Source organism: Myxine glutinosa, chromosome 2, assembly GCF_964187855.1.
Source record: "Myxine glutinosa chromosome 2, kmMyxGlut1.1, whole genome shotgun sequence".
Classification (NCBI taxonomy): domain Eukaryota; kingdom Metazoa; phylum Chordata; class Myxini; order Myxiniformes; family Myxinidae; genus Myxine; species Myxine glutinosa.
The window spans coordinates 2,989,177-3,061,265 of record NC_136262.1 but is presented as its reverse complement, the minus strand read 5'-3'; the positions used below and the strand labels follow the sequence as shown (position 1 = coordinate 3,061,265).

At 42.2% G+C, this 72,089-nt stretch overlaps 1 protein-coding gene across 1 annotated transcript; it reads left to right on the top strand.

The window, feature by feature from the left end:
- Window positions 1-33,099: 33,099 nt before the first annotated feature.
- LOC137422427 (GTP-binding protein GEM-like) lies at window positions 33,100-58,897 on the top strand. Its single transcript, XM_078772904.1, has 4 exons — window positions 33,100-33,532; window positions 50,344-50,423; window positions 50,543-50,741; window positions 58,267-58,897. The coding sequence occupies exons 1-4, from the start codon at window positions 33,100-33,102 to the stop codon at window positions 58,275-58,277; spliced, it is 723 nt and encodes a 240-aa protein (XP_078629030.1). The 3' UTR covers window positions 58,278-58,897.
- Window positions 58,898-72,089: the final 13,192 nt, after the last annotated feature.

The following is a 72,089-nucleotide window of genomic DNA, read 5'->3' as shown; positions in this document are numbered from 1 at the left end:
TCAAACCCCACTACAAATACTCCATTGAACCCCACTACAAATACTCTATTGAACCCCACTACAAATACTCCATTGAACCCAACTACAAATACTCCATTGAACCCCACCACAAATACTCTATTGAACCCCACTACAAATACTCTATTGAGCCCCACTACAAATACTCCATCAAACCCCACTACAAATACTCCATTGAACCCCACTACAAATACTCCATTGAACCCCACCGCAAATACTCCGTTGAACCCCACCGCAAATACTCCATTGAACTCCATGACAAATACTCCATTGAACCCCACTACAAATACTCCATTGAACCCCACTACAAATACCCAATTGACCCACACAACAAATACTACATCGAACCCCACTACAAATACTCCTTTGAACCCCACCACAAATACTCAATTAAACCCCACGAAAAATACTCCATTGAACCCCACGACAAATGCTCTGTTGAACCCCATAGCAAATACTCCATTAAACCCCACCTCAAATACTCCATTGAACCCCACCGCAAATACTCCATTGAACTCCATGACAAATACTCCATCGAACCCCACTACAAATACTCCATTAAACCCCACGACAAATACTCTATTGAACCCCACTACAAATACTCCATTGAACCCCACCGCAAATACTCCATGGAACCCCACAACAAATACTCCATTGAACCCCAAAACAAATACTCCATTGAACCCCACTACAAATACTCCATTGAACCCTGCCACAAATACTCCATTGAACCCCACGGCAAATGCTACATTGAACCCCACTACAAATACTCCATTGAACCCCACAACAAATACTCCATTAAACCCCACAACAAATACTCCTTTGTACCCCACTACAAAATATTCGATTGAACCCCACTACAAATACTCCATTGAACCCCAAAACAAATACTCCATTGAACCCCACGACAAATACTCCATTGAACCCCGCCGCAAATACTCCATTGAACCCCACGGCAAATGCTACATTGAACCCCACTACAAATACTCCATTGAACCCCACGACAAATACTCTGTTGAACCCCACTACAAATTCTCCATTGAACCCCACTAAAAATACTCCATTGAACCCATGGACAAATACTCTGTTGAACCCCACCGCAAATACTCTATTGAACCCCACTACAAATACTCCATTGAACCCAACTACAAATACTCCATTGAACCCCACCACAAATACTCTATTGAACCCCACTACAAATACTCTATTGAACCCCACTACAAATACTCCATCAAACCCCACTACAAATACTCCATTGAACCCCACTACAAATACTCCATTGAACCCCACCGCAAATACTCCGTTGAACCCCACCGCAAATACTCCATTGAACTCCTTGACAAATACTCCATTGAACCCCACTACAAATACTCCATTGAACCCCACTACAAATACCCAATTGACCCACACAACAAATACTACATCGAACCCCACTACAAATACTCCTTTGAACCCCACCACAAATACTCAATTAAACCCCACGAAAAATACTCCATTGAACCCCACGACAAATACTCTGTTGAACCCCACTGCAAATACTCCATCAAACCCCACCTCAAATACTCCATTGAACCCCACCGCAAATACTCCATTGAACTCCATGACAAATACTCCATCGAACCCCACTACAAATACTCCATTAAACCCCACGACAAATACTCTATTGAACCCCACTACAAATACTCCATTGAACCCCACCGCAAATACTCCATTGAACCCCACAACAAATACTCCATTGAACCCCAAAACAAATACTCCATTGAACCCCACTACAAATACTCCATTGAACACTGCCGCAAATACTCCATTGAACCCCATGGCAAATGCTACATTGAACCCCACTACAAATACTCCATTGAACCCCACAACAAATACTCCATTAAACCCCACAACAAATACTCCTTTGTACCCCACTACAAAATATTCGATTGAACCCCACTACAAATACTCCATTGAACCCCAAAACAAATACTCCATTGAACCCCACTACAAATACTCCATTGAACCCCGCCGCAAATACTCCATTGAACCCCACGGCAAATGCGACATTGAACCCCACTACAAATACTCCATTGAACCCCACGACAAATACTCTGTTGAACCCCACTACAAATTCTCCATTGAACCCCACTAAAAATACTCCATTGAACCCATGGACAAATACTCTGTTGAACCCCACCGCAAATACTCCATTAAACCCCACCTCAAATACTCCATTGAACCCCACTACAAATACTCTATTGAACCCCACTACAAATACTCCATTGAACCCCACTACAAATACTCCATTGAACCCCACAACATATACTCCATTAAACCCCACAACAGATACTCCTTTGTACGCCACTACAAAATACTCGATTGAACCCCACTACAAATACTCGATCAAACCCCACTACAAATACTCCATTGAACCCTACTAAAAATACTCTATTGAACCCCACCACAAATACTCTATTGAAGCCCACTACAAATACTCTATTGAACCCCACTACAAATACTCCATCAAACCCCACTACAAATACTCCATTGAACCCAACTACAAATGAAGAGTTCAGATGCAAAAACAGATATATCCATTTTTGCTGAAATGAGAAAATCAAGATTTTCTGCTGTGCATTCCAGGTGAAACCCATCAAAATGACATGGGCTGTATCTTAAAATACGTGGACACGATCGGGTTTTGGGAGAAAATGATTTGCCTACTGAAACGGAGGTATTGAAACATATACTTCGGTAAACATAGTTCAGTTTCATCAAAAATGGCGTTTATCGGTTTTTGCGCCTGAACTCTTCAAATACTCCATTGAACCCCACCACAAATACTCTATTGAACCCCACTACAAATACTCTATTGAACCCCACGACAAATACTCCATTGAACCCCACTACAAATACTCTATTGAACCCCACTACAAATACTCCATTGAACCCAACTACAAATACTCCATTGAACCCCACCACAAATACTCTATTGAACCCCACTACAAATACTCTATTGAACCCCACTACAAATACTCCATTGAACCCCACCGCAAATACTCAATTAAACCCCATGACAAATACTCTTTGAACCCCACTACAAATACTCCATTGAACCCCACTACAAATACTCCATTGAACACCATGACAAATACTCTATTGAACCCCACTACAAATACTCCATTGAACCCAACTACAAATACTCAATTCAACCCCACGAGAAATACTCCTTTGAACCCCACTACAAATACTCCTTTGAATCCCACTACAAATACTCCATTGAACCCCACCGCAAATACTTAATTAAACCCCATGACAAATACTCTTTGAACCCCACTACAAATACTCCATTGAACCCCACTACAAATACTCCATTGAACACCATGACAAATACTCTATTGAACCCCACGACAAATTCTCCATTGAACCCCACTATAAATACTCCATTGAACCCCACGACAAATACTCTGTTGAACCTCACCGCAAATATTCCATTAAACCCCACCTCAAACACTCCATTGAACCCCACGACAAATACTCCATTGAACCCCACTACAAATACTCCATTGAACCCCACCGCAAATGCTCCATTGAACTCTAATAGAAATACTCCATTTAACCCCACCACAAATACTCCATTGAACCCCACAACAAATACTCTATTGAACCCCACTACAAATACTCCATTGAACCCCACTACAAATACTCCATTGAACCCCACTACAAATACTCCATTGAACCCCACTACAAATTCTCCAATGAACCCCACTAAAAATACTCCATTGAACCCCACAACAAATACTCTGTTGAACCCCACCGCAAATACTCCATTAAACCCCACCTCAAATACTCCATTCAACCCCACGACAAATACTCCATTGAACCCCACTACAAATACTCCATTGAACCCCACCGCAAATACTCCATTGAACTCTAATAGAAATACTCCATTTAACCCCACCACAAATACTCCTTTGTACCCCACCACAAAATACTCCATTGAACACCACTACAAATACTCCATTGAACCCCACTACAAATACTCAATTGAACCCCACTAAAAATACTCCATTGAACCCCACGACAAATACTCTGTTGAACCCCACCGCAAATACTCCATTAAACCCCACCTCAAATACTCCATTGAACCCCACTACAAATACTCTGTTGAACCCCACTACAAATACTCCATTGAACCCCACTACAAATCCTCTTTTGAACCCCACTACAAATACTCCATTGAACCCCACCGCAAATACTCAATTATACCCCACTACAAATACTCCATTGAACCCCACTTCAAATACTCTGTTGAACCCCACCGCAAATACTCCATTAAACCCCACCTCAAATACTCCATTGAACCCCACAACAAATACTCTATTGAACCTCACTACAAATACTCCATTGAACCCCACTACAAATACTCCATTGAACCCCACTACAAATACTCCATTGAACCCCACTACAAGTACTCCATTGAACACCACCACAAATACTCTATTGAACCCCACCGCAAATACTCCATTGAACCCCACAACAAATACACCATTGAAACCCACTATAAATACTCCTTTGAACCCCACTACAAATACTCCATTGAACCCCACTACAAATACTCCATTGAACCCCACTACAAATACTCTATTGAACCCCACTACAAATACTCCATTGAACCCCACTACAAATACTCTATTGAACCCCACTACAAACACTCCATTGAACCCCACTACAAATAGTCCATCAAACCCCACTGCAAATACTCCATTGAACCCCACTACAAATACTCTATTGAACCCCACTACAAATACTCCATTGAACCCCACTACAAATACTCCATTGAACCCCACCGCAAATACTCAATTAAACCCCACTACAAATACTCCATTGAACACCACTACAAATACTCCATTGAACACCACGACAAATACTATGTTGAACCCCACTACAAATTCTCCATTGAATCCCACTAAAAATACTCCATTGAACCCCACGACAAATACTCTGTTGAACACCACCGCAAATACTCCATTAAACCCCACCTCAAATACTCCATTGAACCCCACGACAAATACTCCATTGAACCCCACTACAAATACTCCATTGAACCCCACCGCAAATACTCCATTTAACTCTAATAGAAATACTCCATTTCACCCCACCACAAATACTCCATTGAACCCCACCGCAAATACTCCATTGAACCCCACCGCAAATACTCCATTGAACTCCATGACAAATACTCCATTGAACCCCACTACAAATACTCCATTGAACCCCACTACAAATACTCCATTGAACCCCGCCGCAAATACTCCATTGAACCCCACGGCAAATGCTACATTGAACCCCGCTACAAATACTCAATTGAACCCCACGGCAAATACTTCATTAAACCCCACAACAAATACTCCTTTGTACCCCACTACAAAATACTCGATTGAACCCCACTACAAATACTCGATCAAACCCCACTACAAATACTCCATTGAACCCCACTACAAATACTCTATTGAACCCCACTACAAATACTCCATTGAACCCAACTACAAATACTCCATTGAACCCCACCACAAATACTCTATTGAACCCCACTACAAATACTCTATTGAGCCCCACTACAAATACTCCATCAAACCCCACTACAAATACTCCATTGAACCCCACTACAAATACTCCATTGAACCCCACCGCAAATACTCCGTTGAACCCCACCGCAAATACTCCATTGAACTCCATGACAAATACTCCATTGAACCCCACTACAAATACTCCATTGAACCCCACTACAAATACCCAATTGACCCACACAACAAATACTACATCGAACCCCACTACAAATACTCCTTTGAACCCCACCACAAATACTCAATTAAACCCCACGAAAAATACTCCATTGAACCCCACGACAAATAATCTGTTGAACCCCATAGCAAATACTCCATTAAACCCCACCTCAAATACTCCATTGAACCCCACCGCAAATACTCCATTGAACTCCATGACAAATACTCCATCGAACCCCACTACAAATACTCCATTAAACCCCACGACAAATACTCTATTGAACCCCACTACAAATACTCCATTGAACCCCACCGCAAATACTCCATTGAACCCCACAACAAATACTCCATTGAACCCCAAAACAAATACTCCATTGAACCCCACTACAAATACTCCATTGAACCCTGCCACAAATACTCCATTGAACCCCACGGCAAATGCTACATTGAACCCCACTACAAATACTCCATTGAACCCCACAACAAATACTCCATTAAACCCCACAACAAATACTCCTTTGTACCCCACTACAAAATATTCGATTGAACCCCACTACAAATACTCCATTGAACCCCAAAACAAATACTCCATTGAACCCCACGACAAATACTCCATTGAACCCCGCCGCAAATACTCCATTGAACCCCACGGCAAATGCTACATTGAACCCCACTACAAATACTCCATTGAACCCCACGACAAATACTCTGTTGAACCCCACTACAAATTCTCCATTGAACCCCACTAAAAATACTCCATTGAACCCATGGACAAATACTCTGTTGAACCCCACCGCAAATACTCCATTAAACCCCACCTCAAATACTCCATTGAACCCCACTACAAATACTCTATTGAACCCCACTACAAATACTCCATTGAACCCCACTACAAATACTCCATTGAACCCCACAACATATACTCCATTAAACCCCACAACAAATACTCCTTTGTACGCCACTACAAAATACTCGATTGAACCCCACTACAAATACTCCATTGAACCCCACTACAAATACTCGATTGAACCCCACTACAAATACTCGATCAAACCCCACTACAAATACTCCATTGAACCCTACTAAAAATACTCTATTGAAGCCCACTACAAATACTCTATTGAACCCCACTAGAAATACTCCATCAAACCCCACTACAAATACTCCATTGAACCCAACTACAAATACTCCATTGAACCCCACCACAAATACTCTATTGAACCCCACTACAAATACTCTATTGAACCCCACTACAAATACTCCATCAAACCCCACTACAAATACTCCATTGAACCCCACTACAAATACTCTATTGAACCCCACTACAAATACTCCATTGAACCCAACTACAAATACTCCATTGAACCCCACCACAAATACTCTATTGAACCCCACTACAAATACTCTATTGAACCCCACTACAAATACTCCATCAAACCCCACTACAAATACTCCATTGAACCCCACTACAAATACTCCATTGAACCCCACCGCAAATACTCCGTTGAACCCCACCGCAAATACTCCATTGAACTCCATGACAAATACTCCATTGAACCCCACTACAAATACTCCATTGAACCCCACTACAAATACCCAATTGACCCACACCACAAATACTACATCGAACCCCACTACAAATACTCCTTTGAACCCCACCACAAATACTCAATTGAACCCCAATAAAAATACTCCATTGAACCCCACGACAAATACTCTGTTGAACCCCACCGCAAATACTCCATTAAACCCCACCTCAAATACTCCATTGAACCCCACTACAAATACTCTATTGAACCCCACTACAAATACTCCATTGAACCCCACGACAAATACTCCATTGAACCCCACCTCAAATACTCCATTGAACCCCACTACAAATACTCTATTGAACCCCACTACAAATACTCCATTGAACCCCACTACAAATACTCTTTTGAACCCCACTACAAATACTCCATTGAACCCCACCGCAAATACTCAATTATACCCCACTACAAATACTCCATTGAACCCCACTTCAAATACTCTGTTGAACCCCACCGCAAATACTCCATTATACCCCACCTCAAATACTCCATTGAACCCCACAACAAATACTCTATTGAACCACACCACAAATGCTCTATTGAACCCCACCATAAATACTCCATTAACCCCCACCTCAAATACTCCATTGAACCCCACAACAAATACTCTATTGAACCCCACTACAAATACTCCATTGAACCCCACTACAAATACTCCATTGAACCCCACTACAAATACTCCATTGAACCCCACTGCAAATTCTCCAATGAACCCCACTAAAAATACTCCATTGAACCCCACAACAAATACTCTGTTGAACCCCACCGCAAATACTCCATTAAACCCCACCTCAAATACTCCATTGAACCCCACGACAAATACTCCATTGAACCCCACTACAAATACTCCATTTAACCCCACCACAAATACTCCTTTGTACCCCACTACAAAATACTCGATTGAACCCCACTACAAATACTCTATTGAACCCCACTACAAATACTCCATTGAACCCCACTCTAAATACTCCATTGAACCCACCACAAATACTCTATTGAACCCCACTACAAATACTCTATTGAACCCCACTACAAATACTCCATCAAACCCCACTACAAATACTCCATTGAACCCCACTACAAATACTCCATTCAACCCCACTACAATTACTTCATTGAACCCCACCGCAAATACTCAATTAAACCCCACTGCAAATACTCCATTGAACCCCACTACAAATACTCAATTGACCCACACCACAAATATTACATCGAACCCCACTACAAATACTCCTTTGAACCCCACCACAAATACTCAATTAAACCCCACAACAAATACTCCATTGAACACCACTACAAAATAATACTCCATTGAACCCCACTACAAATACTCAATTGAACCCCACTAAAAATACTCCATTGAACCCCACGACAAATACTCTGTTGAACCCCACCGCAAATACTCCATTAAACCCCACCTCAAATACTCCTTTGAACCCCACCACAAATACTCCATTGAACCCCACTACAAATACTCCATTGAACCCCGCCGCAAATACTCCATTGAACCCCACGGCAAATGCTACATTGAACCCCGCTACAAATACTCCATTGAACCCCACGGCAAATACTTCATTAAACCCCACAACAAATACTCCTTTGTACCCCACTACAAAATACTCGATTGAACCCCACTACAAATACTCGATCAAACCCCACTACAAATACTCCATTGAACCCCACTACAAATACTCTATTGAACCCCACTACAAATACTCCATTGAACCCAACTACAAATACTCCATTGAACCCCACCACAAATACTCTATTGAACCCCACTACAAATACTCTATTGAACCCCACTACAAATACTCCATCAAACCCCACTACAAATACTCCATTGAACCCCACTACAAATACTCCATTGAACCCCACCGCAAATACTCCATTGAACCCCACCGCAAATACTCCATTGAACTCCTTGACAAATACTCCATTGAACCCCACTACAAATACTCCATTGAACCCCACTACAAATACCCAATTCACCCACACAACAAATACTACATCGAACCCCACTACAAATACTCCTTTGAACCCCACCACAAATACTCAATTAAACCCCACGAAAAATACTCCATTGAACCCCACGACAAATACTCTGTTGAACCCCACTGCAAATACTCCATCAAACCCCACCTCAAATACTCCATTGAACCCCACCGCAAATACTCCATTGAACTCCATGACAAATACTCCATCGAACCCCACTACAAATACTCCATTAAACCCCACGACAAATACTCTATTGAACCCCACTACAAATACTCCATTGAACCCCACCGCAAATACTCCATTGAACCCCACAACAAATACTCCATTGAACCCCAAAACAAATACTCCATTGAACCCCACTACAAATACTCCATTGAACACTGCCGCAAATACTCCATTGAACCCCATGGCAAATGCTACATTGAACCCCACTACAAATACTCCATTGAACCCCACAACAAATACTCCATTAAACCCCACAACAAATACTCCTTTGTACCCCACTACAAAATATTCGATTGAACCCCACTACAAATACTCCATTGAACCCCAAAACAAATACTCCATTGAACCCCACTACAAATACTCCATTGAACCCCGCCGCAAATACTCCATTGAACCCCACGGCAAATGCGACATTGAACCCCACTACAAATACTCCATTGAACCCCACGACAAATACTCTGTTGAACCCCACTACAAATTCTCCATTGAACCCCACTAAAAATACTCCATTGAACCCATGGACAAATACTCTGTTGAACCCCACCGCAAATACTCCATTAAACCCCACCTCAAATACTCCATTGAACCCCACTACAAATACTCTATTGAACCCCACTACAAATACTCCATTGAACCCCACTACAAATACTCCATTGAACCCCACAACATATACTCCATTAAACCCCACAACAGATACTCCTTTGTACGCCACTACAAAATACTCGATTGAACCCCACTACAAATACTCCATTGAACCCCACTACAAATACTCGATTGAACCCCACTACAAATACTCGATCAAACCCCACTACAAATACTCCATTGAACCCTACTAAAAATACTCTATTGAACCCCACCACAAATACTCTATTGAAGCCCACTACAAATACTCTATTGAACCCCACTACAAATACTCCATCAAACCCCACTACAAATACTCCATTGAACCCAACTACAAATACTCCATTGAACCCCACCACAAATACTCTATTGAACCCCACTACAAATACTCTATTGAACCCCACGACAAATACTCCATTGAACCCCACTACAAATACTCTATTGAACCCCACTACAAATACTCCATTGAACCCAACTACAAATACTCCATTGAACCCCACCACAAATACTCTATTGAACCCCACTACAAATACTCTATTGAACCCCACTACAAATACTCCATTGAACCCCACCGCAAATACTCAATTAAACCCCATGACAAATACTCTTTGAACCCCACTACAAATACTCCATTGAACCCCACTACAAATACTCCATTGAACACCATGACAAATACTCTATTGAACCCCACTACAAATACTCCATTGAACCCAACTACAAATACTCAATTCAACCCCACGAGAAATACTCCTTTGAACCCCACTACAAATACTCCTTTGAATCCCACTACAAATACTCCATTGAACCCCACCGCAAATACTTAATTAAACCCCATGACAAATACTCTTTGAACCCCACTACAAATACTCCATTGAACCCCACTACAAATACTCCATTGAACACCATGACAAATACTCTATTGAACCCCACGACAAATTCTCCATTGAACCCCACTATAAATACTCCATTGAACCCCACGACAAATACTCTGTTGAACCTCACCGCAAATATTCCATTAAACCCCACCTCAAACACTCCATTGAACCCCACGACAAATACTCCATTGAACCCCACTACAAATACTCCATTGAACCCCACCGCAAATGCTCCATTGAACTCTAATAGAAATACTCCATTTAACCCCACCACAAATACTCCATTGAACCCCACCGCAAATACTCCATTGAACCCCACCACAAATACTCCATTGAACTCCACTACAAATACTCCATTGAACCCCACCGCAAATACTCAATTATACCCCACTACAAATACTCCATGGAACCCCACTTCAAATACTCCATTGTACCCCACGACAAATTCTCCATTGAACCCCACTACAAATACTCGATCAAACCCCACTACAAATACTCCATTGAACCCCACTTCAAATACTCCATTGTACCCCACGACAAATTCTCCATTGAACCCCACTACAAATACTCGATCAAACCCCACTACAAATACTCCATGGAACCCCACTTCAAATACTCCATTGTACCCCACGACAAATTCTCCATTGAACCCCACTACAAATACTCGATCAAACCCCACTACAAATACTCCATGGAACCCCACTTCAAATACTCCATTGTACCCCACGACAAATACTCCATTGAACCCCACTACAAATACTCGATCAAACCCCACTACAAATACTCCATTGAACCCCACTTCAAATACTCTGTTGAACCCCACCGCAAATACTCCATTAAACCCCACCTCAAATACTCCATTGAACCCCAAAACAAATACTCTATTGAACCACACCACAATTGCTCCATTGAACCCCACAACAAATACTCCATTGAACCCCACTACAAATACTCCATTGAACCCCACTACAATTACTCCATTGAACCCCACGACAAATACTCCATTGAACCCCACTACAAATACTCCATTGAACACCACCACAAATACTCTATTGAACCCCACAACAAATACACCATTGAAACCCACTATAAATACTCCTTTGAACCCCACAACAAATACTCTATTGAACCCCACTACAAATACTCCATTGAACCCCACTACAAATACTCCATTGAACCCCACCGCAAATACCCAATTAAACCCCACAACAAATACTCTATTGAACCCCACTACAAATACTCCATTGAACCCCACTACAAATACTCCATTGAACCCCACCGCAAATACTCCATTGAACCCCACAACAAATACACCATTGAAACCCACTATAAATACTCCTTTGAACCCCACAACAAATACTCTATTGAACTCCACTACAAATACTCCATTGAACCCCACTACAAATACTCCATTGAACCCCACCGCAAATACTCAATTAAACCCCACGACAAATACTCCTTTGAACCCCACTACAAATACTCCTTTGAATCCCACTACAAATACTCCATTGAACCCCACCGCAAATACTCAATTAAACCCCACCGCAAATACTCAATTAAACCCCACGACAAATACTCTTTGAACCCCACTAAAAATACTCCATTGAACCCCACGACAAATACTCTGTTGAACCTCACCGCAAATATTCCATTAAACCCCACCTCAAACACTCCATTGAACCCCACGACAAATACTCCATTGAACCCCACTACAAATACTCCATTGAACCCCACTACAAATTCTCCATTGAACCCCACCGCAAATACTCCATTGAACTCTAATATAAATACTCCATTTAACCCCACCACAAATACTCCATTGAACCCCACCGCAAATACTCCATTGAACCCCACCGCAAATACTCCATTGAACTCCACTACAAATACTCCATTTAACCCCACCGCAAATACTCAATATACCCCACTACAAATACTCTATTGAACCCCACTTCAAATACTCCTTTGGACCCCACTACAAATTCTCCATTGAACCCCACTACAAATACTCCATAGAACCCCACTACAAATACTCTGTTTGTCCGCACAGAATAAATATGATTTTCTTTGCAACCGTTGGTCCGATTGACGGTAAATTTTCACCATTGGTGCAACTCCACCTGTGCAATTTTTTTATCATAATTATGACGTCATATGTCACGTGGTTCGGCCGCCATCTTGGAAAAATCGAAAAACGTTGCACCTCCATATCTCCGAAAGCGCTGAATAGAAAAAATTGAGACATGGCTCATTGTAAAGAACTCTCCATGCGGAATAAAATATGTTAATGATGATGTCATACATGCCCCCATTATGACGTCATAATTCGACAAGTACAAAACTTCATCCGATCAAGATGAAATTTATTGAGCTTAATCTTGGAATAAATTTGTTTCAAAAAATAATAATGATGACGTCATCGGTCACGTGGTTCGGCCGCCATATTTGTTTTAACACGAAAGCCTTAAAAACCACTGAAAATACATCCTGGCGAGGGTTTGCAATCTCTGATTTCTGTCTCCTGTTTGACAAGTATGTTGATCACTCTGGTTTGTGTGTTTTTTGTCTGTCCACTCACTTATACTTCCATACAGCTCACAATTTTAACCCATCTTTACAAAACTTCACCAAACGGTTTCGTTCGTGGTCCGACTAAATCCGATATATTTTTGAGGTCAACAGGTCAAAAGGTCAACACGGGCCAAAGATCAACCACTTTTTTTTCAAATTTATAAAATCCTGAATTTACATCTGATTGACTTGGAATTTGAATACGATTTTCATATCAGCAGACTGAATTCAACCACCAACTATTTTTGAGATAGACATTGGCCAAAAGGTCAACATCGGCCAAAGGCCAACAACAATTTCAAATTTCTAAAATCCTTAATTTTCATCAGATTCATTTGAAATTTGAATGGGATTTACATATCTGCTAAATGAATTCAACCGCCAACTATTTTTGAGATCAGCATAGGCCAAAAGGTCAACATAGGCCAAATGTTCAATATAGGCCAAAGGTCAACAACAATGTGTAATTTCTAAAATCCTCAATTTTCATCCGATTGACTAGAAAATTGAATAGGATTTACATATCAGTTAACTGAATTCAACCACCAACTATTTTTGAGATCAACAAAGGCCAAAAGGTCAACATAGGCCAAAGATCAGACAACCTTTTTTCAAATTTCAAAAATCCTCAATTTTAATCCGATTGACTTGAAAATTGAATCGGATTTTCATATCTGCCATTCAACCACCAACTATTTTTGAGATCGGCATAGGACAAAATTGCAACATAGGCCAAATATCAAAGGTCAACAACAATTTCAAATTTCTACAATCCTCAATTTTCACCCGATTCACTTGAAATTTGAATGGGATTTACATGTCTGCGAGCTGAATTCAACTACCAACTATTTTTGAGATCAGCATAGGCTAAAAGGTCAGCATAGGCTAAAAGGTCAACATAGGCCAAAAGTTCAACATAGGCCAAAGGTCAACAACAATGTGTAATTTCTAAAATCCTCAATTTTCATCCGATTGACTTAAAAATTGAATATGATTTACATATCAGTCAACTGAATTCAACCAACAACTATTTTGAGGTCAACATAGGTCAGAAGGTCAACATAGGCCAAAGGTCAACCACTATTTTTCAAATTTCTAAAATCCTAAATTTTTATCCAATTGACTTGAAATTTTAAGAGGATTTGTATATCTGGTCACTCAATTCAACGACAAACTATTTTTGAGGTCAACTTAGGCCAAAAGGTCAACAACCTTTTCAAATGCCTGAAATCCTCAATTTTCATCCGATTGACTTGATATTTGAATCTTATTAACATATCAGCAAACTGTATTCAACCACCAACTATTTTGAGATCAACATCGGTCACAAGGTCAACATAGGACAAAGGTCAACCACTATTTTTCAAATTTCTAAAATTCTCAATTTTTATCCGATTGACTTTAAATTTGAATAGGATTTTTATATCAGCTAACTGAATTCAACCACCAGCTATTTTTGAGATCAGCATAGGCCAAAGGGTCAACATAGGCCAAACATTAACAACCATCTCAAATTTCTAAAATCCTCAATTTTCATCTGATTGACTTGGAATTTGAATGGGATTTTCACATCAGCTAACTGAAACCAACCACCAACTATTTTTGAGGTCTACATAGGCCAAAATGTCAACGTAGGCCAGATTTCTAAAATTGTCAATTTTCATCCGTATAACTTAATTTGAAGACGACTTGCATATCAGGTCACTGAATTCAACCACCAATTGTTTTTGAGGTCAAAAGGATGCTCTCCTGAGTGCCATTCTACTTTGTTCTGTTTTGCCAAGTGTTGCTCTGTGAATGATTTTAACTTCAAACCTCCTGAACCAGAGTCTATAGTTGATGCTCTAGAAATAGTTAAACCTGCTGTTCAAACGTTGATTGAAAAAACACTAAAAGAAATGAAACCACTTAAATTTTATATGGGAGTAAAATTAGAAATGACAAAGGACGAAGGAGTTATAGATACACCATACATGAGAACTGAGCCACACTTTATATCTTCATTTCAAGATTTTAAAACATCAGGAGTCTATGATGAACTTATTAAACAAGAGAAAGATGTGGATAATTCAATCGTAGGAAGTGGATTCAATATAGGAAAAATTATTTTCATAGACATTCATATTCTTAAATCAGATCCTCTGAAAGCTTCTTCTTACATTGATTTACCCAGTGTTATCAAAAATAGAAAAGCAGTTATCAATATCAAAAATAAAGACAATAAATGTTTTCTCTGGTCTATTCTAGCACACTTACATCCTCCACATTTTCATGATGAAAGAGTATCTCATTATAAAAAATATGAGAATACATTAAATACGAAAGATCTAAAGTTTCCGATGACTTTAAATGATATTCCTAAATTTGAAAAGATGAATAATTTATCAGTTAATGTTTATGGTCTAACAGAAACAAACAACATTCAGGTTTTAAAGCTTTCTGGCAATTTTAAACAAACTCATATTAATCTTCTATATTTTAATTCAGAGGAAAATTCACATTCTCCATACATCAAAGATATTGCTAAATTAATAAAACACAAGTATGTAAAAGAACAAATAAAATATATATTTGTTTGCGTTGTCTTAACTTCTTCAATTCACAAGAAAGATTAGATAAACATTCTAATTATTGTGGTGATCATAAATCAACGGTAATCAATATGCCTAAAGAAGGCTCAAAGATCACATTCAAAGATGAAAATAAAACGATCAAACATCCGTCTGTAATATATGCTGATTTTGAAAGTATTCTAGAAAAAATAGATTCTGCTTCTCCAGATCCAAAACAATCATACACAAATAAATATCAAAAACATACTCCTTGTGGTTTTTGTTATTATATCAAATCATCCGTTGGTGATGAATATAACAAGTTAGAGGAGTATAGAGGCTCAAATGTCCCAGAGGAGTTTGTGAAACGACTAGAAAAAGACTGTGTTTGATTAACCAAGATAATGAGAGAAACCAATAAACCAATGTCCTTAACAAAAGAAGAAAAAACAGAATTTCGGCAGTCAAAGGCTATCTGTCATATTTGTGAGGAGAAAATTGGTGAAGGACGAAAGGTTAGAGATCATTGTCATCTCACTGGTAAATATAGAGGTCCGGCTCATCAAAGTTGTGATATTAATTATAAACTCCCCTCTTTCATTCCTGTCTTTCTTCATAACAACGCTCATTATGATACGCATCTATTTATCAAGGAACTCTCAAAGACATCTGGACACATTTCAGCAATTCCTATCACGGATCAGAAATACATTTCATTCACAAAAACAATTCATACATCTTCTATAACTCATATCAGATTACTTGATACATTTAAATTCATGACAAGTCCATTGGCTAACTTGGTTCAAAATGTAAAAGAGTTTCCATGTCTTTCAGAGTATTTTTCAGACAAATATTTACTAACACAAAAGGGAATTTACCCCTATGACTACATGGACTCATTTGAGAGATTCAATGAAACACAACTTCCTTTAAAAGAAAATTTCTATAACAAATTAAATAATAGTCATATATCTGATAAAGATTATGTACACGCACAAAATGTTTGGGAAAAATATAACATCAAGAATCTTGGCGAGTATCACGATTTGTATCTCAAAACTAATGTGCTTTTATTGGCCGATGTATTTGAAGCCTTTAGATCTGTTTGTCGCACTGGATATGGATTGGATCCTGCTCACTACTACACAGCACCTGCATTGGCTTGGAGCGCGATGTTGAAAATGACAAAACAAGGTTTCGATTTGATAACCGATGTTGATATGCTTTTGATGATTGAAAAGGCAAAGAGAGGAGGAATTTCACAAGTCTGCTCAAGTAGATACGCAAAAGCAAATAACAAATATCTTCCAAATTATGATTCAACGAAAAAGAGTTCTTACTTGATGTATTATGATGCGAACAACCTGTATGGCTGGGCAATGTCTCAGGCTCTTCCTTATGGAAAACTTAGATGGGTAAAGGAAAAAGACTACACAAAGGTTTTACAAGATGTATGTATCTCTACACAAAAAGAATTGGATGATTCAAATGTCGGTTATTATTTTGAGGTCGATTTAAAATATCCTGAAGAACTTCATATCAAACATAAAGATCTTCCATTTGCTTGTGAGAAAGAAAGTCCAAAGAAAGAATGGTTGAGTGATTATCAACAATCGTTTGATATAGGTGAATCAACAGAAAAATTACTTACTACATTATAGAACAAGAAAAATTATGTTCTACACCAAAGAAATTTGCGACAATATTTATCAAAAGATCGAAGAGTAGAGAAGATCCATAGGGTTCTAAAGTTCAATCAAAGTCATTGGCTAAAGGAGTACATTGATTTTAATACACAAAGAAGAACAGAGTCAAAAACAGATTTTGAGAAAGACTTTTATAAATTGATGAATAATGCGGTCTTTGGTAAGACCATGGAGAACGTGAGGAACAGACAAAATATCAGACTAGCAACATCTTGGGAACAAGCATCAAAATTAATTAATAGACCAAGTTTTATAAGAGCCGAGGTCTTTACTGAGAACTTTTGTGCGATCCATTTGATTAAAGAGATTATTGAAATGGACAAACCTATTTATATTGGAACATCAATTCTTGATTTATCAAAGTCATTAATGTATGATTACTTTTATAATAACTTGAGGAAGAAATATGCAAATGATGTTAATCTACTTTATATGGATACAGATAGTTTTATTTTGAAAATTAATACTGATGATGTTTATTCAGACATGAAAAAGGACATTAATATTAATGACACTCGTAATTATAGTCCAGAGAGTGAGTTGTTCTCTTCTAAAAACAAGTGAATCCACTTGGATTCCGCCCAGGTTGGCACATGGAAATTATGATGTAGCATAATTATCATCTCGGGTCAAGATTTGAAATTATGCCATGGTTTTTGTAAAATTGCTACTAGTATTCACATTATGTACTTTCACCAAAACATACATCATCATAGAAACATACATAGAATTTGGGTCCTCTGGGTCATTTGGGTCCTCTGGGTCATTTGGGTCCTCTGGGTCATTTGGGTCCTCTGGGTCATTTGGGTCCTCTGGGTCATTTGGGTCCTCTGGGTCATTTGGGTCCTCTGGGTCATTTGGGTCATTTGGGTCCTCTGGGTCATTTGGGTCCTCTGGGTCATTTGGGTCCTCTGGGTCATTTGGGTCCTCTGGGTCCTCTGGGTCCTCTGGGTCATTTGGGTCCTCTGGGTCATTTGGGTCCTCTGGGTCCTCTGGGTCCTCTGGGTCCTCTGGGTCCTCTGGGTCCTCTGGGTCATTTGGGTCCTCTGGGTCCTCTGGGTCCTCTGGGTCATTTGGGTCATTTGGGTCCTCTGGGTCATTTGGGTCCTCTGGGTCATTTGGGTCCTCTGGGTCATTTGGGTCCTCTGGGTCATTTGGGTCCTCTGGGTCATTTGGGTCCTCTGGGTCATTTGGGTCCTCTGGGTCATTTGGGTCCTCTGGGTCATTTGGGTCCTCTGGGTCATTTGGGTCCTCTGGGTCATTTGGGTCCTCTGGGTCATTTGGGTCCTCTGGGTCATTTGGGTCCTCTGGGTCATTTGGGTCCTCTGGGTCATTTGGGTCCTCTGGGTCATTTGGGTCCTCTGGGTCATTTGGGTCCTCTGGGTCATTTGGGTCCTCTGGGTCATTTGGGTCCTCTGGGTCCTCTGGGTCATTTGGGTCCTCTGGGTCATTTGGGTCCTCTGGGTCATTTGGGTCCTCTGGGTCATTTGGGTCCTCTGGGTCATTTGGGTCCTCTGGGTCATTTGGGTCCTCTGGGTCATTTGGGTCCTCTGGGTCATTTGGGTCCTCTGGGTCATTTGGGGCCTCTGGGTCATTTGGGTCCTCTGGGTCCTCTGGGTCATTTGGGTCCTCTGGGTCCTCTGGGTCCTCTGGGTCCTCTGGGTCCTCTGGGTCATTTGGGTCCTCTGGGTCCTCTGGGTCCTCTGGGTCATTTGGGTCCTCTGGGTCATTTGGGTCCTCTGGGTCATTTGGGTCCTCTGGGTCATTTGGGTCCTCTGGGTCATTTGGGTCCTCTGGGTCATTTGGGTCCTCTGGGTCATTTGGGTCCTCTGGGTCATTTGGGTCCTCTGGGTCATTTGGGTCCTCTGGGTCATTTGGGTCCTCTGGGTCATTTGGGTCCTCTGGGTCATTTGGGTCCTCTGGGTCATTTGGGTCCTCTGGGTCATTTGGGTCATTTGGGTCCTCTGGGTCATTTGGGTCCTCTGGGTCATTTGGGTCCTCTGGGTCATTTGGGTCCTCTGGGTCATTTGGGTCCTCTGGGTCATTTGGGTCATTTGGGTCATTTGGGTCCTCTGGTTCATTTGGGTCCTCTGGGTCATTTGGGTCCTCTGGGTCATTTGGGTCCTCTGGGTCATTTGGGTCCTCTGGGTCATTTGGGTCCTATATTCCTATCCTATAACATATATATCCTATAACCTATCCTATATATATCCTATATCATATAACATATATCCTATATATCCTATAACATAACATATAACAAATATATCCTATATTATGTACTAGCGAGCGGCCGCGTACCAGCCAAAGGGGTAGCCCATGGTTAGCCTAAATATAGATTTGATGACGTCATGTTTACACATCTGAGCGACAGAAACTGGCTACACATCTGAGCGACAGAAACGGAGCTTCACTTTTGGAGAGACAGAAATTCCCAGGCAAACGCTATAACGCACCAGGTTTACAACCTGTGCGTTAATAAAAAGGTGATTGGAAAGTTTAAGGATAAATTGGGAGGAAGTGTTATGAGTGAATTTGTGGGATTGAGGTCGAAGGCTTATGCTTATAAATACATTGTGAATAACGTTGAAAAGACTGATAAGAAATTTAAAGGTGTAAAGAAAAATGTTATTAAAGAAACAATAAACTTTAAGGATTATTATAACTGTTTAACAACAAAGAAAGAAGTGTTCAGAAAGATTAATGGAATAAGAAGTTATAACATCAATTATATACAGAAGAGATAAATAAGAAAGCATTAAGAGCTTTTGATGAAAAGAGGTTTATTTTAGAAAATGGAATTGATAGTGTTCCATATGGATTTAAGTGTTAAAATATATATAAGTGATAAGTCAAAAAGGGGGGTTAGGGATTCTAACGGGCTACCGCCGCCTTTTTTACTATTATATAAATGATAGAACCAAGTATTAACCAGACTAAAAGTGGAGGTGTAATCAACCTTGGTATAAAAATGGAAAACATAATGAATGTGAAAAATACCAAATAGGTATAATTGAAAAGGCAACTGGTAAAAAAGTTCACAAAACAAATAAGAGAATTAATTTAAATACCGGTGAGTTGGGTGAAAAAGATGGAGATATTTTTGAGTGGACGGAAAACTTTGATGATTTTTATGAAAATATATATTTTAATTTTAAAATGGTGTGTGACACTGGAGGTGCTCAAACAAGAACATTGAGGGAGGTTTATCATTTTATCTTAGCTCAGTTAAAATATCTTGATAAAGAACCAAACTCAAACATCTTCTTTGTTAATTTATTAGATGGTGATGGTAGTTGAAGGAGAATTAAATTATTTCCTACGCATAAACAAATATTTGTAGGATCATTGTTTGAGTGGGCCAAAGATGATCTGCCAGATGATATGGAAGAAGCTATAGTGTATAAGGACCTGTGCTCAGTGGCAATAGTCGAAGAGCCAGAAGGATCATAGGTTCATAAGGGTAAATGTTAGGAGGTTCATAAGGGAGTAGGGGTAGCAGTAATGGGGGTGTTAAGGGGAAATGAAGAAAAGTGAGGGTGAGAGGAAAATTTACATGTAAGTGTATGGAGATTTGGGGGTGTCCCAGGAACAACATTTATCATCTACTTGTGTGTGTGTGTGTGTGTGTGTGTGTGTGCATGTGTGTGTGCATTTGTGTGTGTGTGTGTGTGTGTGTGTGTGTGTGTGTGTGTGTGTGTGTGTGTGTGCATGTGTGTGTGCATTTGTGTGTGTGTGTGTGTGTGTGTGTGTGTGTATACCGTAGTCCTGCTGTGGACCCAAATAAGTTGTTTGAAATGGCTTTTTCTCTATTTTCTGTTGCAGCACACAAAAATATCCACCAGGGGGAGTCAGCCACTACAGATCGGGAGGGGATATCCATGTCTGAAGCCATTTAACTATCTTGTTGACTCCACATTTTAAAGTCATAGTCCTGAGTCATTGTTTTGTGGGCTGTAACCTGCAATAGATATAGGTGTGAAATTAGATTCCTGACACAAGTATCCACGATATAGTGTCGTTTTTACGTCTGGTGATTTCCATTGTCGTTTCAGCGATGTCACTCACTTTTATTGGAATTGACAGCCTGGTGTTGGTTTAACGTTTCGGATGCGGGCTTGGGATCCTAGTATCCTGATTTTGAATCCTGGTCGATCATGGAATTAACGCCATGGGGGTTGACTAAGCCTGTCATCCTTCAGAGGTTGGCAAAGTGAGTACCAGCTCACTGGTAATTGGGACACTGCATCAGCGGCACAAACGCGCTTCCAGAGAAATGGATAGCCACAGGCTGCATATGAACCAGCAGCCACAGGCTGCATATGAACCAGCAGCCACAGGCTGCATATGAACCAGCAGCCACAGGCTGCATATGAACCAGCAGCCACTGGCTGCATATGAACCAGCAGCCACTGGCTGCATATGAACGAGCAGCCACAGGCTGCATATGAACCAGCAGCCACAGGCTGCATATGAACCAGCAGCCACAGGCTGCATATGAACCGGCAGCCACAGGCTGCATATGAACCAGCAGCCACTGGCTGCATATGAACGAGCAGCCACAGGCTGCATATGAACCAGCAGCCACAGGCTGCATATGAACCAGCAGCCACAGGCTGCATATGAACCAGCAGCCACAGGCTGCATATGAACCAGCAGCCACTGGCTGCATATGAACCAGCAGCCACTGGCTGCATATGAACCAGCAGCCGGCTGCATATGGACAATAACATTGGAATTGATGAATTGTGTAAAAAGATCCCCGAGAGTCTAGACGAATACACAGGTTCTCCTTGTGTAGCGATGAATCCGGTGGCACCAGTGGGGGTGGAAGTCATGGTGATGAGGATTTCTAGGAACAACATAGATTTAAAATAATGATTAACAAAACCCCAGCAAATCATCGTTTGATGATGTGCAATGGACGTATGATATTGTGGCCTCCATTTAAAAATCAAAATTAATTTATAGGAAACCGATAAGTTTACAGATATAACAATATTACAGATACAACAAGAAAAAGAGCAATCAGAGATTGCAAACCCTCGCCAGGTTGTACTTTCAGTGGTTTTTAAGGCTTTTGTGTTAAAACAAATATGGCGCCCAAACCACGTGATCGATGACGTCATCATTTTTTTTTCCCCTCAACCAATTTATGCCAAAATGACGTTCAGATTCTCTGCTCACCTTCAATCCTTCATTCCTCCTTTCTCCCGCCTCTGGAACAAACTCCCACACTCTCAATCCCACTCCTCCCTCCAGGTCTTTAAAACAGCTGTTCACCAGCATCTCTTATCTTCCCCCTTCCAAAACCTTGATATTTTCTATCCTGCTAATTCACCCCAGATCCACTTCTTTGTAATACCAACTTCTTTCCTGGAAGTCCTTGCAGTGTCCTTGTGTTTTATACTATTCGCCCCCCCCCCTCCCTCCCACGCCTCCTCCCCCCAAGCCCTCTCCCTACCACAGCTATCCCGATGCCTCTGCTCTCAAATGTTGTGTTTGTGTGCTTCCCCATCTCTCCCCATCTTGTCTACCGGTCCCCTTATATGTTTTATGTGTCTGTTTATTTTTTTTGTGTGATTAATATTAGCTCTTTCATGAGCATCAATATTGTATACAAAAAGAAAAAAAATCATCTTGATCAGATGAAGTTTTGTACTTGTCGAATTATGACGTCATAATGGAGGCACCTATGACATCATCATTAACATATTTTATTCCCCATGGAGAGTTCTTTACAATGAGCCATGTCTCATTTTTTTCTATTCAGCACTTTCGGAGATATAGAGGTGCAAATTTTTTCGGTTTTTCCAAGATGGCGGCCGAACCACGTGGGCGCTGACGTCATCGATTTTTGTTTTCTAAACGAATTTATTCCTACATTATGCTCAATAAATTCCATCTTGATCGGATGAAGTTTTGTACTTGTCGAATTATGACGTCATAATGGAGGCACCCATGACATCATCATTAACATATTTTATTCCCCATGGAGAGTTCTTTACAATGAGCCATGTCTCAATTTTTTCTAATCAGCACTTTTTTTTTTCTTTTTTTTTCTTCTTTTTTTTTGTATACAAGATCGAGGCTCGTGAAAGAGCTAACATTAATCACACAAAAAGACAAACCGACACACAAAACACAAAAAACAAGGGGAGCGGCAGACAAGATGGGGAGAGAGGGGGAGGGACACAAACACAACATTTGAGAGCAGGGACATCGGGAGGACTTGGGGGGAGGTGGGAGAGGAATAAAACATATGAACACTGCAAGGACTCTGGGGTGAATTAGCGGGGGTAGAAAAGATCAAGGTTTTCGATGGGGGAAGATAAGAGATGGTGGTGAACAGCTGTTTTAAAGACCTGGAGGGAGGAGTGGGATTGAAGGGAGTGGGGGAGTTTGTTCCAGAGGCGGGAGAAAAGGGGAATGAAAGAGTGAAGGTGAGCAGAGAGCCTAGACTTTGGCAGTTTAACCATAAGAGGGTTGCAGGCAGATCTTGTGCGACCTGAAGGAATATTGGGGGGACTGAGAAAAAGAGAAAAAGAGGTGCAATTTTTTTCGGTTTTTCCAAGATGGCGGCCGAACCACGTGACCGATGACGTCATCGTTTTTTTTCCTCCAACAATTTATACCTAGATGACGCTCAATAAATTTCATCTGGATCGGATTAAGTTTTGTACTTGTCGAATTATGACGTCATAATGGGGGAACCGAAGAAATCATGATGAACATGTTTTATTCCCGATGGAGTTCTCTTTACAATGAGCCATGTCTCAATTTTTTCTACGCAGCATTTTTAGAGACAAAGAGGTGCAAAGTTTTTCTTCCTCCTTACTTCTTCTGGTTCCTCCTGATGACTCCATCTTTGCTCTTTACTTGTTCTGGTTCCTTCTGATGACAACATCTTTGCTCTTGACTTCTTCTGGTTCCTCCTGATGACTCCATCTTTGCTCTTTACTTCGTCTGGTTCCTTCTGATGACTCCATCTCTGCTCTTTACTTCTTCTGGTTCCTTCTGATTTTTTTTTTTTCTTTTTCTTTTGTATACTGAATCGAGGCTCGTGAAAGAGCTAACATTTACTTCACAAACAAATCGACCAGACAAACAAAATACACAAAAAGAGGGAGTGGAAGACAAGATGGGGAGAAAAGGGGAAGCACACAAACACAACATCCGAGAGCAGGGAGATGTGTGGAAGGGAGAGGGCCCGGGGGGAGGAGGCATGGGAAGGGGGGGGGGGAGGGAGAAGTATAAAGCACAAGGCCACCAAGGACTTCCAGGACAGAAGTTGGTATTTCAAAAAGGGGAATTGGGGTGAAATTAGCGGGGGTAGAAAAGATCAAGGTTTTGGATGGGGGAAGATAAGAGATGGTGGTGAACAGCTGTTTTAAAGACTTGGAGGGTGGAGTGGGCTTGAAGAGAGTGAGGGAGTTTGTTCCAGAGGCGGGAGAAAAGAGGAATTAAGGAGTGAAGGTGAGCAGAGAGTCTTGATTTTGGTAGTTTAACCAAAAGAGGGTTGCAGGCAGATCTTGTGCGACCTGTAGGAATATTTGCGGGACAGAGCCCAGAGAGAGCTGGGGGGGGGGGGGGGGCAAGGCCAGAGAGGAGTCGGTAGAAGACGGAAATACCAGCAACCTGCCTGCGGTGAGTGAGTGAGAGGCCCTTGGAGTTAGCTTCATCGCGGGAGATTCCAATGATTCTGAATGCTTTGGTTTCAACAGCGCGAAGGCGAGCTAGGTGTGAGGCAGGAGCACCAGCCCAGAGGGGAGAGCAGTATTCCATTGATGACTCCATCTTTGCTCTTTACTTCTTCTGGTTCCTCATGATGACTCCATCTTTGCTCTTTACTTCTTCTTGTTCCTTCTGATGACTCCATCTTTGCTCTTTACTTCTTCTGGTTCCTTCTGATGACTCCATCTTTGCTCTTTACTTCTTCTGGTTCCTCCTGATGACTCCAGCTTTGCCCTTTACTTCTTCTAACTCCTTCTGATGACTCCACATTTGCTCTTAATTTCTTCTGCTTCCTCCTGATGACTCCATCTTTGCTCTTTACTTCTCGTTCATCCTGATGACTCCATCTTTGCCCTTTACTTCTTCTGTTTCCTCCTGATGACTCCATCATTGCTCTTTACTTATTCTTGTTCCTCCTGATGACTCCATCTTTCCTCTTTACTTCTCGTTCCTTCTGATGACTCCATCTAAACTCTTTACTTCTTCTGGTTCCTCATGATAACTCCATATTTGCTCGTTACTTCTTCTAGGTCCTTCTTATGACTCCACCTTTGCTCTTTACTTCTTCTCGTTCCTCCTGATTACTCCATCTTTGCTCTTTTCTTCTTCTGGTTCCTTCTGATGACTCCATCTTTGCTCTTTACTTCTTCTGGTTCCTTCTGATGACTCACTCTTTGATCTTTACTTCTTCTGGTTCCCCCTGATTTTTTTGGTATGCAAGATCGAGGCTCATGAAAGAGCGAACATTAATCACACAAAAAGTCAAAACGACAGATAAAACACAAAATAAGGGGAGCGGTAGACAAGATGGGGAGAGAGGGGGAAGGACACAAACACAACAGTTGAGAGCAGGGACATCGAGAGAACTGTGGGAGGGAGAGGGCTTGGGGGGAGGTGGGAGAGGTATAAAACATATGGACACTGCAAGGAATTCCAGGAAAGAAGTTGGAATTTAAAAAAAGTGTATCTGGGGTGAATTAGCGGGGATAGAAAAGATCAAGGTTTTGGATGGGGGAAGATAAGAGATGGTGGTGAACAGCTGTTTTAAAGTCCTGGAGGGAGGAGTGTGATTGAAGGGAGTGCGGGAGTTTGTCCCAGAGGGAGGGAGAAAAGGGGAATGAAAGAGTGAAGGTGAGCAGTGAGCCTAGATTTTGGCAGTTTAACCATAAGAGGGTTGCTGGCAGATCTTGTGCGACCTGTAGGAATATTTGGGGGACAGAGCACAGAGAGAGCTTGGGGAGCAAGGCCGAAGAGGAGTCGGTCGAAGACAGAAAGACCACCAACCTTCCTGCGATGAGTGAGTGAAAGGCCCTCGGACTTAGCTTCATCGCAGGAGATTCCAATGATTCTGAAAGCTTTGGTTTCAACAGCGTGAAGCCTAGCTAGGTGTGAGGCAGGAGCACCTGCCCATAGCGTTGGAACAGTATTCCATTGAGCTGCGGATGAAAGCCTTGTATGTGGTGAGGAGCTCAGGTGTGCCAAGGAAGGACTTCACATGACGGAGGATGCCCAATCGGCGACTGGCTTTGGGGTTCCATATTTGAAATGTGGTTTTCCCAGGAAAGATCATGGCAGATTGTGAGACCCAAAAGCTTGAGCGACAGAACTTCTTGGAGAGGATTGTTGAGAAAGTAGATGGGAGGGTTTTCCAGTCGGTCTTTTCGGAGAGACATCGTAAGAGTGTGAGATTTGTCAGGATTGAAAGACATGTTCCACTTGTTTGACAGTCTGTGATTTTGTCCAGGTCTGCAGAGAGTGAGGAGGCTGCATACTGCTGATCTGAGGGATGAAAAATGGAGTGACAGAGAGTGGAGTCATCAGCAAAGAGATAGAGAGGATTTTCCAGAGAGATGGAGAGATCATTGATGAAGACCAGAAAAAGCACAGGGCCCAGAACACTACCTTGGGGAACTCCAGTCAGAACAGGAAGGGGAGATGAGAGAAATCCATTCAGGGCCACACATTGACTACGACCAGAGAGGAAGTCCGCAAGCCATGCGTGGAGATTTCCATGGATACCTTAGGAGGAGAGTTTGGTGAGCAGAGCTGGGTGCCAGTCCGTATTGAAGGCACGTGATATGTCAAGGGAGACAGCTCTGATTTCCTGTTTGGCATTGAGGACCTCCACCCATTGTTGAGACAGCAGAAGCAACATGTCCAGAGTAGAATGACCTGGTCTGAATCCAAATTGATGATCGGAGATCAAGCCATTGTAGAAGAGGAAGGATTTGATATCCGAAGCAATTATGGATTCCATGACTTTGCTGATAATTGGAAGCAGGCTGATTGGTCTGTAGTTGCAAGGATCTGTTTTTGCACATTTTTTGTGTAAAGTGCTAATGTTTGCTGATTTCCAAGATGCTGGCAGATGACCTTGAGCAAAAAAGAGGGTGAAAAGAACAGAGAGAGGGTGAGATAGAGCGGCAGAGCAGGATTTTAGGACCCTTGGGCTGATGCTGTCTGGTCCAGTTGCAGAATCAGAGTCGAGGTTTGAGAAAAATTTATCCACATTGTCAGGAGAGAAGGACACAGAGTCCAGGAGCAGTTGGGTTCCACTGGGTAAGGTGGGAACAGAGAGAGATGGGTTTGGGACACAAGATTTTGAGGCAAACACAGAGTTGAGACATTCGGATTTGTCACGTGCGGTGTCAACTGTGTAGCCATTTGAGGTAAGGGAGGGGATGGAGGGGGAACAAACACCAGAAACGGATTTGACCAGACGCCACCAGGATTTGGAGGAAGGAGACAGGTTTGAGAGTTCATTCTTGAGTGTGGAGAGATAGTGCTTCCTGGCACTCCTGAGGGTAGACACACACTTGTTCCGAGCTTGGTGGAAGGAACTGAGATTGCCTTCAGTTGGATTCGCCTTCCAAGAGGCAAAGGCAAGTTGTTTCAGGGCAACTGCCTCACCACAAGATTCAGTGTACCATGGACGGGAGGAAGGGTAAGACGACTGAAGACGAGATGGGATAAATCTGTGCATGAGAGAGATCAGTTTGCTTTGGAAGAATTCCCAGGAAGAATTGATGTCAGAGGCAGGAGAGATGGGAGACCAGTCCAGACGATTGATGGCTGCTTGAAGACCGTCCCAGTCGGCCTGAGTGAAATGCCAGACTCGTCGGCGCTGAGGAGGCTCTCTGAGAATAGCCAGAGAGATGTCCACTTTAACAAGCACATGATCAGAAGAACCGATTGGAGCAGAAGAAGAGCAGCAGACATTTGCAGGGAAGTTTGTCATAACCAAGTCCAGAAGAGAAGATACTCCATTGACTGAGATACTTCTTCTGGTTCGTCCTGATGACTCCAATGCAGTATTTGGTTTTCCGTTTCATTATAAACATCAATTAATTATACACAGAGCAAGTAAATAAAAAGACATTGGGGGCTTTTGATGATAAGAGGTTTATTTTAGAAAATGGGATTGACAGCCTCTCTTATGGATGGATAAGAGTTAAGATATTTAAAGATAAGATATACGTTAAAATATTTAAAAGACATGTCTAAGAGTTAAGGTTTACATAAGATATACATGCGATATAAGTGTAGGAATTGGGCATGTAATGTATAATAGTGTGGGACACATACTTAATGTGTGACATTGTAATGTATGACATGTATATAATGTATGGCGTGTAATGTATAATATTGTAGGCCACAAACCTAATGTGTGACATTGTAATGTATGACACATATGTCATGTATGACGTGTAATGTGTAATATTGTAGGACACATGCCTAATGTATGTCATTGTAATGTATGTCACGTACATTGTCTGATGACGCACGACTTTCTCGGGATAGCCCTGCATACACCATCCTACATAAATCACGCCATATATTCTGTCTTCTCCACCCTCAAAGTGCTTGTCAGAAGCTCCGTTTTCCCATTGGGGGGATACTCGAATGACGTCATCGATCCAGCCCCCGGGACTCTCTGAGCTCGGGTACCTGGCAGCCTTATATAGCGCGATTGTCGCGGATTGAGCTCGGTCCGTGACGCCTCCACGTGTGCAGTGCAGGAGACGCGCAGAGCGCCCGATTTACCGGTACACGGAAAATCCTTCGATTCTCTTTCGATTTCCTCTCCCCAGTCAAATCGAGTCGCGACGGTCGAGCACGAGCTTCGCGCGCTCCATTTGGACCTGTAGCCTACCAGGTACGTCGTAACAGGGATGGTAAGATCGTGTTTGGTACATTTCTGGGACTGATTACAAACCGTGCTCGTGTAGATAACCTGTACAGGTACTGTGATTACAAACCGTGCTCGTGTAGATAACCTGTACAGGTACTGTGATTACAAACCGTCCTCGTGTAGATAACCTGAACAGGTACTGTGATTACAAACCGTGCTCGTGTAGATAACCTGTACAGGTACTGTGATTACAAACCGTGCTCGTGTAGATAACCTGTACAGGTACTGTGATTACAAACCGTCCTCGTGTAGATAACCTGAACAGGTACTGTGATTACAAACCGTGCTCGTGTAGATAACCTGTACAGGTACTGTGATTACAAACCGTGCTCGTGTAGATAACCTGTACAGGTACTGTGATTACAAACCGTGCTCGTGTAATTAACCTGAACAGGTACTGTGATTACAAACCGTGCTCGTGTCGATAACCTGAACAGGTACTGTGATTACAAACCGTGCTCGTGTAGATAACCTGAACAGGTACTGTGATTACAAACCGTGCTCGTGTAGATAACCTGTACAGGTACTGTGATTACAAACCGTGCTCGTGTAGATAACCTGAACAGGTACTGTGATTACAAACCGTGCTCGTGTAGATAACCTGTACAGGTACTGTGATTACAAACCGTGCTCGTGTAGATAACCTGAACAGGTACTGTGATTACAAACCGTGCTCGTGTAGATAACCTGAACAGGTACTGTGATTACAAACCGTGCTCGTGTAGATAACCTGAACAGGTACTGTGATTACAAACCGTGCTCGTGTAGATAACCTGAACAGGTACTGTGATTACAAACCGTGCTCGTGTAGATAACCTGAACAGGTACTGTGATTACAAACCGTGCTCGTGTAGATAACCTGAACAGGTACTGTGATTACAAACCGTGCTCGTGTAGATAACCTGAACAGGTACTGTGATTACAAACCGTGCTCGTGTAGATAACCTGTACAGGTACTGTGATTACAAACCGTGCTCGTGTAGATAACCTGTACAGGTACTGTGATTACAAACCGTGCTCGTGTAGATAACCTGAACAGGTACTGTGATTACAAACCGTGCTCGTGTAGATAACCTGAACAGGTACTGTGATTACAAACCGTGCTCGTGTAGATAACCTGAACAGGTACTGTGATTACAAACCGTGCTCGTGTAGATAACCTGTACAGGTACTGTGATTACAAACCGTGCTCGTGTAGATAACCTGAACAGGTACTGTGATTACAAACCGTGCTCGTGTAGATAACCTGAACAGGTACTGTGATTACAAACCGTGCTCGTGTAGATAACCTGAACAGGTACTGTGATTACAAACCGTGCTCGTGTAGATAACCTGTACAGGTACTGTGATTACAAACCGTGCTCGTGTAGATAACCTGAACAGGTACTGTGATTACAAACCGTGCTCGTGTAGATAACCTGTACAGGTACTGTGATTACAAACCGTGCTCGTGTAGATAACCTGTACAGGTACTGTGATTACAAACCGTGCTCGTGTAGATAACCTGAACAGGTACTGTGATTACAAACCGTGCTCGTGTAGATAACCTGAACAGGTACTGTGATTACAAACCGTGCTCGTGTAGATAACCTGAACAGGTTGAGCTGGTGGAGAGTGTGTGTGAAAATGATGCGATTTGATTGGGCGATGGGGACGAGGAGCAGAGCATTGATGAAGAAAGGTAACGTTAGTCGTTCAATGTGAGCAATCAATCGCATGACAGGTAGACAAGTCCGTCGGGCTTGTTGCACCTGTAGTTATTCGAGCTCCCTTTGGGACCATATTCCCACCGCACAAGGAGCTTGGACCTCCAGACGTTGTTTCTCTGTGAAAAAGGTCGTCGACCTCAAACCGACACAGGAAGGTTCGTGTCTTTGTACTTTAACATCAATAGCATGTATGTCGCGTGTCCGTGCAGAGACATGGCTTGGTACTTTAACATCAATAACATGTATGTCGCGTGTCCGTGCAGAGACATAGCTTTGTACTTTAACATCAATAACATGTATATGTCACGTGTCCGTGCAGAGACATAGCTTTGTACTTTAACATCAATAACATGTATGTCGCGTGTCCGTGCAGAGACATGGCTTGGTACTTTAACATCAATAACATGTATGTCGCGTGTCCATGCAGAGACATGGCTTGGTACTTTAACATCAATAACATGTATATGTCGTGTGTCCGTGCAGAGACATGGCTTTGTACTTTAACATCAATAACATGTATATGTCGCGTGTCCGTGCAGACACATGGCTTTGTACTTTAACATAAATAACATGAATATGTCGTGTATCTGTGCAGACACATGGCTTTGTACTTTAACATCAATAACATGTATATGTCACGTGTCCGTGCAGAGACATAGCTTTGTACTTTAACATCAATAACATGTATATGTCGCGTGTCCGTGCAGACATATGGCTTTGTACTTTAACGTAAATAACATGTATATGTCGCGTGTCTGTGAAGAGACATGGCTTGGTACTTTAACATCAATAACATGAATATGTCGCGTGTCCGTGCAGACACATGGCTTTGTACTTTAACATCAATAACATGTATATGTCGTGTATCTGTGCAGACACATGGCTTTGTACTTTAACATCAATAACATGTATATGTCGTGTGTCTGTGCAGACACATGGCTTTGTACTTTTACATCCATAACATGAATATGTCGTGTATCCGTGCAGACACATGGCTTTGTACTTTAACATCAATAACATGTATATGTCGTGTATCCGTGCAGACACATGGCTTTGTACTTTAACATCAATAACAGGTATATGTCGTGTGTCTGTGCAGACACATGGCTTTGTACTTTTACATCCATAACATGAATATGTCGTGTATCCGTGCAGACACATGGCTTTGTACTTTAACATCAATAACATGTATATATCGTGTATCCGTGCAGACACATGGCTTTGTACTTTTACATCCATAACATGCTTATGTCGTGTGTCTGTGCAGACACATGGCTTTGTACTTTAACATCAATAACATGAATATGTCGTGTGTCTGTGCAGACACATGGCTTTGTACTTTAACATCAATAACATGTATATGTCGTGTATCCGTGCAGACACATGGCTTTGTACTTTAACATCTATAACATGTATATGTCGCGTGTCCGTGCAGACACATGGCTTTGTACTTTAACATCAACAACATGTATATGTCGTGTATCCGTGCAGACACATGGCTTTGACATCCATAACATGTATATGTCGTGTATCCGTGCAGACAAATGGCGTTGAATGTGCAACATCCGGAGCAGCGCCGCGGGAGCAGCCCGCTCCCTCTGCCGATGGTCGAACACCTCGACGGTCTGACCACGGTACCGGGAGATCGACGAAGACCCGGGGAGCGATCGGTGCGTCGCTCGGGCACGCTGAGAGTACCCGGCGCCGCCCGCAGACCCCTGATCCGGGGCGACGCGCTCCTCGGGCACCGCGACGGCTCGGTGCCGCCCCCGGTGGACCGCGGCAAACATGGCGACACGAGCGGCTCCTCGGACTCGGACGACTCGGTGGTGTCGAGCGAGAGCAGCGATACGGGCCTCGGCTCGGCGTGCTCGGCGGCTCCGTACCGCGTGCTGCTGCTCGGAGCACCAGGTGTGGGCAAGTCGCTGCTCGCTCGCCTGTTGTGTGGAATGGAGGAGGATCAGGAGGCCGATGTCGGTGGGTCGGCGACTCGAGAGCGACAACATTGTTATATATACATAGAATATACACATTGTTATATATACATAGAATATACACATTGTTATATATACATAGAATATACACATTGTTATATATACATAGAATATACACATTGTTATATATACATAGAATATACACATTGTTATATATACATCGAATATACACATTGTTATATATACATCGAATATACACATTGTTATATATACATAGAATATACACATTGTTATATATACATAGAATATACACATTGTTATATATACATAGAATATACACATTGTTATATATACATCGAATATACACATTGTTATATATACATAGAACATACACATTGTTCTATATACATAGAATATACACATTGTTATATATGCATAGAATATTCACATTGTTATATACACATAGAATATACACATTGTTATATATACATAGAATATACACATTGTTATATATACATAGAATATACACATTGTTATATGTACATAGAATATACACATTGTTATATATACATAGAATATACACATTGTTATATATACATAGAATATACACATTGTTATATGTACATAGAATATACACATTGTTATGTATACATAGAATATACACATTGTTATATATACATAGAATATACACATTGTTATATATACAGAGAATATACACATTGTTATATATTCATAGAATATACACATTGTTATATATACATAGAATATACACATTGTTAAATATACATAGAATATACACATTGTTATTTATACATAGAATATACACATTGTTATATATACATAGAATATACACTTTGTTATATATACATAGAATATACACATTGTTATATATACATAGAATATACACATTGTTATATATACATAGAATATACACATTGTTATATGTACATAGAATATACACATTGTTATATATACATAGAATATACACATTGTTATATATACATAGAATATACACATTGTTATATGTACATAGAATATACACATTGTTATGTATACATAGAATATACACATTGTTATATATACATAGAATATACACATTGTTATATGTACATAGAATATACACATTGTTATATATACATAGAATATACACATTGTTATATATACATAGAATATACACATTGTTATATATACATAGAATATACACATTGTTATATGTACATAGAATATACACATTGTTATATATACATAGAATATACACATTGTTATATATACATAGAATATACACATTGTTATATGTACATAGAATATACACATTGTTATGTATACATAGAATATACACATTGTTAAATATACATAGAATATACACATTGTTATTTATACATAGAATATACACATTGTTACATATACATAGAATATACACATTGTTATATATATATACATAGAATATACACATTGTTATATATGCATAGAATATACACATTGTTATGTATACATAGAATATACACATTGTTATATGTACATAGAATATACACATTGTTATATGTACATAGAATATACACATTGTTATATATACATGGAATATACACATTGTTATATGTACAATAGAATATACACATTGTTATATGTACATAGAATATACACATTGTTATATATACATAGAATATACACATTGTAAAACATACATAAAATATACACATTGTTATATATACATAGAATATACACATTGTTATAAATACATAGAATATACACATTGTTATATATACATAGAATATACACATTGTTATATATACATAGAATATACACATTGTTATATATACATATAATATACACATTGTTATATGTACAATAGAATATACACATTGTTATATGTACATAGAATATACACATTGTTATATATACATAGAATATACACATTGTAAAACATACATAAAATATACACATTGTTATATATACATAGAATATACACATTGTTATAAATACATAGAATATACACATTGTTATATATACATAGAATATACACATTGTTATGTATACATAGAATATACACATTGTTATATATACATAGAATATACACATTGTTATATGTACAATAGAATATACACATTGTTATATGTACATAGAATATACACATTGTTATATATACATGGAATATACACATTGTTATATATACATAGAATATACACATTGTTATATATACATAAAATATACACATTGTTATATATACATATAATATACAAATTGTTATATATACATAGAATATACACATTGTTATATATACATAGAATATACACTTTGTTATAGATACATAGAATATACACATTGTTATATATACATAGAATATACACATTGTTATATATACATAGAATATACACATTGTTATTTGTACATAGAATATACACATTGTTATGTATACATAGAATATACACATTGTTATGTATACATAGAATATACACATTGTTATATATACATAGAATATACACATTGTTATATGAACATAGAATATACACATTGTTATATATACATAGAATATACACATTGTTATGTATGCATAGAATATACACATTGTTATATGTACATATAATATACACATTGTTATATGTACATAGAATATACACATTGTTATATGTACATAGAATATACACATTGCTATATGTACATATAATATACACATTGTTATATATACATAGAATATACACATTGTTATATATACAGAGTATATACACATTGTTATATATACATAGAATATACACATTGTTATGTACTAGGGCATGCCCGTACTATATATATATCTAAAATTATATCCCCCCCCTCTATTTACATGAAATGGTTTGGTCCATTCGCAAAGCCAAAGCGAACGGCTTGCGAGTACGGTGACAATCCCCCCCCCCCCCTCTATTTACATGAAATGGTTTGGTCCATTCGCAAAGCCAAAGCGAACGGCTTGCGAGTACGGTGACAATCCCCCCCCCCTCTATTTACATGAAATGGTTTGGTCCAAAGCGAACGGCTTGCGGAGTTTGGTAAAGAAATCGCCATAGCTCGGTAACTACTTCTCCGATTAATATGAAACCTTGAAAAGGCACATCCTCGGGTCCCCAGCAATATACCTGGCAAGTTTCAAGTATATCGGACCCGTGGTTGTCGAGAAACAGCGGTCACAGACAAACAAACACACAGACACACAGACACACACACACAGAGATTACTGGAATTATAGATAGACTAGGGCATGCCCGTACTATATATATATCTAAAATTATATCCCCCCCCCCTCTATTTACATGAAATGGTTTGGTCCATTCGCAAAGCCAAAGCGAACGGCTTGCGAGTACGGTGACAATCCCCCCCCTCTATTTACATGAAATGGTTTGGTCCATTCGCAAAGCCAAAGCGAACGGCTTGCGAGTACGGTGACAATCCCCCCCCCCCCCTCTATTTACATGAAATGGTTTGGTCTAGGGCATGCCCAAATTGGCCCAAAAACGCTCACAAAATCCACCCATAACTTTGCCCTCAACATCGACGGTATCCCAGTATCCACCTCCCCTCACATCCGGAATCTTGGCGTCATCTTTGACCAAACCCTTTCCTTCGACAAATACACTAAACAGATCACAAAGTCAGCCTTCTTTCACCTGAAAAACATTGCCCGTCTCCGCTCATCCCTCTCCTCCACGGCTGCAGAAACCCTCATCCACGCCTTCATCACCTCCCGTCTGGACTACTGCAATAGCCTCCTCTATGGTTCACCCTCAAAAATCACCAATAAACTCCAATACATTCAGAACTCCGCTGCCCGTCTACTCACTCATTCCCGGACCCGTGACCACATCACCCCCGTCCTTTACAAGCTTCACTGGCTCCCCATCCCCCAGAGAATCCAGTACAAAATCCTCCTCTTGACATACAAAGCCCTCCATAACCTGGCCCCATCCTACCTGGCTGACCTCCTCTCCAGACACACTCCCACCCGCAACCTCCGCTCTGCTGGTACCAACCTCCTGACCCCCTCCATCCGGACCAAATTCAGATCCTGGGGGGACAGGGCCTTCTCCATCGCTGCTCCCACCCTCTGGAACTCACTACCTCACACCATCAGAGACTCCTCCTCACTCACCACATTCAAAACATCACTAAAGACCCACCTGTTCAACGCTGCATTCAACATTCAACCCACAGCATTTAACCCCTGACTATCTCTTCTCCTTCTCCCTCCTTTTGCTTTAAATATTTCCCTATTGATTCTTGTCTTGTCTTTTTGATTCTTGTCTTATATATATGCCGTATATCGCTGCTGTTTGTTTTCTTGATTCTTGTCTTTTTGCAATTGTTGTTTTCATGTATTGTTATGCATTATGTTTTCCACTCTGTCAAAGCGCCTTTGGGCTTCTGGAAAAGCGCTATACAAAATAAATGAATTATTATTATTATTATATCTAAAATTATATCCCCCCCCTCTATTTACATGAAATGGTTTGGTCCATTCGCAAAGCCAAAGCGAACGGCTTGCGAGTACGGTGACAATCCCCTCCCCCCCCTCTATTTACATGGAATGGTTTGGTCTAGGGCATGCCCGTACTATATATATATCTAAAATTATATCCCCCCCCCCCCTCTATTTACATGAAATGGTTTGGTCCATTCGCAAAGCCAAAGCGAACGGCTTGCGAGTACGGTGGCAATCCCCCCCCTCTATTTACATGAAATGGTTTGGTCCATTCGCAAAGCCAAAGCGAACGGCTTGCGAGTACGGTGACAATCCCCCCCCCCCCCCTCTATTTACATGAAATGGTTTGGTCCAAAGCGAACGGTTTGCGAGTACGGTGACAATCCCCCCCCCCCCCCCTCTATTTACATGAAATGGTTTGGTCCAAAGCGAACGGCTTGCGGAGTTTGGTAAAGAAATCGCCATAGCTCGGTCACTACTTCTCCGATTAATATGAAACCTTGAAAAGGCACATCCTCGGGTCCCCAGCAATATACCTGGCAAGTTTCAAGTATATCGGACCCGTGGTTGTCGAGAAACAGCGGTCACAGACAAACAAACACACAGACACACAGACACACAGACACACACACATGCACACAGAGATTACTGGAATTATAGATAGATGCATAGAATATACACATTGTTATATGTACATATAATATACACATTGTTATATGTACATATAATACACACATTGTTATATGTACATATAATATACACATTGTTATATGTACATAGAATATACACATTGTTATATATACATAGAATATACACATTGTTATATATACATAGAATATACACATTGTTATATATACATAGAATATACACATTGTTATATATACATAGAATATACACATTGTTATATGTACATAGAATATACACATTGTTATATGTACATAGAATATACACATTGTTATATATACATAGAATATACACATTGTTATATATACATAGAATATACACATTGTTATATATATACTTAGAATATACACATTGTTATATATACATAGAATATACACATTGTTATATGTACATAGAATATACACATTGTTATATGTACATAGAATATACACATTGTTATATGTACATATAATATACACATTGTTATATGTACATATAATATACACATTGTTATATGTACATAGAATATACTGTTACGGACGCGGATAACATGTTACTGGATTTGCCGAGCGGATGGCCGCCGCGCCCGAACAGTTACCCCGACTAACCCGATTCCTGAACGTTGGCCAAAATCGCGCCACAGATATTCAATAGGGAAAAGACAAAGGCGACACGGATGTGAAGAAGAAGAAGAAGACAAAAAGGTTTTGCAATACGAATATAATTTATTACTATGTACAGGACCAAAGAAACCAAGGAAGAAGGAAAGATAAGAAAATAAAGCAGAAAGAGGGACGGACCAGAAAGACACAGTGAAAATACTAGCTTAACTAAACAGGCTTAACTTATTACCCAGGACAGAACAAACAAAACAAACTCATGTACGCAAAAGGATGGAAGGGCAGGAATCGTTTGGAGGGATGAGCAGGTGAAATCACAGGGCACAGCGAGCAGGTCCACTCCGGGCGGGAAGCGAGGAGCCGGCAGCTCCTTGTATTCGGCTTTACACCGCACACCGGCAGGGTCACTCGCTGCCCCGTCAGGGCTTCACGCGGCTGGTTGAAACGTTGCTGGTTGAAGCGGCTCTTTGTCAAAGGCTTTTCGTATCTCTCACGCAACAACCACCCAAAGGCTTTCCGTATCTCTCACGCAACTCCGGTGCAACTCTCAACTCTCTCCCGGTGGACTGCCAACCCTCTTACGCACCTGGACTCATCTGCCGTATCTCTGGTGTATCTTCTCCCAGCGATCATCGCACCCTTCTCTCATACCTTCAGCGCGGGTGTGACACGCCCTCGTCGGTTTTGGGTACCGCCCTCCCCCCCGTGCTCTGTTTCGTGACCTTGTATGGCAATCCCACGGGCTTGTCTCCTTTTTTGGGCATGGCGCCGACGGCACGCCCCTTGTGGCGAGCCACGGGCTTGTTTCCTTATTTGGGCATGGGGCTGAACAGCCCCGCCCTTCGTGGCGCGCCCTGGGCTTGCCTCTCCCTGGCGACCCCGCCCCTCCTGTTCAAACAGAGCATGGAGCATATATTCACTATAGCAGCGAAATGAGAGGGCGCGCACCCCACGCTTGTGAACTGCTTTACCCAGAGATGGAGAGTTTGGCTGGGAAATGGAATTATTGAAGGGGAGCTATTGTTAATTGATTCGGTGCAATGGAGTATTAATTAATGGAAGACAAAGCCTTACACTAATACACATAATAAGGATATAACTACTGAACAGGGATATATGGTGTCCTTCGTGTATGTTTTATGGAATTAATTACGGGAACGCCCTTTGACCTTTATACACAGACTGGAGGCAGGAGGGTCCAGAATAAAGCAATAATAAAAAAAACACAATAAAAAACACAATCCTCATATCCACAACACTGCACCCTCCTCCTCTTAGGCACGTCCCGGGCCTCTTACCTTAACTTTTAGTGTGGCACGTAGGTGTAGTTCCCTCTACATTTAACCTGACCCTGAGTGTGACAGTTTTAAAACATAAATAATTATGTCCCGCTGCTCCATTGCACCCTACCTAACAGACTCACGCCCACAGCTAACCGAATTGCGGAATTGTCTTCAAACTACCGTAAAATTCGGACTATTAGCCGCAACTTTTTCCCTCAACTTTGACCTCTGCGGCTAAAATAACGATGCGGCTTGTTTATGGAATTTTCATAAACTTGGAGTGAATGAATCCATGATCAGACGTTGGAGAAAGCAGAGGGGCGAACTTTCTCGCTGCAAAAAGTCAACAAAGGCTTTCAGAGGTAGGAAATGCCGATGGCCCGAACTGGAAGACGAACTTGAAGACTGGGTTAACACACAGAGAGTGGATGGTCGGGGTGTTTCTACTGTTCAGATTAGACTCAAAGCAAGATCGATCGCTGCAGAAAAGAAAATAGAAGAATTTTAGGACGGGCAGTCATGGTGTTTCAGATTTATGAAACGCAAAGGTCTTTTTGTCAGAGCACGAACGACTCTCTGTCAACAACTCCCTCCTGACTTCGAAGAAAAAATCGCAAACTTTCGGAACTACACGCAGGAGAAAATAGCAGAGAACGTCATTGCTCCGCAGGACATAATTAATATGGATGAGGTCCCTCTGACCTTTGACCTACCTCTCAATCGGACTGTAAACAAAAAAGGCAACCGTGATTGAATTTGTGCTTTGCGCGCGTCTGACAAGTTTCTGTGGCTGTCGAGTTTCTCACTTTTTGTGGTTAATAAATGGTTGCGGCTTATAAACCAGTGCGGCTTGTGTGTGTTTAAATTCCAGTTTTAAAAAAAAATTAGGGGATGCGGCTTATATAACGATGCGCTCAATAGTCCGAAATTTACGGTATACATTTATGGTGGGGCCGCATTATTTACAATGACTACTTTATTTACAAAACGCAACCCAGGACCTGTGATCGTTCTTTCGGGTGGGGGAGACAGTCTGCCCTGCATCGATGCACCATGAAACACCCCAAACACGCACAAAAGCACCCTCAAGCACCAATCGGTGCACAGTCACTACAATTCTCAATAAAAATAACCAAACAAACCCTGCTAGTGGTCTCTTGCTCTTTGGCTCCCTCTGCTGGCTATTGCTATCTTCCAGGTGTTGTCATCTTCTTTGCTGGCGGCCTATTTGCACATAAAATAAAATGCACCAACCGTGTCCGTTTTTATTTATTTATGGCCCACAGGGCCGACTAGTGTGGTTCACCTGTGAGGCACCGGTGCCCTGTGATCAAGGTCCGCCAGCAAGATTTCGGGCCTTCATGGCCGGTTCCAGCAGAGGGGCCATGCCCCAACCCATGGGGTCCATAAGTGGTGCTCAGCCACAGATATGTGGTCCATAAGGTGGTGCATCGATGAAGACAGCTGTGGTTGCGAGAGGTTTGGGTGCCCAATGGCGGACTCACGCACGCTCCCCTCAGCGCCCAGTGGCGCACAGGTCCTCATGTGGGAGACAAAGGGGGGAAAAGACAGATGAGCGAGAGGTAAGGTCACAAGGGTACACTTCAATAAAGGCAATGCAAGGCGAGGTGCGTATGGAGATGGAGCAGAGAAAAGCTCGTCCCTACCGTCCATCACCGCCCCTGTCACCTACCCTACCCTTGCCCTTACCCCATATTTACAACAATCTACACATTTACAAATTCGTCACTACTGTCACGTCTTCCCCATATTTCCCCTATACCAAATTCGTCTCCACAATCCCTCTAACCAAAATTTGCCATCACCCAATTCATCATCAATCCTCATAAGGAGGAAGAGATGGAACATCAGCACAATGTCACACCCACGTCATGATGTGTCTCTCATTCCAAACATTTGCATCAATAATAATAAAAACAACCATGGCATGGTGTGGAGTACCATCATTACCTCAGGTGAGTGGATGTAGATGGTGCGAGGAGATCTCCATCCTAACTACCTTCTAAATGACTTTAACACACTTTACACTACCCGGGGTCTTTCCCTGCCAATCCATTGGCCAACTTACACTATGGGTTCTAAAAACCAATTCCCATTGACCAAACTGTGGTGCTTCTCAATTTGGGGTCTCACTCCCCCGATTCATCTCCCTGTGCCCTTGCACAATTTCAGGACTGGGGCGTGTAGCTCTCCCAGCAGGTCTACCCACCTGCACACCTCCACCACTGTAGTTGCCACCCGAGCTTACCTAGCTCCTCACCCTAACCTATCTAACTGGGGAAGGCCCCTCCTGGCTCTGTCACCCCACTCGGTGCCCTCTGGCACTGGGCTACCCGGGTCCGTCCTCCGGATCCTCGGGCCCCATCCACAACAACTACCGGCTCCCAGAGCCCACCTGCGGCCTCACCTGGCTGACATCCTCACAGTGGTGGAGTGCCCATTTAATGACACACACACTAACAGGCTACACGCCCAGCCATTTCCACAACACTAATGCACCCATCACTACACTCCTGTGCAACTACCCGCACCACAGATGCCAATATCCAACCACAATTTACCTGTACCCTCTACCTAACTCTTACACTACCCTCCCCGGGTATTCGTGATGGGGTCCATCCTCCTTTCCCCCATCCACACCTTCGCACCATCCACTCCACTCCACAGTTTCCATCATACTCACTCCACGACCATCCATTCCCATACTCCATATATTCCATACCATTTATTCCATACACCTGTTCTCCATTCACCTGTAGTTGCACACCTGTGCAATCACACCTGGTGCCACCTGCACCCTCCTTCCTTCCAGGACCATTCGGTCAACACAACACACATCACCATCACTCCCTCATACACTGCTCCATCCACCTGTTCAGTTGCACACCTGTGCAATCTCAACACAACTTACAATCACAATCATTTACTCATACCCTGCTCAATACACTTTCGATCCTCACACACACGGCATCATCTCATCTAACTACTCCCCTCTGGAACTTGCGCTTCCCAGTCGTCCCTTTAAACTATTGCGCTCCCTCGTCATTATCATCCAAACTAATCTACCTGCGTCCCCACTACAGGTATCATTGTCACTACCTAATCTTAACGTTACCTAAGGTCATCTTCTAGGTCCCTCCACACAATATCCTAACCCTCCCGGGCTAGTTTTCACTGCCAAACCCCATAAGACTAGTGCTCCTTTGCCCCCGCTGTGAGAGATGGAAAAGTTGCCATCCCACCACATCGGGCATCTTCCACTACCAATTTTGCACACCAAATTCCAGCTAATTAAAAATTTGCCAATCACTACCAATCATCTGCCAATCATCACTCTGCCAATCCTTTGCCAATCATCAAATTTTGTTTTTCTAATTTTGGGTCCAAAACACTATCCTCGTCACACGTCTACTCACTTGAGCCTCTCGGTGCGCCAATTCATCTCCAAAGCTCGGCTTCGCAAAGCAGAGCAATGAATGCGGGTTGCTTGGTGCCGGCGGCTGGATGTGTCCGGCATTCGGTGCAGGGACGGGGGCTTACCCGGGCCGAGATCCCACGCACCATCTCGGCACGGAGCCGTCCAATGGCCCGATTTCGACCTGCCGGAACGCCTCAACCACAAAGGGTTGTCGTGACGACCCTTCCTACAGGGCCGCCCGCTCCGCTTAGTGGAGCACGGACGCGGCCGTTCAAAGCGCGGCCCGGCGTGGATCTCGCACGGCGGTTCTTTCAAAACCGCCGCGGATCCCCGCGGCACGCAAAGCTGCCCGGTTCGCACCGAAGGCCCGATTCGGCTATACGTCGCTCTAACCGCTAACCCGGTTACCGTCGATGCTTCACCTGCATGCTCACACGCATACGCGACCCCTTTCACCCTCACCGAGCTCGGTGCTCCAACGCCGCCCGTACACCCCGCGTACTTCGTTATTGCACTCGTTCTTTCGCTCACAGACTTGGTCACACACCCGACCACCGCACACCTTTGCACACGCGTCGTTCGCACACCTCACCAACACACCTCTTCGCGCCCCCTCCTCGGTCACCTCCTCTGTGACAACCACAGGTGTGCTCTCACTTGCACACCCAACCACGTGCCTCACTACCAATTCCAGTGTGCATTCCCACACACGCTCTACCATTCCAGGTGTGCATCCTTCCATTCCAGGTGTACATCCTCTCTCACCTGCCACAACCAACTCACACTCCGTGTCACTCTCACTACTCTCACCTCCACATTCGGTCGCGCACTCACCCTTACCTTTGACAGCGCACTCTTTCCTCATGCACCCGGCCGTTACACACCTTTCTCGTGCATCCTCTTGCGCACACTCTCCCGTTACACCCTCTGTAACACTCACCAAGCGTGCATTCTCCCTTACTCTTGACAGCGCACTCTTTCCCCATGCACCCGTCCGTTACACACCTTTCTCGTGCATCCCCTTGCGCACACTCTCCCGTTACTTCCTCCGTAACACTCACCACAGGCATGCATGCTTCCGTTACATCCCTTGTAACACTCCCTACGACGCGCACACGCGCTACGACCAACTCACTCTCGACAGCACACTCACTCCTCGGCGCGCACTTTTTCCTCACACACCCCAGAGTCGGACATTCTCGCACACCTCCTCTTTCGCACACCGTACCTGTCACACACTTCACCAGCGGCCTCTCACGAACACCCGGGTCTACACCAACCCCCAAGCCGACTGAAGCTCCCCTCACATCATATACATTTCCGAATATATCGCCACTCACCTTGGCACCTCGTCTCCGCACCTCCTTCGCCACCTGCAAACTCTTTATTTGGTTAGCGAGCACACCATCACGATTTGAGCACCGACCTTGTACATATTCCATCAACTCCTCCTTTATCTCCCTCTTAGTTTCCCTCCGTCTCTTCTTAATTTCACGCACCCCCTCTTCCACTTTCTCTAACTTTTGCTTCACCTCTTTTATTTCCCGGTGCGTCTCCCCAATTTCGTCCTCTAAGGCTACCTTGACCGTTTCTATGTGCGTCCTCACCTCCCGGTCCTTTGTCTCCATTACTTCTGTCACCTCGTCCAACCTCGTTGTCAGTCCCTCACGTACCATCCGACATTCCCTCTTCGTCGCTATCAAGTCGTTTTTTAGTTCTTTTTGTGTCGCCTTTAACCCTCCTAGTACAGCAGTATTCTTTTGTACCTGCTCCACTAACTCCGTCTGTCCTACCGTCAGCTGTTCCACCTCCTGCGTCAGGTCCTCTATTCCCCCTTGTAACCTAGCCATTCCATTTCTCACCTCCTTCTCCATACGCTTCTCACCTCGCTCTACCTCCTCGCGTACCCCTGAGACCTCCTCGCTTACACCTCGTCGTATTTCCTCCCCCATCTCCTCCATCTCTTTTGTAGATGCCGCCCTCATCTGTCCCAATTCATCCCTCTGAGCATCCAATTTACCTTCCAACCCGATTTTCACCTCCTCTATCTGGTTCCCCATCCGTTTGATTTCCCGGGCGGATTGCTCCCCTACTTCCCGCAATTTGTCGTCCATTGTATTTTCCAACCCCATTAACCCCTTCTTCACCTCTTTTATCCCATTGTCTAACCCTTCAAATTTATTGTCCAACCCCTTTAAATTGTTGTCTAACCCCTCAAATTTATTGTCCAACCCCTTTAAATTGTTGTCTAACCCCTCAAATTTAGCTTCTAGCCGCTCCCCCATTCTGTTTTCCAATCCTCCGATTTGGTTTCCCAATTGCTCACTAGTCCTTTCCATCATTTGTCCCATTTCTCTGCTTTCCGCCCTTGATTTATCCATCTTTTCATCTATTTCCTTACTTTGCACCACGAAGCATGCCCTGATTTGCGCCATAAAGAGGTGCAATTTCCCCAGTGCCGCAGACTCGGCTGCCGCAGCGCCGCTATTTTGTGCCTCTGCAACCACGGGCGCGGCTAAATTTGGTGCCGCTACACCCACGTGCGCGAGGACGCCATATTGCGCACCTGACACCTCCTCAACCACCTCACCATTGCTCTCCTCCATTTCCTCCCTCTCGTCCTGGGTTACCCCTAACCCCTCTTCTAGCTCACCCACCTGCATCCGATCGCCTTGACTAGCCATGGCGCGATTTCAAATTTCGGATTTTAAAAACTAAATCTTGGCCGCTCCAAATTTTGACCAAATTTTTTCTAGATGTTTTAAAAATTTGGTTCGGGCCTCGTATCCCACTCCTGACACCAATTGTTATGGACGCGGATAAGATGTTACTGGATTTGCCGAGCGGATGGCCGCCGCACCCGAACAGTTACCCCGACTAACCCGATTCCTGAACGTTGGCCAAAATCGCGCCACAGATATTCAATAGGGAAAAGACAAAGGCGACACGGATGTGAAGAAGAAGAAGAAGACAAAAAGGTTTTGCAATACGAATATAATTTATTACTATGTACACTGTACAGGACCAAAGAAACCAAGGAAGAAGGAAAGATAAGAAAATAAAGCAGAAAGAGGGACGGACCAGAAAGACACAGTGAAAATACTAGCTTAACTAAACAGGCTTAACTTATTACCCAGGACAGAACAAACAAAACAAACTCACGTACGCAAAAGGATGGAAGGGCAGGAATCGTTTGGAGGGATGAGCAGGTGGAATCACAGGGCACAGCGAGCAGGTCCACTCCGGGCGGGAAGCGAGGAGCCGGCAGCTCCTTGTATTCGGCTTTACACCGCACACCGGCAGGGTCAATCGCTGCTCCGTCAGGGCTTCATGCGGCTGGTTGAAACGGGGCTGGTTGAAGCGGCTCTTTGTCAAAGGCTTTTCGTATCTCTCACGCAACAACCACCCAAAGGCTTTCCGTATCTCTCACGCAACTCCGGTGCAACTCTCAACTCTCTCCCGGTGGACTGCCAACCCTCTTACGCACCTGGACTCATCTGCCATATCTCTGGTGTATCTTCTCCCAGCGATCGTTCCACCCTTCTCTCATACCTTCAGCACGCGTATGACACGCCCTCGTCGGTTTCGGTACCGCCCTCCCCCCCCCCCCCCCCCCCCGTGCTCTGTTTCGTGACCTTGTATGGCAATCCCACGGGCTTGTCTCCTTATTTGGGCATGGCACCGACGGCACGCCCCTCGTGGCGAGCCACGGGCTTGTTTCCTTATTTGGGCATGGGGCTGAACAGCCCCACCCTTCGTGGCGCGCCCTGGGCTGCCTCTCCCTGGCGACCCCGCCCCTCCTGTTCAAACAGAGCACGGAGCACATATTCACTATAGCAGCGAAATGAGAGGGCGCGCACCCCACGCTTGTGAACTGCTTTGCCCAGAGATGGAGAGTTTGGCTGGGAAATGGGATTATTGAAGGGGAGCTATTATTAATTGATTCGGTGCAATGGAGTATTAATTAATGGAAGACAAAGCCTTACACTAATACACATAATAAGGATATAACTACTCAACAGGGATATATGGTGTCCTTCGTGTATGTTTTATGGAATTAATTACGGGAACGCCCTTTGACCTTTATACACAGACTGGAGGCAGGAGGGTCCAGAATAAAGCAATAATTAAAAAAACACAATAAAAAACACAATCCTCATATCCACAACAATACACATTGTTATATATACATATAATATACACATTGTTATCTGTACATAGAATATACACATTGTTATATGTACATAGAATATACACATTGTTATATATACATAGAATATACACATTGTTATATGTACATAGAATATACACATTGTTATATGTACATATAATATACACAGTTATATATACATAGGATATACACATTGTTATATATACATGGAATATACACATTGTTATATATACGTAGGATATACACATTGTTATATATACATAGAATATACACATTGCTATGTATACATAGGATATACACACTGTTATATATACATAGAATATACACATTGTTATATATACGTAGGATATACACATTGTTATGTATACATGGAATATACACATTGTTATATATACGTAGGATATACACATTGTTATATATACATAGAATATACACATTGTTATATGTACATATAATATACACATTGTTATCTGTACATATGTACATATATTATATGTACATATAACAATGTGTATATTCTATATATATATATATATATATATATATATATATATATATATATAATATACACATTGTTATATGTACATAGAATATACACATTGTTATATATACATAGAATATGCACATTGTTATATATACATAGAATATACACATTGTTATATATACATAGAATATACACATTGTTATATATACATAGAATATACACATTGTTATATATACATAGAATATACACATTGTTATATATACATAGAATATACACATTGTTATATATACATAGAATATACACATTGTTATATATACATAGAATATACACATTGTTATATGTACATAGAATATACACATTGTTATGTATACATAGAACATACACATTGTTATATATACATAGAATATACACATTGTTATATATACATAGAATATACACATTGTTATATATACAGAGAATATACACATTGTTATATATTCATAGAATATACACATTGTTATGTCTGCATAGAATATACACAGTTATATGTACATATAATATACACATTGTTATATGTACATAGAATATACACATTGTTATATGTACATATAATATACACATTGTTATATATACGTAGGATATACACATTGTTATATATACATAGAATATACACATTGTTATGTATACATAGAATATACACATTGTTATATGTACATAGAATATACACATTGTTATGTATACATGGAATATACACATTGTTATATATACGTAGGATATACACATTGTTATATATACATAGAATATACACATTGCTATGTATACATAGGATATACACATTGTTATATATACATAGAATATACACATTGTTATATATACGTAGGATATACACATTGTTATGTATACATGGAATATACACATTGTTATATATACGTAGGATATACACATTGTTATATATACATATAATATACACATTGTTATATATACGTAGGATATACACATTGTTATATATACATAGAATATACACATTGTTATGTATACATAGAATATACACATTGTTATATGTACATAGAATATACACATTGTTATGTATACATGGAATATACACATTGTTATACATACGTAGGATATACACATTGTTATATATACATAGAATATACACATTGCTATGTATACATAGGATATACACACTGTTATATATACATAGAATATACACATTGTTATATATACGTAGGATATACACATTGTTATGTATACATGGAATATACACATTGTTATATATACGTAGGATATACACATTGTTATATATACATAGAATATACACATTGTTATAGTTACATATAATATACACATTGTTATATGTACATATAATATACACATTGTTATATGTACATAGAATATACACATTGTTATATATACATGGAATATACACATTGTTATATATACGTAGGATATACACATTGTTATATATACATAGAATATACACATTGTTATAGTTACATATAATATACACATTGTTATATGTACATATAATATACACATTGTTATATGTACATAGAATATACACATTGTTATATATACGTAGGATATACACATTGTTATGTATACATAGAATATACACATTGTTATATGTACATATAATATACACATTGTTATATGTACATATAATATACACATTGTTATATGTACATAGAATATACACATTGTTATATATACATAGAATATACACATTGCGACCGCTGACCGGACTCTGTGCGTTTGATGTACACAGTGTCCGACGACATGTACGAAAGGACTCTCATGGTGAGTGGAGAAGAGGCTACCTTACAGGTGCTCGAGGGTTATCAGCAGGTGCGCTTTATACTCTCACACTGAATTGCATCGTCAAGATCTGATTGTGTATGTATAACATATATGTATATATGTTGGTATGTTACAATGGTTTGGTTGAACCTTGTACCTGTCCGCAGAATGATGGCGACGATGACACGTTGGCGCAGTGCGAGGATGTGTGCATCGTCGTGTACTCCATCGCAGAGCGTGCTACCTTTGAGCGTGCGGCGGATATGCGTGCCCAGGTACGCAGCACTGACTCGGGAGACCATTTGCCCGTCATTCTGGTGGGAAACAAGAGCGACCTGGTGCGATCTCGTGAAGTCTCGTTTGAAGGTGAGTAGCAAACCATTGATGTACTCTCACGATTCCGACACGATGTGTGTATATGACGTAGACGGGTACCACACCTCACGCCCCTCATAACGCTCTAACCTTCCTCTGCACCCTTCCACCCGGTTTCTCTTCGTTCCCATTGGACTCCTCCTTGGACTCGGCTGGCAGAAGGTCGCGATCGCGCATCGTCGCTCGACTGCAAGTTCATCGAGACCTCCGCAGCGCTGCAGCACAACGTGCGGGAGCTACTGGAGGGTCTGGTGCGGCAGCTGAGGCCACGTGGTGCGGCAGGGGGGCAACCCGGAGACCCCCGTGGTGGCAAACATCGCGGGCGCGCGTCGAGCCGTGGCGGGCACCTGCACAGGCATCGCAAGCAGAGCTTGAGTCGTCGCGCCTGGAAACTCCTGAACAAGTTTGTGGCGAAGAATCCCGGCAGAGGCATGTTCCGTACGCGCTCGAGGTCCTGCCATGACCTGACTAGCTTTTGACTCCACGACCACCTGTGCGATCTAGACATCACTTTATTACATTTTTCTCCTGTTCTATATTTAAAACGACTGCAGGAACATGTCACATGCACCGATAAGCTTTCAGTGCATTTTGCATCCTCCACTTTTACTGCCATAATCTTCCACCTCCAGGATTTCCTACAAATGACATTTTGATGCTGAAAGATCTTCGAGAGGATGTTTATTGGAATTTATAGTTGAGATCTTCATTTTACGGCGTGTGTCATGAGAGCACCTTCATGGTTCTGACATAAGACTAGTTGTTGACGTCGTCACTTGTACTTCAGTACAAAAAATTATGCATATCATGTTGCGTCCGTTCGGAAACTTGCAGCATGGAGCATCTTTCTGCAGCAAGATTTAAGTAAAATGGCAAACTCATCACAAATGTGGACATGAGGTTCATGGCAATACCTACACTTGAACAAGGTGGTTTTCATGTTTTTCTACAGTGGGACAGAACTGCATGATCTGATCATGATATGATCATGATCTGATCATGATTATCTGATCACTCCATTACACGAGTCGGTCAACCAACCAGCCAGGCACTGCATGACACTAGCCAGTCACAGCATAACACAAGTCAGTCAACCAGTCACAGCATGACACAAGTCAATGAACCAGTCACAGCATGACACAAGTCAGTCAACCAGTCACAGCATGACACAAGTTAGTCAACCAGTCACAGCATGACACAAGTCAGTCAACCAGTCACAGCATGACACAAGTCAATCAACCAGTCACAGCATGACAGAAGTCAGTCAACCAATCACAGCATGACACAAGTTAGTCAACCAGTCACAGCATGACACAAGTCAGTCAACCAGTCACAGCATGACACAAGTCAGTCAACCAGTCACAGCATGACACAAGTCAGTCAACCAGTCACAGCATGACACAAGTCAGTCAACCAGTCACAGCATGACACAAGTCAGTCAACCAGTCACAGCATGACACAAGTCAGTCAACCAGTCACAGCATGACACAAATCAGTCAACCAGTCACAGCATGACACAAGTCAGTCAACCAGTCACAGCATGACACAAATCAGTCAACCAGTCACAGCATGACACAAGTCAGTCAACCAGTCACAGCATGACACAAGTCGGTCAACCAACCAGCCAGACACAGCATGACACAAGTCAGTCAACCAACCAACCAGCCAGCCACTGCATGACACAAGTCAGTCAACCAACCAACCAGCCAGCCACTGCATGACACAAGTCAGTCAACCAACCAACTGGCCACTGCATGACACAAGTCAGTCAACCAGTCACAGCATGACAAGTCAGTCAACCAGTCACAGCATGACAAATCAGACAACCAGTCACAGCATGACATGTCAGTCAACCAGTCACAGCATGACAAGTCAGTCAACCAACCAGCCGGCCACTGCATGACACAAGTCAGTCAACCAGCCACTGCATGACACAAGTCAGTCAACCAACCCACTGGAAATTGCATGACACAAGACAGTCACAGCATGACACAAGTCAGTCAACCAGTCACAGCATGAAACAAGTCAGTTAACCAGTCACAGCATGACACAAGTCAGTCGACCAGTCCCAGCATGACACAAGTCAGTCAACCAGTCACAGCATGACACATGTCAGTCAACCAACCAGCCAGCCACTGCATGACACAAGCCAGTCAACCAGTCACAGCATGACATGAGTCAGTCAACCAGTCACAGCATGACACGAGTCAGTCAACCAGTCACAGCATGACACGAGTCAGTCAACCAATCACAGCATGACACGAGTCAGTCAACCAATCACAGCATGACACAAGTCAGTCAACCAGTCACAGCATGACACGAGTCAGTTAACCAGTCACTGCATGACACAAGTCAGTCAACCAACCAACCAACCGCATGACACAAGACAGTCAACCAGTCACAGCATGACACAAGTCAGTCAACCAACCAGCCCGCCAATGGATGACACGAGTCAGTCAACCAGTCACAGCATGACATGAGTCAGTCAACCAGTCACAACATGACCCAAGTCAGTCAACCTGTCACAGCATGACACAAGTCAGTCAACCGGCCACTGCATGACACAAGTCAGTCAACCAACCAACTGACCATTGCATGACACAGGTCAGTCACATCATGACACAAGTCAGTCAACCAGTCACAGTATGACACAAACCAGTCAACCAGTCACAGCATGACACAAGTCAGTCAACCATTTACAGCATGACACAAATTAGTCAACCAGTCACAGCATGACACAAGTCAGTCAACCAGTTACAGCATGACACAAATCAGTCAACCAGTCACAGCATGACACAAATCAGTCAACCTGTCACAGCATGACACAAGTCAGTCAACCAACCAGCCAGCCACGGCATGACACAAGTCAGTCAACCAACCAGCCAGCCACTGCATGACACAAGTCAGTCAACCAGTCACAGCATGACAAATCAATCAACCAGTCACAGCATGACAAATCAATCAACCAGTCACAGCATGACATGTCAGTCAATGAGTCACAGCATGACAAGTCAGTCAACCAGTCACTGCATGACAAGTCAGTCAACCAACCAGCCGGCCACTGCATGACACAAGTCAGTCAACCAACCACCCGGCCACAGCATGACACAAGTCAGTGAACCAGTCACAGCATGACACGAGTCAGTGAACAAGTCACAGCATGACACGAGTCAGTTAACCAACCAGCCGGCCACTGCATGACACAAGTCAGTCAACCAGTCACAGCATGACACAAGTCAGTCAACCAGTCACAGCATGACACAAGTCAGTTAACCAGTCACTGCATGACACAAGTCAGTCAACCAACCAACCGCATGACACAAGTCAGTCAACCACCCAGCCGGCCACTGCATGACATGAGTCAGCCAACCAGTCACAGCATGACTCGAGTCAGTGAACCAGTCACAGCATGACACAAGTCAGTCAACCAGTCACAGCATGACATGAGTCAGTCAACCAGTCACAGCATGACACAAGTCACTCAACCAATCACAGCATAACACAAGTGAGTCAACCAGTCACAGCATGACACAAGTCAGTCAACCAACCAGCCAGCCACTGCATGACACAAGTCAGTCAACCAACCAACTGGCCACTGTATGACACAAGTCAGTCAACCAGTCACCGCATGACAAGTCAGTCAACTAGTCACAGCATGACAAGTCAGTCAACTAGTCACAGCATGACAAGTCAGTCAACCAGTCACAGCATGACAAATCAGTCAACCAGTCACAGCATGACACGTCAGTCAACCAGTCACAGAATGACAAGTCAGTCAGTCATCCAACTAGTCGGCCACTGCATGACACAAGTCAGTCAACCGGCCACTGCAGGACACAAGTCAGTCAACCAACCAACTGACCATTGCATGACACAGTTGTCACAGCATGACACAGGTCAGTGAACCAGTCACAGCATGACACAAGTCAGTCAACCAGTTACAGCATGACACAAGTTAGTTTTCGCTCTTTCACGAGCCTCGATCTTGTATCCAAAAAAAAAAAAAAAAAAAAAAAGTCAACCAGTCACAGCATGACAAATCAGTCAACCAGTCACAGCATGACAAATCAGTCAACCAGTCACAGCATGACACGTCAGTCAACCAGTCACAGAATGACAAGTCAGTCAGTCAACCAACTAGCCGGCCACTGCATGACACAAGTCAGTCAACCGGCCACTGCATGACACAAGTCAGTCAACCAACCAAATGACCATTGCATGACACAGTTGTCACAGCATGACACAAGTCAGTCATCCAGTCACTGCATGACACAAGTCAGTCTCAGCATGACACAAGTCAGTCAACCATTCAAAGCATGACACAAATCAGTCAACCAGTCACAGCATGACACAAGTCAGTTAACCAGTCACAGCATGACACAAATCAGTCAACCAGTCACAGCATGACACAAGTCCGTCTCAGCATGACACAAGTCAGTCAACCATTCAAAGCATGACACAAATCAGTCAACCAGTCACAGCATGACACAAGTCAGTCAACCAGTCACAGCATGACACAAATCAGTCAACCAGTCACAGCATGACACAAGTCAGTCTCAGCATGACACAAGTCAGTCAACCATTCAAAGCATGACACAAATCAGTCAACCAGTCACAGCATGACAAATCAATCAACCAGTCACAGCATGACAAATCAATCAACCAGTCACAGCATGACATGTCAGTCAACCAGTCACTGCATGACAAGTCAGTCAACCAACCAGCCGGCCACTGCATGACACAAGTCAGTGAACCAGTCACAGCACCGACACGAGTCAGTGAACAAGTCACAACATGACACGAGTCAGTCAACCAACCAGCCGGCCACTGCATGACACAAGTCGGTCAACCAGTCACAGTATGACACGAGTCAGTCAACCAACCAGCCGGCCAATGCATGACACAAGTCAGTCAACCAGTCACAGCATGACAAATCAATCAACCAGTCACAGCATGACAAATCAATCAACCAGTCACAGCATGACAAATCAATCAACCAGTCACAGCATGACATGTCAGTCAACCAGTCACTGCATGACAAGTCAGTCAACCAACCAGCCGGCCACTGCATGACACAAGTCAGTGAACCAGTCACAGCACCGACACGAGTCAGTGAACAAGTCACAACATGACACGAGTCAGTCAACCAACCAGCCGGCCACTGCATGACACAAGTCAGTGAACCAGTCACAGCACCGACACGAGTCAGTGAACAAGTCACAGCATGACACTAGTCAGTCAACCAGTCACAGCATGACACAAGTCAGTCAACCAGTCACAGCATGACACAAGTCAGTCAACCAGTCCCAGCATGACACAAGTCAGTCAACCAACAAAGCCAGTCACTGCATGACACAAGTCAGTCAACCAACCAACCGACCATTGCATGACACAAGTCAGTCACAGCATGACACAAGTCTGTCAACCAGTCACAGCATGACATGATTCAGTCAACCAATCACTCAACAACACGAGTCAGTTGACCAGTCACTCAACAACACGAGTCATATTCGTGAAAGCTTGTGCAGTTATTTATTTTTGCTCATCATATTTATGCCTTTTGTTTGTAGTTTCTATAGTAAACGCTCTTTTAGTGTTTACTTCTGAACCCCTGGCTCATGATGTAGAAAATCCAGGTACAAATCCCATGCTTGTGTATTGGCTAATCATGTCCTTGTAGTTGATGTAAAAGTACACTGATGTCTATTAATTTATTTGTCCTGCATGTGGTATATGTACAAGATCCTCCATGAGCCTCAGATCAATGTAAAAATATTTAAACAAAACTTTGGAGGATTGAAGCCACATGTCCGAGCGGAGGATTGAAGCCACATGTCCGAGTGGTGCTGGGGGTATCACGTATGACCATTTGACCTCGCATGGTCCACGTGTTATCCTATACATACTGTCTTACATTCTGATACCGCAGGAGTTACCTGATGGGTTATTAGGCCAGGCCTTCACGATTTGAGGACGTTTTGGCATCACCTGCTGGGAGGGAGAGTCCACAATGGTGTAGGTAGGTACAGGGTGTTTCAAAAAGAGTGATACAAATTTAAACGTTTATTTAAAAAGAAATAGAAACCTCAGGAACGTGAACCAAATATTTATTGAAAGCTTATGACATGGCATTTTCTATCACTGATTGCTATTGCAGGAAGTCACTGCTAGAGTTAGTGAGAGGCCAAGGTCTGAAATTGGCATTTACGCAAAATCCTTGTAATTGACGTTCTCGATGTGCGCCCCTTCGCGGTTCAGACAGGCATTGATCCTGACTCCAAAGTTCTGTCCAACTTTCCTGTAGGTCTCATGTGGCACTGCCTGGAGGTAGTCTGACACCTCCTGCTTCAGATCATCCAGTGTGGCAGGGCAGTTGAGGTAGACAGAGCCCTTGGCAGCCCCCCAGAACCAGTAGTCCAGAGGGTTCAAGTCTGGGCTATGTGGTGCCTAGTCCTGAGCGGTACCCAGGGCAACGACGCGGTTTCTGAAGAGCTGCTGCAGGAAAGTAATGGTGTCACCAGCTGTATGCGGGGGTGCACCATCCTGCATAAACCAGGTCACACTGAGCTGGTTTCAGGTGACCCTTTGAGCTAGATCATGATGGAACTTCTGGAGCACGACCCGGTAGCGCTCACCGCTCAAAGTTGATCGTCACCGTCCTGCTGTTGTCATTCTCAAACCAGTAAGGCCCTACCATTCCCCATCTAGCATTGAAGGCGCGGAAGCATGTGACCTTAGGCCCTTTTAGGTATCTCTCAGTGATCTCCTCAGGTGGTTCTTCCCCTGAGAAAATGTTGTTGTGGTTGTTGATGGCACCGTTCAAGTGGAAATGGGCTTCTGCTCCACTGTCAATGGCCTCGTTGAGCTACGGAGCTAGAAATCCCAGCGAACAAATACCACGATAACACCACCAAACTCTGAAAAGGAAAACGGTATAGATGAAAAAACAGAGAAATGGCAGGAAGTCAAAGTTGTATCAATCTTTTTGAAACACCCTGTACATACTCTTCATGTGGCATGTAGCGTACATGTGTCCCTTTAGTGCACTCACGCATATGGGTTAGACACGGTGTTTGAGTCTCGAGTACAATGATGATCGATTTTAATGTACACAACCATGACGATGTAAATATGGTTTAACAGCATGTTCATGTTGATTGTAAAAGTTTACATGTGATGCTGCATGTAGCCATGGACATGTTACACACACTGTCGTTTGGCATGACCATCGGTTCAGTTACACATGGCAACTGAGATGGAAGCACTTGATAGATATTCATGAACAAAGGTGGAAGTTTGTTTTTCTCTCCTGTTCAAATGAGAAACAAAGTGGAATACTTGTGGAATTCTTGCGGAATACTTGTGGAATACTTGTGGAATTCTTATGGAATACTTGTGGAATACTTGTGGAATTCTTATGGAATACTTGTGGAATACTTGTGGAATACTTGTGGAATTCTTGCGGAATACTTGTGGAATTCTTGTTCACGAGAAACCATTTGTGTCCCTTTAACAGGATATCAGTAATGGCATCCCGGATGGTGTTTGGTGATGTGGGACAGACAGGTACATAAGGTGTTTACCTCCAGGGGCTATTCGGGTTCACTCGAAGTGTTGTGATCATCTCAGGATACGCACGAGTCCTAGACAGGGCCGCATATCCGGGTCATTCTGACCGGAAGGGCCAAGGCCCTCAAAGATCTTCAGGAAAATTGTGAGAGAGATTTTCTTTATATTGGTGTTTTATATCTGCAGATATCGTTGGTACATGGACACATTCCATCAAAAGAGATGTACACAGGTCGTGTTTATTAAACGGGCAACCCGTGTACCTGCATTAGTCGGTGGACATTAAAGGTCCCGTGGTGTCCTTCGTGAAGATTAGGCAAGTTATCGCCGGCACCCTGAACAAATAACCATCACCGTAAGTCTTGGTCGTTAAAAAAACGACTTGATACAAGAAGATGAGGTTATTATGATGAAGGTAAATATTTTTATAATTATTATATTTGAATCATGTAATTATAATCCTGTATGATGTCGGACATGCGTTTTGACAGCCTTACCTGTTCCCACTGCCACACAAGATGCTTTTCTTCGTTGTTTTGAGTTTATCGTAGAGATGAGGAAATAAAACAATTCTATACAAAGCTGAAGGTGTCATTGTATTTACATTAGGTAGGACTAAACCAATATTCATAGACAAATGGGGGGGGGGGGGGCAGGAGGGGCATATATCTCTCTCTCTCCAAAGGCAAAAACGAACAAACTAAACTAAAGGGATACAAAATGGAGGCCAATAAAGTTAATGCCACAAAATAATGGCGATGAAAATACTCGTAAAGGCAAAGAAAACTCAGTAGAGTGCATACCTCTGCCAGGCTGAACATTTCACCTTTCGTATCCCACTGATTGCATCCAGGCATAAACCAAAACGTAGTCTTATTCTAGTCACCTTCCCAACTCATCCACCAAGTTTTGTGATAACCCGTCCACAACGTTTTAAAATATCGTGATATATATATGGCCGGGAGAGGGGGGTGTGGGGGGGGGGGGGGTTGGGGTTTTGACTTCTTCTGGTTTCTTCTGATGACTCCATCTTTGCTCTTTACTTCTTCTGGTCCCTTCTGATGACTCCATCTTTGCTCTTTACTTCTTCTGGTCCCTTCTGATGACTCCATCTTTGCTCTTTACTTCTTCTGGTTCCTTCTGATGACTCCATATTTGCTCTTTACTTCTTCTGGTTCCTTCTGATGACTCCATCTTTGCTCTTTACTTCTTCTGGTTCCTTCTGATGACTCCATATTTGCTCTTTACTTCTTCTGGTTCCTTCTGATGACTCCATATTTGCTCTTTACTTCTTCTGGTTCCTTCTGATGACTCCATATTTGCTCTTTACTTCTTCTGGTTCCTTCTGATGTCTCCATCTTTGCTCTTTACTTCTTCTGGTTCCTTCTGATGACTCAATCTTTGCTCTTTCCTTCTTCTGGTCCCTTCAGATGACTCCATATTTGCTCGTTACTTCTTCTGGTTCCTTCTGATGACTCCATATTTGATCTTTACTTCTTCTGGTTCCTTCTCATGACTCCATATTTGCTCTTTACTTCTTCTGGTCCCTTCTGATGACTCCATATTTGATCTTTACTTCTTCTGGTTCCTTCTCATGACTCCATCTTTGCTCTTTACTTCTTCTGGTTCCTTATGATGACTCCATCTTTGTTCTTTACTTCTTCTGGTTCCTCCTGATGACTCCATGTTTGCTCTTCACTTCTTCTGGTTCCTTTTGATGACTCCAATGCAGTATTTGGTTTGCCATTTCAATACCTACAATTTTTTTTTTACCACCTCTTCGAACTGCTGGTGCATTGCTGGCCATTACAGCACTTCCTGAGCCCACTGCTTCTACTTTATAATGCCAAGGTGAGAGCTGTGTATGATACCTACACCTTTATATGAGCTATCCACATTGCTTTATAGGTAATTCCATTGCACACTCCGAACTAACAATTCATCTAACATTGTCGCCTCCAGGGGGTGTTTGTATATGGACACCTAGCAGGGCTAAAACAAGACCCGTCAAAGGGCGGAGGAGCTCCCTGTGAGCCAACGGCCAACCATATCCGGTGCCCAACTGTGTCTGTGGACGTCCTCCTGCAGTCGGGTTACCTCTTTCTAGGAGGTTGGTGGCAGGATTTACACCTCGGCCACAATAAAACCATGTCATTCCACAACACACACAAACAACAAAACTTTTTAAAAACCTCCATGGGAGTACCTCCTGTGCAGCTGCCCTTCACAGGGCAGCTCACAGGATGATGGGATTGGGGCAAAGCCTTCAGGACCCCCATTCTTTGATAATAGGAGGAAAAGAACGGGGTAACTTTCCTGGGTTGGGTTGTGGAGGTGTGTGTCGGTGTGGTGCTGAGGCGTCGTCCACCAGACGATGGTCTCCTTGGGTTAACCTGAGGCAGTCCCTTCGGGTGGGTGCCTGGAACGTTCTTACTCTAAGAGAGGATGATCACCTGTCTCTGTTATCATCTGAGCTCCAGCGTTTGAACATCAGTGTTGCAGCACTTTCTGAGGTTCGGAGGCCGGATAGTGGTGAGATCATGGTGGGTGGTTACACCTACTACTGGTCTGGCTGCTTTGATGGTTACCATGCCCAAGGAGTTGCTATAACTGTGTCCAGTAAGCTGACTCCCACGATAGTCGAGGTAACACCAGTCAACGCGCGTATTATGAGACCGAGGATTCGTCACTCTTTGGGTGTCATTTCCCTGGTCTCTGTCTATGCTCCGACTGAGGAAAATGATCTCACTGTGAAGGAGGCATTCTACGTCATGCTCGAGTCTGTGGTTGATCAATGCCCCAGGAGAGATGCTCTTCTAGATTTGGGGGATTTCAATGCATCGACTGGCGCTGACAGGGATGGTTATGAGGAATGTGTTGGTCCCCATGGATTTGGGACGGTGGACCAGAATAGCACAAAGGTCCTCGGCTTTGCACGAAGTCATGGACTAAGGGTGGCTGGCTCATGGTTTCAACGCCCACAGCCTCATCACTGGACTTCTTTTTTTTTTTTTGTATACAGATTCGAGGCTCGTGAAAGAGCTAACATTTATCACACAAACAAATCAAACTGACAAAAAAAGTATATAAAAAGGGGAGCAGAAGACAAGATGGGGAGAGAAGGGGAAGCACATAAACACAACATTTGAGAGCAGGGACATCGGGAGATGTGTGGGAGGGAGAGAGCTTGGGGGGAGGAGGCGTGGGAAGGGGGGGGGGGTGGGAGAAGTATAAAAAACAAGGACACCAAGGACTTCCAGGAAGAAGTTGGTATTTCAAAAAAGTGGGTTTGGGGTGAAATTAGCGGGGGTAGAAAAGATCAGGGTTTTGGATGGGGGAAGATAAGAGATGGTGGTGAACAGCTGTTTTAAAGACCTGGAGGGAGGAGTGGGATTGAAGAGAATGTGAGGGAGTTTGTTCAAGAGGTGGAAGAAAAGAGGAATGAAGGAGTGAAGGTGAGCAGAGAGTCTTGATTTTGGCAGTTTCACCAGAAGAGGGTTGCAGGCAGATCTTGTGCGACCTGTAGGAATATTTGGGGGACAGTGCCCAGAGAGAGCTGGGGGAGCAAGGCTGGAGAGGAGACGGTGGAAGACAGAAAGACCACCAACCTGCCTGCGGGGAGTAAGTGAAAGGCCATCGGAGATAGCTTCATCGCGGGAGATTCCAATGATTCTGAACGCTTTGGTTTCAACAGCGTGAAGACGAGCTAGGTGTGAGCAGGAGCAGCCGCCCAGAGGGGACAGCAGTATTCAATTGAGCTGCGGATGAAAGCCTTGTATGTGGTGAGGAGCTCAGGTGTGCCAAGGAAGGACTTTGCACGACGGAGGATGCCCAGTCGGCGACTGGCTTTGGAGGCCAGATTTGAAATTTGGTTTTCCCAGGAAAGATCATGGCAGATAGTGAGACCCAAAAGCTTGAGTGACAGAACTTCTTGGAGAGGATTATTCAGAAAGTGGATGGGAGGGTTGTCCAGTCGGTCTTTTCGGAGAGACATCGTGAGAGTGTGAGATTTGTCAGGATTGAAAGACATGTTCCAATTGTTTGCCCAGTCTGTGATTTTGTCCAGGTCTGCAGAGAGTGAGGAGGCTGCAGACTGCCGATCTGAGGGATGAGGAATGGGAGCGGCAGAGAGTTGTCATCAGCAAAGAGATAGAGAGGATTTTCAAGAGAGTCAGAGAGATCATTGATGAAGACCAGAAATAGCACAGGGCCCAGAACACTGCCTTGGGGAACTCCAGCCTGAACAGGAAGAGGAGATGAGAGAAACCCAATCAGGGCCACACGTTGACTATGACTAGAGAGGAAGTCCACCAGCCATGCGTGGAGATTTCCATGGATACCAAAGGAGGAGAGTTTGGTGAGCAGAGTTGGGTGCCAGACCGTATCGAAGGCACATGAAATGTCAAGGGAGACAGCTCTAATTTCCTGTTTGGCATTGAGGACCTCCATCCATTGTTGAGACAGCAGAAGCAGCATGTCCAGAGTAGAGTGACCTGGTCTGAAACCAAATTGATGATCAGAGATCAAGCCATTTGAGAAGAGGAATGATTTCATATCCGAAGCAAGGATGGATTCCATGACTTTGCTGCTAATTGGGAGAAGGCTGATTGGTCTGTAGTTGCTAGGATCTGTTTTTGAACCTTTTTGTGTAAAGCGGTGACGTTGGCTGATTTCCAAGCAGATGGCAGATGACCTTGAGCAAAAGAGAGGGGGAAGAAAATAGCGAGAGTGAGTCAAAGAGCGGAAGAACAGGATTTTAGGACCCGTGGGCTGATGCCGTCAGTTCCAGTTGCAGAATCCGAGTCGAGGGTTGACAGAAACTTTTCCACCTTGTCAGGAGGAAAGGACACAGAGTCCAGGAGCAGCTGGGTACGACTGGGTACGGTGGGTACAGAGAGGGATGGGTTTGGGACACAAGATTTAGAGGCAAACACAGAGTTGAGGCATTCAGCTTTTTCACGTGCGGAGTCAGCTGTGTAGCCATTTGAGGTAAGGGAGGGGATGGAGGGGGAACAAACACCAGAAACAGATTTGACCAGATGCCATCAGGATTTGGAAGAGGGAGACAGATAAGAGAGTTCGGTCTTGAGAACGGAGAGATATTGTTTCCTGGCTCTCCTGAGGGTGGACACACACTTGTTTCAGGCTTTGTGAAAGGAAATGAGATTTCCTTCCGTTGGATTTGCTTTCCAGGAGAAGAAGGAAAGTTGTTTCTGGACAACAGCCTCACCACAAGATTCCGTGTACCATTGGACGGGAGGAATTGTATGACAACTGAAGACGAGAAGGGATAAATCTGTGCAGGAGAGAGAGCAATTTACTTTGGAAGAATTCCCAGAATGAGTTGATGTCAGAGGCGGTAGAGATGGGAGACCAGTCCAGATGATTGATGGCTGCTTCAAGACCATGCCAGTCAGCCTGAGTGAAATGCCAGACTCGTCGACGCTGAGGAGGCTCTCTGAGATTGGTCAGGGAGATGTCCACTTTTTTTCTTTCTTTTTTTTGTATACTGAATCGAGGCTCGTGAAAGAGCTAACATTTACTTCACAAACAAATCAACCAGACAAACAAAATATATAAAAAGAGGGAGCGGAAGACAAGATGGGGAGAGAAGGGGAAGCACGCAAACACTTGAGAGCACACAACATTTGAGAGCAGGGAGATGTGTGGGAGGGAGAGGGAGAGGGATTGGGGGGAGGAGGCATGGGAAAGGGGGGGGGGAGAAGTATAAAACACAAGGACACTAAGGACTTCCAGGACAGAAGTTGGTATTTCAAAAAAGTGGAATTGGGGTGAAATTAACGGGGGTAGTGTCAGGGAATATGTAGTGTGGGACTCAGGACTCCAATGACCGGACACAGGTTTACAAAAGGTCTAGTTTATTAACTGTATTCACTTCTTCCAATTACCAAAATGATACCGCATAATATAATGGATCAGGTTAACTCTTTTCGCTGGTCCCTCTCGTTCAGCCGATGTTTCCTCCGCCACTGCCGTCGATCAGCGCTTCTCGTGACAAGTCCTCCTCACCCAACGTTTGCTGCTCGTTTATATCGCCAAACTGGACTTAATCCTCTGTCCGCTAATGCCCCGAGGTCATGCATTGCACCGAGTCCTGGCATCAGCTCGCTCCCCTCCTGCTGTGATTTCCATTTACACAGTAGGGGGGTGCTGGGGCCTTGACCAGGTGTTTCAAGAGATTACCATGTTCAAGCACATTCTGACACTTATTAAAGGAAAAATGTATCTGCTTTGTTACCAGGTTAATTAATAAGTTACCAGGGCCAATCAATATGTTACACTGAGTTACCCTTCCACAATTCCCTCATCTTTTTGTTTTTGTTTATATTAACCATTAATCTAAACATCAATATAAGTAAACAATCAATCACTACTAGTAAACATCATTACAAGTATAAGTAAATAATCAATCACTACTAGTAAACATCATTACAAGTATAAGTAAATAATCAATCACTTTGGTAATCAAATTCCCTTAGGCATACACCGTCATCCTGCAAGAATCACAAAACATTTCGTTGGTCATTGACTTCTTCCATATTGTTCAATCTATTGCATTTGCATCACAAATATATTTTCAAAACAACACTTCACCATCACCAAGATACAACAATTTCACTTCATTTTCAAGTTTTGTAAAGCATCTGCACCATCTGGAAAAACGTTTGCCTCCACACAAATGTTGACTTTGTTTGAAAGGAAGGGCTGATCACTTGTGTTTGAATCCAGGTATGAAACATTTTCTCCTAATGTCTTCATAGCTCCTGCACTACTTCGTGTAGGATTTCGCTGTTGTGGTAACACTGCGGAGTCATAGACTGACCCTTCTCTCCATGTAGCATTCTTGCCACTTTTTGCTGTGAACCATAATGATTCCTTGAACAAGGCCTTCGCCCAGTTGTAGTCGACTTGCCTCCTCCCTCATTATGAGTGGGCAGCCAGTATTGGTGTGACGTTGATTGGCCAGCAAGATGTGGAACAGGGATGCCGGATGCATCCACAATGATGTTGGGACCATGGTGTTCAGGTCATTCATGGTCCTTACCAGGAGCAACCAGCAGAATCGTGCACAGCTGTTGTGACAAGGGCACAGCCGTTTTTTTTGCAGCTCCATGCTGGTTCCCCGGGCGTTGGTGAAGTAATAACATATGTCCCCGCATTTCACAGAGGTTGCAGGTAAAATGTCGTTGTCCTGCAACTTCTGATGTGATGAATGTTCGAAGCCTTCGAACAAGAGTAAGTGATCGCCTTTCTTTCATATGTTGCAGTGTGATCCAGGCAAATGGTCACATAAATTTCCTTGGTGAAGGTAAGCATTCATCTCCAAGTTACACGGGAGAATGTCTTCATCATTCTTTGAGAAAGAGGGTGTATGCCATGATTAACTTCATTTTTAGCCACAAATTTTCTTTCTCGAACTTCTTCCCAATTCCGTTAGCACTCCCTTCAAAATGTGATCTCGTCTTATCCTTATGCTCAGTCACATCTGAATCTGCTTTCCGCACACACTGAATCAGATAGGGTACATCTTACCATGAAATCAGCATAATCATGTATATCTTCCGATAGTTTCACATTCAACAATTTGCTGTTTTTCCTTAACACAAAAGTTATATTCATTTATATGCGTCACACAAATAATATTCAATCAGGTATGTATTTTATTACTAAACTAAGAATAGCATCCACAATTGCTTTCAGGTTAATATAGTTCAAAAATTAACTCATGCAGGTATTTTAGCACTACTCTAAGAAAATCAATTGTATATGATTACAATCACAAACGGGAATACCTAATTCCCAACAACAATTTTCCCAAACCAACAAATTAAGCATAATGTATTATTACCATAATTCCTCTCCACTTTTTCTTTTCCCTCTTTTTCCCTTAACAGTGTGGCACTTGTGGTGATATGAGTTCACTGATATTGTAATTGACACAACTCATAACATTGTCGTTATGCCATTATCTTAATTCTACTGTTTATGTCGCCATAAAAGTCTTCCTTTTCTGGATCCACATTTCTTTCCTCATTTGTCACTTCATGCGTTATCATCGTGTTGTTGGTTACCTTATTCAAACACACCGTCACTAAGGCTTTCAAGCAAGCCACCACTAAAACAATTGCCAATATAACTACTAAACCAACAAACAAGTCTGCTACTCCTTGTATATATTCATACCTATGACATAATTATATGTCGATGACATTCAACATTATATACCAAACTAACAAGCTTCCTAAAAGGTAAATAAAGAAAATCCCTTAATATGTAACATAATCAGATTATTTGTCTTACAAATGATCCCCCTATCTCCCGGGGTTGAACTCAATCCCCTGATCATGAGTGTAGTTGTGATACATTTTTCACTCATGTTGTATTAATATCAGCAGGTAATTGTATGTCATGTAGGCAAATAAATGTCACTATCCCAAGTAGGAATATCACATGTTGAAAATGTAGTGTTTATCAATGCAAGGGGTGTTAAAATGTAATTCAAATGACTGTAAATCACTACTATCATTTATCTACCACTGAATGTTCTGCTGGGCTGCTAGGTGCAGCCTCATTTTCTGTGGGATCGTCCACCTTAGCCCCATGTGCTTGTTTGCAATGAGGGGCATGAATCCAACTTTCTATTTTGGGTCCATCTTTTTTTCCTATTCTTATCAATCTCCTATGGTTTATCATTTCGTTCCAAGATACCGCAACCAAAGGTTTTAACCAAAGCTCTACCAAACTATTTCCAATTTGAACAAAAATGCCAGTGAAACAATGATTCGAAGAATTAACTTCAAGGGGTCAATAAATTTATTCTATAGCCAGATCTAATTTTCCCATCCAATAGTTTGCCTTGCCACATGTCATATTATAACACCTTAATAAACCTTCGAAAAAATGTTTCCCATCTCAACAAATTTCCTTTTTTACAAATAGCCATGTGTAACTTACGTATTTAACTACAATTTCCTCTCAATTTGTTTGGCCTAACTGGCCGTAAAAGTGGCTGCCAGCATGCAGTACCGTTTTTTATCTACCAAGGAAGTGTTCCACACAAGACCTCTACCAAAATGTTGTTTGTAAAAAAAACAAATCTGGGATTTCTGATTACATGGATGCACACTCTCAGGACATTTTCAGGCTGCTGTTAACAATCCACTACGATGACTTAATTATTTTACCCACAATCAAATAATTAGTACAAATTGAGGATATTATCCCTATCACATTCTTTTATAGATTCATTATGTTGGATCTAATTTTTCCCAATAATTTTCCACTGCTGTAAGGCGGAACAATAGCTCTCATAAGTCTTAGTAATATCGTACTTAATTTGCCCAGCAGAGAATAATTTATTTACTATCCTTTCTCATCTGTTAACCAGTGACTTTGTTTAAACTCCAGAACTGAAAACCCACAATAGTTCAAACCAGCAAAATTTTCTTTACTATTTTCCCATATCATCTATGCCTAAAACACATCCATACATACAGCACAATTTATATGCTGATAAAATTCAAGTTTATATATATATAATCCATGAGCAGAGTATTCTGGGAAGTCAGTGTAAGACCTCTCCCAAATTTGGATGATTTTGTACTTCCTCATTTCCTTTTATGAAGCTCATATCCATAAATAGATGTTATTCTCATATACATTCTATCAAAAAATGGAATCCCAAAATTACTCACAATTTTACTATGAATTAATGGCTGCTCATAACCCAGCACATCAAATTTTTATATTCCATTTCCCTTGACAAAAGAGATAATGTTCATAATCAAATTATATTTCTATTTTATTTTACGGATTCTCTGGATATTCAATCCCATCCACATATCCCAATCCCATCCACATAAAACTATCCATTTCCAGACAGGCACACTGTCGGTGTCAACAATCTTGTAAGATTGATACACAAAAACACACACACACATGCATTATGCATATTTGTTTGCGTTGGAACCATTATTTACAGATCAGATGGGTGTCAATTTTATTTCAATTTCATAAAATTTGTCAATCAAATTCAAAATGCTTATAGACAAATAAACCAAAAGTCCATTCTTAGAAAACCCTTATGATGTCACATTGAAATTACCCTTTCAGCCTTCACAATAATCTATCCAAATTTTGACTACACACCCATTTGCATGTCAGTCGACCATTGACCTATCAATCGTGCGGAACAATAGTCCGAAATTCCCACCTGATCATCATGTGACTCTTGTCACTTGGTTTGCCAAAACATTGCAACGCAATTGTTCCAAACTTTGTAAATTTAAAATTGCTGTGCCCAAAATAGAAGATCCAATTTTGGCATTTGATCAATTAATTATTAATTTGTTAACAAGCAAAAAAAGAAAAAATGAATCATTCTTGCTCTGAAAACTTTTCAGACACAAGAATCATCGACAGTTATTCATGTTTGTCCAGTAATCGAATCTGTTGAGGCCAATCATCATTTGGGATTTGCAGCAATGAAGGCCTAATCATTGTCTGAGGTACCGGTAAGCACTGGTACCCTTGATCTTGGTTTGCCCCATGACCTTGTCTTCCTGTTGACATACGGACATCTTCTTCTCCAATGTCCCATCTTTCCACACTCGAAACACCGGTTTCTGTCGTTGTCTGATCTGTGCACCTGTGCACTTGTATTGCTGGGCTGCATCTCTACATCCCTGAGTTGCCACTGCAATCTCTCGTTATCTCCTGAAACACGAAAAAATTCTCTGTACCGTCCTTTTTGGGGAGACAACTGGAAATCAGATGGGACAACTGTCACTTTCATTCCTAATTTCGAGGGCAGTTGTGCATTTGTCTCCTCCACTGTATCCTGTATCCTTTTTATTTTAAGTTCTAGTTCCGTTATCCGTTCTTGCTGTTCCCGTTGTCTGGATTCACCATCCCAAAGATGGAATGCAAGCCAGTCTACCGTTAGATTCTGTCTCTTCCTGGCTTTCAATCTTTGTTCCAATCTTTCCAATCGACTTCGCTCAAATGTACCATCTCTTGGAAACTCCTCATCATGTCCCTTTGTCCACAAATACCAATTCTCGACCTGCCTTATAGCTTCTGCACCATAACGGTCGTACATATGATGTGTACAAGTACCTTTTTGTGGAATCTCTTGTTGTCCTTGTGTATTCTTGCAGGCTCCATTTCCCATTCTGCCTTTTATCAAAGTAGCGTTGGATGTGTTGTAGTTTGTTCCTCTAAAGCTTCACTCGTACCTCCAGGAAGGGTCTCTCCACCTGTTCACACGGTGATTTCCAGAGAATCTCCCTCAGCCGTGGCTTTTGCACAATCCAATCTCACAGATCAGTATTTGCAGATGAGCCGGAGGGTCAGTATGAAATGGGTGAATCCTCAGGTGTCCGCTCTGTTGACGGGGAAATCACACAATGGTAACCGCACATATATATCTGTATATAAACTCACCACCTTGCTCAATATTCCCAGGTTGTCTCCACATTGTTAATATCACGCAAAGATATCAAAGCTTCTTTCTTGAGACCGCATTTTCATCAATCAAACAATCAATATATTCAATTCAATTTATTCAGTTCAATTTATTCAGTTAAATTTATTCAATTAAATTCAATCAATTAGATTCAATCAATCAGATTCAATCAATCAACAATTCAATCAATTATTCAATTTCAATTAATTCATCAATATTCATCAATAAATCAAATTAATCATTTTGGATGTCTCCTTGCATAAGCCCTTTCCCCAATGATGTCAGGACAGGTCCATCCATTGACTGAGATCGAATTTCATCGGTCGTCACCTCGGATTCGTACCTCATGTCAATTGATGAATCGCCGTCCTGTCCTAGGGTCATATCTGACATATTTTCCCATTTTGCCTGGTCTCCACAAATTTTTCTTTGCAACCACTAAAGGCAACTCATCCTTCATTCGTGAGACAGCCAAAATGGATGCCAGATATTAAAGTTCTTTGGGAAAAATATCATCATTTTCCTTTTAATAGTACCCAAAATCTCTTGGCAATATAAATTTCGTAAAACTCCTGAAATGGGACTGTCAAATTCCTTCAATCATGCTAAATTTTGAAACTCCATCGCTTGTAATACCCAATTTATCCCATAGGGCTTGAAAGTTCTTTCCCAAGTTCATGCAATCATTCTGCATTTGAACCCTATGATATCATTCATAATAATCATCATGATTTTATAGTCATGGTCCTATCATAATCATCTATTTAAACGAACATTTCCTTTATCACCACAGCTATGTGGTATAATCAACAATAGAATAAAACTGTACATAGCAACAGGCTACCTCATGGCCACTTAGTATACCTATTGACAAAAAGTCATAACAATATCGAATAATCATTGAACAATTCAAAAATCGCTTCCACTGCTCTAGCCGCAGCATCCGTGATATTTGTTTGCTCATTCCCTATTCCTGATTCGTCATCAAGGATCTCCATCATCACACAGCGTACTTAATTCCGCATTTTAATGAGAATTCAACAGGAATTTACGACTCAAAGGAAAAAGAACGAGCAGACCTTTTGCAGGATGATCGTTACAAAATCGTTACATATATTAAAGTATTTATAATGTCGACAAATCATATCTTAATTCTTGCAAGATTTGGTTCTTTGAATAAATCACAGCACCGGGAGAACCAGCTCCAAAAATGGATCTTTGTGTTTATTCAGCACCCTCGTAATTGGTTCTTTGTGTACTAATTACACAGCACCCAGGCCCCGCTCATATGGATCTTTGTGCAGCGCTGCACAGCACCTGAGCAAAAGGGGTTTCATCTACATTTTCCTATCCGGCGTACCATCCGTGATATTTGTTTGCTCATTCACTATTCCTGATTCGTCATCAAGGATCTCCATCATCACACAGCATACTTAATTCCGCATTTTAATGAGAGTTCAACAGGAATTTACGACTCAAAGGAAAAGAACGAGCAGACATTTTGCAGGACGATAACTGGAATTAGTCGTGAAAATATATCCAAATACCCAAAAATACACACCCACACAAATAAACAACATTTATTTCGTTTAACGGAACAAACATTTCCTCTATCATGACATGCATGTCTTCAAAATTATATGACCAAGAGAAAAGTAAAATTAATTATAACTGCGAGCAGTGATAATCCGGGGACCATACCGCTCCATCCTGATTGGACGAGTGCGTGCTAGAGTCGTTAACAACGACAGTCCAGATCCGATTGTTCAAAATTTCAACTCAATCGATCGAAAAATGAACGCAGGGATGCATTTTAAAGGTGCAGTGGCACTAACTGAGTTGCCACGAATATGGCCACGAAATTGCCAATATGGCCAATATGACAAAATATTTTCCTTAATCAATTGGCTCATAGCATAACCAATCTGTAAGTATTTCATCCGAAGATGTATCTCTGAGGACTTTTAATTAAATAAGTCATTTATAAATCAACGAGTTAATTTATTAAATGATTAATCAATAAATCAATATTTTCCTTGACAGCCACCTCACTTGGTCAGTGTCATGTCCAAATATCAGCTTCCTTACTCAACAGGTGCCTGAGTTAATGTAATGTAATTACTGTAATAAGATTACTGCAATTACTGTAATGATTACTGTAATTACTGTAATTACCGGAACTGTAATTACTGTAATTACCTCAGGTAATTAGCATCAGCAAAACACAACATTTGAATGTTCCCAAAACGTTGGAGCAAAACGTTGCAACAACGAAAGTGAAA

What these genes read in the sequence shown, in the direction of transcription:
- LOC137422427 (XM_078772904.1), top strand. Translation starts at nt 33,100, where the DNA reads ATGGCGTTGAATGTGCAACATCCGGAGCAGCGCCGCGGGAGCAGCCCG. An exon ending in GGATCAGGAGGCCGATGTCG is followed by an intron (nt 33,533 to 50,343) that starts GTGGGTCGGCGA and finishes TGATGTACACAG; the next exon opens with TGTCCGACGACATGTACGAA. An exon ending in TGCTCGAGGGTTATCAGCAG is followed by an intron (nt 50,424 to 50,542) that starts GTGCGCTTTATA and finishes ACCTGTCCGCAG; the next exon opens with AATGATGGCGACGATGACAC.